The sequence below is a fragment of the Saccopteryx leptura genome, chromosome 2, assembly GCF_036850995.1.
Source record: "Saccopteryx leptura isolate mSacLep1 chromosome 2, mSacLep1_pri_phased_curated, whole genome shotgun sequence".
Classification (NCBI taxonomy): domain Eukaryota; kingdom Metazoa; phylum Chordata; class Mammalia; order Chiroptera; family Emballonuridae; genus Saccopteryx; species Saccopteryx leptura.
Genome location: NC_089504.1, coordinates 169,898,462 through 169,970,550, shown reverse-complemented (window position 1 = coordinate 169,970,550; position 72,089 = coordinate 169,898,462). Strand labels below are relative to the sequence as shown.

Here is a 72,089-nt window from a genome sequence, read left to right as displayed (position 1 = left end):
TGATTTAAGTTATACACAAGTTCTCAACTGTGTGGGTGGTTGGTACCCTAGACCCTTGCATTGTTCAAGGGTCAACTGTGTATCATCCTTTATGGAGTATTTATTTATTACAAATTTGCCATCTCAGTTGAAAATAATGTTATTTTTCTGCTCTTCTATTCATGAAAGCATTTTTAAAGCAAAATAGAACAAGTTTAAACACACTTATCCAAAGGTTTCAAGAGTTTAAATGCAAAGACGAGATGTTTCTAGAAAGAATAGAAATCTATTCGATGTACTTTTTGGTTTAGATGGGTGGGTGGTGGGGAGAGTTTTGCAAGAGAGTGGAAAGGAAAACAAAAGCTCCATTGGGGGTTACCAAAGGAGAAGGTTTGTGTTGAAACTCTGCTCTCTTTGAACAGCAATAATAGAAGTACTGGTATGACATAATTAACTCACATCCAGTACACCGACTTATCTGGTCTTATCAACGTGCACTGAGAAGGAACCACATTGAAGCAGCGGCTCACGTCCTTTGGCACATTAAATTCAGCCACAGCTTCTGGGCTCATGAAAACCTTTCAAAGGTTCAGTGTTTAAGATGCCTTCACTGTTTGGTCAGTTTTTAAATACAAAAGAACCGCAACCACACTCTTTTATTTAAAAGACTACACATTTGTTAGTAGTGATCAGACTGAAAATTCTTAAGAGGGAGAACTTACTCTGTTGAGGCTTTCATTTTATTTTGATGTTTTCAGAGCTGTCCCATCTAAATAAATACTGTGCCTGTATTGATTAGCTGTTGCTACATTAATCTCAGTGGCATGAAACAAAAAGCATTTATTTCTCATAGTTTGTGGGTCACTAGGGCAGGTCAGCTGGGGTAGCTGTATTAGTTTGTTTGGGCTATTATAACCAAATACCATAAACTGACCAGTTAATAAACAACATATATATATTTCTTGTAGTTCTAGAGGCTTGGAATTATAAGATAATGGGGCCAGTAGATTCCAGGACTGCTGAGAGCTTCCTAATTCATATACAGTTAGTAGTCTTTTCCTGTGTCCTCACATGGTAGAAGGGACAAGGGAGCTCTTTTATAAGGGCATCAACCTCATTCATGAAAACTTTACCCTCATGACCTAACCACCTCCTAATACTACCACCTAAAGAAATAGTATGTCAACATATGAATTTTAGGGGGACACAAACACTCAGACCCTAATGGTAGTTCTCTTCTATGTGTCTCATCCTACTCTGGTGGGTCAGTGGGCAGCCCAGGTTAGTGTCTGCTAACCTCTTATTGGCTAAAGCAAGTCACATGGTCAAGCTCCCAGTCAAAGGCTGGAGAAAGACATTCCATCTTTAAGAAGAGGAACTATAAAGTTACACAGCCAAGTGGATACAGGGAAAGATTAGGAGGTGGGGACAATAATTCAATTTACCACAGTGCTTAGAAAGAATGTCTGTTGAATGGTGCATCCCAACACTGTATTTACGGGAGACTCTCTGGATTTTACCTGTTCTACAACTCTGTAAGTAGGACACATATTTGTGTCCAGCCTGATGTAGGGTGATTACTCATCCACAGACTGTCTGCCAAAGGCAATGGAGGTGATGTTAACTTATCTTGACTGTCCTGGCCATTATTACACCAAAAGTATCTCCAAAGACATAATGAAGGGTTTAGGGGCAGGAGGGTTGAGTCCATGAAGCACAGAGGATATTTTAGGGTGGTAAAATTATTCTATAATATGACACTGATATAACACTATGCTTTTGTCAAAACTCATGGAACTTTACAACACAAAGAGTAAACTTTAATGCATAGATATTTATAAAAACATCACTTAGGAGATCAGGGATCCCCTTGCGGACTCCAGCCTGTATGGCTTGTTCCTTTTGGAGGCAGGTGAGAAGCTTGAGATGCACCCATGATGTGTCTGCCGTGGCTGAAAACTCCCACCTCAGACAAAGCTTTGGTAGTGCAGTTTAAAGGAGAGGGTTATCATAAAACCCAACCATGCTCATGAGTGAGACACAACTGAATCAGCAGAAATGTATTGAATATTCTGGAACACAGAAAGTAGAATGTGAGTCCATGCTATCACTAACCATTGGCAGAGTCAATGGAGAAGGTAAAAGATACGTTTTACAAAAGTTAACTAACTGAAAGAAATTCAGTTACAGAGAAAAGGATGACTTTCTAGAATAAAAGCTAAAAATAAATTTGATACATAGAGTTTAAAATATGTTATACAGAACAATCACTGCCAAGAACCAAACTGATGTTATGAGAAAAGGAAGAAATGTCACAGAAATAAAAAACTAGAAACTATAAACAAAAAGAAGACTTGAAGAACAGATCCAAGAGGCCTCTCATGCAAATATGACTTCATTCAGAAGGAGAAAATGTATTGCAGAGAGTAACAGATAAGAAAAGTAATAATTAAAAAAAACAAAGTAAAAAATTTATTTCAAGGTAAAGAGTCTAAATGAAACTGAACATAGCCTTGTAAAATTACTAAACTATTTCAAAGGTAAAGAGACAATCCTATAAACATTCAGGAACCCCCCCCCCATATCACTTAATGGTGGTGATTGAATCTGACTTATAAATTATACTCTAACTCAAGATGATGGAATGGCAAAGCACTACTGAGAACATAAGAATAAGACCCAAAAATTCTATACCCAGCCATGATATAATTTAACGCAAAAGAATGACATTTTGGGACTAGTAAGGATTCAGTGTGTTGCTGCCCTAGGAACCTATCTTAGAAAATATATAGATACTATTCTATCCAAATAAGAGTAAATCATAAGATGACTTTCAGAATTTGGAAAAATAAGAGCTGTAGGAAACAATGATAATTAAATATAAATGGGTGATATGATATTAACATGACTGAGAATTTGTAATAAGCCTTGTTTAAACAAAAAAGGAAATTGTAAGGACATCCCTAATAAAAGCTTGAAGTGAAAATTTCCTACTTTCTCAACAATGAGGTGCACATGTAGGGGTGTCCATGTGCATAGGCACAGGCAGGGGGTGTGCAATACAGGGAAAATGAAAGCTCTACTAGTAAGTGGGCATGAGAGGAATTGTGAAGGAGAAGGTACTGTGGCATAGGGATTATGGAATTTGTTTAAATTAGTTTTCCAAATTGTTATATATTAGAAACCCAAATTTAGTAATAACCAAATGTGATAAGTAAATCTACTAGTAGAGTGAAAAATGGTATCATTTAAATTTTTTTAAGTGAAAAGAGGAGAGATAGAGAGACAGACTCCCACATGCCCCCTGATAGGGATCCACCTGACAAATCGGTCTGGGGCCAATGCTCAGACCAACCCAGCCATGGGCTGCAAGAGGGGAAAAGGGAGAGAAGGGGGAGGAGAAGAGAAGCAAATGGTCACTTCTTATGTGTGCCCTGACCAGGGATCAAACCCAGGACATCCTATCATTTACAGTCATCCCTCACTGTATCGTGGTTCACTTTTTGCAGGCTCACCATATCGTGGACTTTAAAATTGTATAAATATATATCTGATTTTATATCACAAATTTTTCACTATATTGTGGGATATTGCGGTATATACGTATTTTTATATATTTATTATTTTAATTATTTTTGTGGTAAAATAAACAAAATAAGTGTGGGGAAGGTTAATAACAGTGTGAGAAAGGTTTATAAGAGTGTAGGGAGGGTTTATAAAGCCTATAAGTGGATTTTTGCCTATCACAGGGGGTTCTGGAAACTAACCCCATAATACATGAGGGAGCACTGTAATTATTTTTAGAGAGAGAGAAAGAGGAAAGGAGAGAGAGGGAAGAAGGAAAAGAGAGAGGCATCAACTCATTACTTTAATTAGTTGGGCATTGATTATTTCTCATATATACCTTGACCAGGGATTAAACTGGTCACCTCAGGCTCAAGCTGACAACTCTCCTCAAACCAGCAACCTTGGGCTAAAGCTGGTGACCTCAGGATCCAGCCAGAGAACTCAGATTTCTAACTGGTGACCTTGACATTCCAGGTCAATGACATTCAAAGTCAATGCTCTATCCTTTATGCCACAACCAGTCAGGCAAAAAATAGTATTAACAATGAAGAGTGTAATAAAGAAATTAGGAAAAGTGAAACTAAAATGAAAAACAAAGAATAGCAAACAAAAATTACATAGAAATCAAGAAACCAAGTATGTAGGGCTTCATAATTACTAGGTATTGACTAAATTCTCCTATCAAAAGACAGACTGGCATTATAATATAAAACCCAGACATAAGGTATTTCTATAAACACACAGAAACAAAATTACAAAGAAATATTGAAAATTAAGGCAAGACAAACATATACTAAGCAAAGGCAAAAGGGATAAAATAGAACTGAGCATTAATATCAACTAAAGTGTAACTCAAGGATAAAAGCATTAATAAGGTCAAAAAGGAAAAAAGTAATGAGGTAAAGTTAATGAAAAAATTGTATATAAATCATAAACATTAATAAACAATATGGGGGAAGACAAGATGGCGATGGAGTAGGCAGACGTACCAACTTCCACCTCCCAGAACCAAAGTGGATTAAAAACTACTTATAAGAACCATCATCTGGAAAAACCAACTTTGGACTAAACTAAGAGGACTCTGCAACCAAGGAACACTGAAGAAGCCACACTGAGACTGGTAGGAAAAGTGGAAACACAGAGAGGGCTGCCCAGCTCCCCAGAGCGAACAGCAGCCGGGAGAAACTTGCATGGCAGGAAGTGAGTTTACAAGAAAGGGGAGGGTCCTGAGTCCCAGGAACAAAGCCCCAGCCTGCAGCCCAGAGCCTAGAAGAGGCATATGGACAGTATTTAGCTGGAAACAAGACAGGATACAGTTTGTGAGAAAGATGATTTCTCAGACCCAGGATTTTTCTTAAAGGGACCGCGCAGAAAACCTCTCTCACAACCACCTACCTGGGGCCCCGGGGGATGGAGGAGAGGAGAGGACTGGAGCAATGGGAAGAGAGTGTAATCTAGGAGGCACAGGGAGAAACATTTTGAGAGACAGCCATCCTAACCCCTGGGACGATTCACTCCCCAAATCTGAAGTGAATATTTCCCCTGGAAACAGCAATACCAGCAAAGGGAAGCAGGACACCAGCCAAACAAGCTCTCCTGCAGCACTCAGAGCAGAGTCGCTTAGAAGGAGGGAGCTTTTGGGACTACAGTAGTGAGTCTTAGGGTCTGAGCTGCAGCACCCCCACCTACATGGCTGAGGGATCACCCACGGGCGTGTGGCAGCGAGATGCGGAAACGCAGTTCTGTCGGCAAGGGCGGAAGCTGGCTGGCCACTACTGAGGCCCAGGTGTGAGGGCAGTCTTGCCCAGCTGGGGAGGAGGTGGCATGCAAAAGTGGTCAAGCCCAGCTTCAGGCAGCCTGCAATCCAGCCTGTGGGGGAAGGGCAGGAATCTGGAAGGGGCAGAGACCTGCCCTTGAGCAAGGGCACAGGAGCACAGCTTTGCCCCACTCACAGAACTGAGGCTTGCAGCCTGACTTTGGGGCTGGCTCCTCCCTTGGGGTTGGAGCCAAAAGCCCAGAACAGGTGGAGTCCCGCTACTGAGCATGGGCATGCATTCCTGCCTGGTCTGTGGAGCCAAGGCTTGCAGCCCTCCAGTGAGGGGCTCCTCCTGCAAGGGCTGGGTGAAAGCCCAGAATCACGTGGAGACCTGCAGCTGAGCAAAGGTGCTCACCCCTGTCCTCAGGGTTGAGCATAACACTGCCTGTGGGGGCAGGGCAAAGGCTAAGGCCAAGGCCACCAAGGCTTGTACACCCAAGCACATGATCATAGCCACTCCCATGAAGGAGAGGCAGAAACCACAGCAACAGCCCCAGTGGGCAGGCACCAGCAACACCCATACCTGAACACCCTAGGCAGCAGCAGAGGGGGTGGCAGGCCTGCAGAGAGACCACACCTAGGGAACACAGAGGCCACACTCAGTAGACTCCAGTGGCCAAAACCTTCTTTTACACAGACAAAATGAGAAGGCAGAGAAATGCAACACAAATGAATCAAGAGAAATCCCCAGAAAAGGACCTGAATGAGTCAGATATAACCAAATTACCAGATGCAGAGTTTAAAATAATGAATGTTAGGATGCTCAAAGATATTAGAACAACAATAGATGGTCATTATGAACACCTAAATAAAGAGATAGCAAATATAAAAAAGGACATTGAAATAATAAAGAATCAGTCAGAAATGACAAATACAATATCAGAAATGAAGAACACAGTGGAAGGAATTAAAAGCAGGATGAAGCTGAGAATTGAATCAGTGAGTTAGAGGACAAGATAAATAAAGGCATGGAAGCAGAGCAGAAAAAAGAAAAAAGACTCAAAAAGTCTGAAGAAACTCTAAGAGAGCTCTGTGACAACATGAAGAGAAATAACATCCGCATTATAGGGGTTCCTAAAGAAGAGAAAGAACAAGGGATAGAGACTTTGTTCAAACATATCATAGCTAAAAACTTCCCTCAATTAAGGCAGGAAAACACCTCACAAGTTCAAGAAGCACAGAGAACTCCATTAAAGAGAAACCCAAAGAAATCTACACCAAGACACATCATAATTAAAATACCAAAGCTAAGTGATAAAGAGAAAATATTAAAAGCTGCTAGAGAAAAAAAGACTATCACCTACAAAGGAGCCCCCATAAGGATGACTTCCGACTTCTCAACAGAAACACTTGAGGCCAGAAGGGAATGGCAAGAAATATTCAAAGTAATGCAGAACAAGAGCCTACAACCAAGACTTCTTTATCCAGCAAGGCTATCGTTTAAAATTGAAGGACAAATAAAAAGCTTTCCAGACAAAATAAAAAAAACCTCAAGGAATTCACTACAACCAAACGACGGCTGCAAGAAATGCTAAGGGGCCTGTTGTAAACAGATCAAAGGACAAAAAGAATACAGCAAAAGAGGAATACAATTTTAAAGAATAAAATGGCAATAAACAACTATATATCAATAATAACCTTAAATGTAAATGGTTTAATGATCCAATCAAACAACATAGGGTATCTGTGTGGATAAGAAAACAGGAGACATATGCTGTCTACAAGAGACACACCTCAAAACAAAAGATGCACGTAGACTGAAGATAAAAGGATGGAAAAAAAAATTTTATGCAAATAGAAATGAAAAAAAAAGCTGGGGTAGCAATACTTAGACAAAATGGACGTTAAAAAAAAAGACTACAGTAAAGGATAAAGAAGGTCACTACATAATGATAAGGGAGCAATCCAATAGGAAGATATAACCATTATAAACATCTATGCACCAAATATAAGAGCACCTAAATATATAAAGCAGACTTTGATGGATATAAAGGGCGAGATCAACAGCAATACTATAATAGTAGGGGATTTCAATACCCCATTAACATCACTAGATAGATTCTCAAGAAAGAAAATTAACAAAGAAACAGGAGACTTAAAGGACATACTAGATCAACTCGATTTAATAGATATCTTCAGAACCTTTCACCCTAAAGCAGCAGAATATATATTCTTTTCAAGTTCTCATGATACATTCTGTAGGATAGACCACATGTTAGAGCACAAAAGCAGTCTCAACAAATTTAAGAAGTTTGAAATCATATCGAGCACTTTCTCTGATCACAATGGCATGACACTAGAAATCAACCACAACAGAAAAACTGAAAATTACTCAAACACTTGGAAACTAAACAGCATGTTATTAAATAATGAATGGGTTAACGAGATCAAAGAAGAAATTAAAAAATTCCTAGAAATGAACAATAACAAGAATATATCAACTCAAAATTTATGGGACACAGCAAAAGCAGTCCTGAGAGGGAAGTTCATAGCATTACAGGCATACCTCAAGAATCTAGAAAAAGCTCAAATAAGCAACTTGACCCTACATCTAAAAGAACTAAAAAAAGAACAGCAAGTAAAGCCCAGGGGTAGTAGAAGGAAGGAAATAATAAACACCAGAGCAGAAATAAATGACATAGAGGCTAAAGAAACAATACAGAGGATCAATGAAACCAGGAGCTGGTTCTTTGAAAAGGTAAACAAGATCGGTGAACCTTTAACCAGACTCATCAAGAAAAAAAGAGAGGGAACTCAAATAAATAAAATTAGAAATGAGAGTGGAGAGATAACTGACACAACAGAAATACAAAATATTGTAAGAAAATACTATGAAGAACTGTATGCCAAAAAACTAGACAACATAGATGAAATGGACAAATTCCTTGAAACATATAATCTTCCAAAAATTAATCTGGAAGAATCAGAAAACCTAAAGAAACCAATTACAACAAACGAGATTGAAACAGTTATCAAAAAACTCCCAAAAAAGAAAAATCCTGGACCTGATGGCTTCACAAGTGAATTCTACCAAATATTCAAAGAAGAACTAACTCCTATCCTTCTCAAGCTATTTCAAAAAATTTAAGAGGAAGGAAGACTTCCAAGCTCCTTTTATGAAGTGAGTATAATTCTGATTCCAAAACCAAGCAAAGGCAACACAAAGAAAGAAAATTATAGGCCAATATCCCTGATGAATTTAGATGCTGAAATCCTCAACAAAATATTAGCAAACTGGATCCAGCAATATATATAAAAAAAATCATACACCATGATCAAGTGGGATTTATTCTTGGGAGGCAAGGCTGGTACAATATTTGCAAATCAATCAATGTGATTCATCACATAAACAAAAGGAAGGAAAAAAACCACATGATAATTTCAATAGATGCAGAAAAAGCAATTGATAAAATCCAGCGCCCATTCATGATCAAAACTCTCAGCAAAGTGGGAATACAGGGAACATACCTCAACATGATAAAGGTCATCTATGACAAACCCACAGCCAACATCATACTCAATGGGCAAAAATTAAAAGCAATCTCCTTAAGATCAGGAACAAGGCAGGGGTGCCCCTTTCACCACTCTTATTCAACATAGTTCTGGAAGTCTTAGCTACAGCTATCAGACAAGAAAAAGAAATAAAAGGCATCCAAATTGGAAAAGAAGAAGTAAAACTATCATTATTTGCAGATGATCTGATATTGTATATAAAAAACCCTAAAGTCTTAGTTAAAAAACTACTAGACCTGATAAATGAATTCAGCAAGGTGGCAGGATAGAAGATTAATACTCAGAAATCAGAGGCATTTTTATACACTAACAATGAGCTGTCAGAAAGAGAAATTAAGGAAGCAATCCCCTTCCCCACTGCAACCAAAAAAATAAAGTACCTAGGAATAAATTTAACCAGGGAGATTAAAGAATTGTACTCGGAAAATTATAAAATATTGATAAAAGAAATCAAGGAAGATAAAAACTAGTGGAAACATATACCGTGCTCATGATTAGGAAAAATAAACATCATTAAAATGTCTATATTACCCAAAGCAATTTATAAATTCAATGTGATTAAAATACCAATGACTTACTTCAAAGATATAGACCACATATTCCAAAAATTTATATGGAACCAAAAGAGAACACAAATAGCCTCAGCAATCTTGAAAAGGATGAATAAAGTGGGAGGTATCACACTTCCTGATATCAAGTTATACTACAAGGTCATTGTACTCAAAACAGCCTGGTACTGGCATAAGAACAGGCATATAGATCAATGGAAGAGAACTGAGAACCCAGAAATAAACCCACACTTCTATGGACAACTGATATTTGACAAAGGAGGTAAGAGCATACATTGGAGTAAAGACAGCCTCTTCAACAAATGGTGTTGGGAAAATTGAACAGCTATCTGTAAAAAAATGAAACTAGACCACCAACTTACACCATTCACAAAAATAAACTCAAAATGGATAAAAGACTTAAATGTAAGCTGTAAAACTATAAGTATCTTAGAAAAAAACATAGGCAATAAGCTTTCTAATATCTCTTGCAGCAATATATTTGCCGATTTATCTCCACGGGCAAGTGAAATAAAAGACAGGATAAACAACTGGGACTATATAAAACTAAAAAGCTTCTGCACAGCTAAAGACAATAAGAACAGAATAAAAAGACCAACTACACAATGGGAGACCATATTTAACAATACGTCTGATAAGGGGTTAATAACCAAAATTTATAAAGAATTTGTAAAACTCAATACCAAGAAGACAAAAAAATCCAATCAAAAAATGGGCGAAGGAAATGAATAAACACTTCTCCAAAGAGGACATACAGATGGCCAATAGGCATATGAAAAAATGCTCAATATCACTAATCATTGGAGAAATGCAAATGAAAACCAGTCAAAATGGCACTTACCAACAAAACAACACAGAATAAGTGCTGGCGAGGATGTGGAGAAAAGGGAACCCTCCTGCACTACTGGCTGGAATACAGACTGGTGCAGCCACTGTGGAAAACAGTATGGAGATTCCTCAAAAATTTAAAAATCGAACTGCCTTTAGACCCAGCTATACCACTTTTAGGAATATACCCAAGAACACCATAGCACTGTTTGAAAAGAAGAAATGCACCCCCATGTTTATGGCAGCATTGTTCACAATAGCGAAGATCTGGAAACAGCCCAAGTGTCCATCAGTGAACGAATGGATTAAAAAGCTTTGGTACATATATACTATGGAATACTACTCAGCCATAAGAAATGATGACGTTGGATCATTTACAACAACATGGATGGACCTTGATAACATTATACTGAGCGAAATAAGTAAATCAGAAAAAACTAAGAACTATATGATTTCATACATAGGTGGGACATAAAAATGGGACTCAGAGACATGGTCAAGAGTGTGGGGGTTACGGGGTGGGGGGGAGAATGGGAAGGAGGTTGGGGAGTGGAGAGGCACAAAGAAAACCAGTTAGAGGTGACGGAAGACAATTGGACTTTGGGTGATGGGAATGCAGCATAATCAAATGTCAAAATAACCTAGAGATGTTTTCTCTGAACATATGTACCCTAATTTATCAATGTCATCCCATTAAAATTAATTTTAAAAATCCACAATATGGCAGCCACTATATATAGCAAAATCCCAGGAATACAAAGAGATATTAATGAAAACATTTTAATTGTGGAATATTATTAATGTTTTTTCAGAATTTGGCAGTTCAAGTATATAATTGCCGAAAAGATACAAGTGATTTGAAAAAATATAATAAACTATACAATTTTTTCTTATACTCAAATAATACAGAAATTAATCATATACTTCACATAAGATAAACTTTGCTAAATTTCCCAGTTTTTTTTAACTTTCAAACAAAGAATAAATAATAAAAATTTTTTTAAATCTTCTAATTATTGGAAAATTTAAAAACCTCTTCCACATAATTCCTGGTTCAAAGAGGAAGTCAGAAATAAAATCACAAATTAAGTATGCAAAAGAAAATAGAAAAAAACTTTCTATCAAAACAGACTGGATCAGTTACAGAGCTATGTAGGTGGGGATATATGGCCTTGAAAAAAACAAAAAATTACAGAGTCATGACTATCATATTTGAAACTAATTGGATATTGTTTTTTCTTTATTTTTGATAAAAAGGCCCAGTGGGTCTTTTCACAGCTTTTTAGATTTTCTTCATTTGGACTGTTTCCTTTTTCATTTTGTTTCTTTGTCAAAATCACAGTAAGAGTGAACAAAATGATCAAAATTTTTCTGTCTTAAACTTATGAAGAAAAACAAGATGAAATTTTTCATTTAAGGCTATTTAACTTCTTATATTAAATAGTTATCTATTTAACTTCTAAATAGAGAAATTCTAGGAGGGTGGCAAATATCTGATAATAGTACTCTGTACAAATTTGATGAGACCAACATAATTAAAGGACATTATATCTAATAGCTAAAAAGACACAGTTGTGTGATTATTGATTTTTAAAAAAGCAACAATATTCAGGGATCAGCAAGGCATGGGAGAGCATGGATTTTGGAGTGAAAAAGATGTAGGTTTCAGTTCTGCACTGGTGACTAATAGAAAGTCATTTAACCTCCCTCTTTTAAAAATTTTTCTTATCTTTGAATTCAAGTACTAGTACTTAATCATGCACAGGTGTGGGAATGGATTAGGAATGCTGGGTGTGAGGCACCTAGACAGTGCCTAGTCCATGAAGACACACAATAAATATTATAGCTTTACCCTTTTGTTACTGGGTTCACAGTAGTAAATAGTGCTGATAATGAAAGAGACCATTATTCCAAAAGTTCCACTGAAGCCAGGACTGTGTTTCTTTCCACCACCATTGGTAGGCTTGGCTCTTTTGAGTGATAAATGACTGTGGGAAGGCCTTTCAACTCCTTTGCCTCCATTCCCTCCTCTGGAAAACAAAGAATCTTGCCTGGTCTTAACATCTGTGATTCGCTGATCTTAACTACATATTTTAAATAGTACAGGGTAGGGCTGTGAAACTTTGTTCATGCCTGTCAACTGGCACCTGTGTAGCCTAAATCAAAAGAACCAAGAGAGGAAGAATGCAAGTGATAACTTGTTATCACAGTCAGTGTTAAAAATGCCAGCTGAGGTCTACATATCTGTTACTGTTTTCTCTCCAATTAGGTTTGCATTTAGTTGTTTTTGTGGTCTCATATTTAATTTTGAACCATTTCTACTCTATCCAGACCATTTTTGATCCCAGCATTTTTTTAAGTTGAAATTTTACACTTTATAAAAAGGTTACTGCACTGATATTCCAGTCTAATCAATGACTTGGCACTTGCGCACATGTAGACTACACCCTTATAACAGTGTAGATTATGTCCACCACCCCATAAACACCCATAATGCTCCTTCCCGGTCAATAGCTACCGTCCCAAGATGGAGGATTCGGAGGTCCTTCCCATAGATAAGTTTGGCCTGTTGCAGACCTTTGAATAAATGAAATCATACACAATGTATTACTTGATGTCTGGCTTCTTTTGCTCAGCATACTGTTTTTGAGGTCATATCTTGTGTTGAATATATCAATAATTTATTCTTTTCATTCTCTAGGAGTATATCATTATATGAGTACATCACAGTTTGTTTATGAGAGAGATCTGGGTTCTACCCAGTTTGGGACTCTTAAAAATAAATGGTTCTAAACATTATTATACAAGTCCTTTTGTGGGTCCAGCTGGTTTTTTCCCTTAAGCAAATACCTGAAGTGGAATTTCTGGGTAATAGGGTTGGGATATGTTCAGCTCTGTATGCCAGAGTGGTTGTACTATTGTATAACTACTAGCAATGTACTGCCCTGTAGAGTCAATATTTGCTATCATCAGTCCTTTTAATTTTAAACCTAAAATGTCTCTATTTTTCACTCTTATACCAAAGAAGAGTTGATTTTAAGAGAAGAAAAAAAATTGTGGCTTGATATCAAAGATAAGCATATAAGTTGAATCAATCAAGTTTGGCATGAATTAATAAAAAAGATAAGGTTGTATCAAATTTAATGTCAACTTAAATAACTTCAAAAAGGCCACCAATTGTAATCCAAATACTATTCATATTTATTATCTGTAGATGCAGATTTAGGTCCCTATGGTTTTATTTATGCTGTTTTCTCTGTTTAGGAATGGCCCTGCTTCTCCTTATCATGCGGCCCATCCTTGACACATAAAGGCTGCCTCCTCCGAGCAGCCTTCCTTAACCCACTGCCAACCCACAGGGTTGAGAGTGCCCCTTGCAGGTTTCTAGTGGACCTAAAGAGTACTTCGATTACAGAATGTGATAGCCACGTACTCTCTTCCACCCTTGACACAGATTCCCTGAGAAAAAGAATTTGTTTTTCTATATATTTTTGTGTCAAGTGAGCATTATAGGCATTCAGCCAGTGGTTGAGTGAATACATGCATTTTTAACAATAATGAATACACCCTAAAAAGAAATACCCTTTGAACATCCATATTCATGGGAGCTTCAACTGGAGACAGAGATGGTGAGGGAGACATAGCTGAAATATTCTGAAAAGCAGATGTCAGATAAATTTATCTTTCAAGGGGGGGATAAATGGGGAGCTGTTTTCACCAATACACAACAGAGGCCCAAAGGTTAATCTGCTGGGTACCCCAATCACATGAAGATTAAAACCATTTTGGAAGCAGAACGGCCACTGCAGATGTCTAGTTCAGATCCCTTAGGTTGTAAGTACAGAAACTCGGCGCCAAACAGCAGTCAGTGGGAGCGAAGATTCCCCTTCCGCTGTGTTGGTCAAATAAGTTTGCAAATATGATGTATATGTTTGCTCGTTTATAGTTTGCATTGAGTGTGGGGGACAGGCTGTAAGCAGGCAGGGTTGTTATAGTTTTAAGCCTAAGCCTTTCCCACCCTTTTGAGGAATCCCATTATGCCTCAGATAAGTGACTTTGTATCAGACTTCCTCTTTTGTATATTGGATTAAGGTTTTGATTTTTACACTATAAAATGGGGCAGAGGAGCCCATGCTGGAGGAGAGCAGAGAAAGGCCACATGGAGGAGAGGAAAAGCAGGCAAGATAGTGAGTGCTGAAGGAGAAGCCAGTTTGTGCAGAGTTTGAGCAGAGAGAAGAGATGGGGAACAGAGGTGCATAAGGCTGGTGAGGTTAGAAACCTTTGATTCTAGGAAACTCGGATAAGTCAGTGGCTTTGGGAGCTCTGAATGGAAAGGGAAGTGTTTTCCCACTGTGTGTATTTCTTGCCCGCTGGGTGCAAGCTAGGATTAAAGCTAATGGCCCACCAGTTCTTGGCTCCATTGTTTCATTATCGTCTGTCCGAATCAAATGCGAACCTGCACGGGCCAGGAGGCTGTGATGGTGGCTGTGGCTACTGGCCTTACACGCTGCTCCTGCTTTCTTCTCCCAACCTTTATTTTGAGTCTTTCTTGATAGATATATGAAATTCCAATATTTGGTGCCAAAACCTGGGGCAGGGTACTAACTGCCTGGACGATCCTTCTTTGCCGTCCAAACTTACAACCAGGGAAGCAATGGGTAGTGGCAGCTCATCCCAGGATTACTCCCTGATTCTGTTTGGACGTGTAATTGTAGGTTGATTGGCCAGCGATCTGTCCCTGTCCCAAAACCCTGCTGAACCAGAAAGATAAGGAGTTTTCTCCCTTCCCCTTCCCTGGTCAGCTTCTCTTTTGCACAAAAATTTTCTCTGGTCGGACGGTTTTCTCTGACATGCCACAGCTTTTGAGGGGTTTGACTTTCAGTCTCAGTAGACTGCATGGAAGACTAGGCGCCTAGCCAAACTCTCCACTCTCTCTCTCGGAGCTCCCTGACAGGTGGTGACGACCTCTATCAGGGATGACTCCCCCACACAGAGATTTTCTCCTCTTGGGACAGTGACAAAAGGTGGGGATGCCTCCTCTTGCTCACCTGTCTCCACGGCTCTTCAGAATCTAAGCCTTCTGACCAGACCACTCTAGGATATCTCATAAAAATCCTCACTAAGTTGGGCCTCTCTGACCTTAAGCCAAAAAAACCTCATTTTCTTCTGTAACACAGTGTGGCCCCAATACAAATTAGACAATGACTCCCATTGGCCTGAAAATGGGACATTCAATTACAATATTCTGAGAGATCTATATAATCTTTGCCACTGGACAGGAAAGGCTTCTGAAATCCCTTACATGCAGGCTTCCTTTTACTTTCGCTCTTGTCCTTAATTTCTGTGCCACCTGTTCTACACACAGGCTGTTTTTTGGCCAGAGAAACCTCACCTAAAATCTCCGTTCCTAATCTTTCCTTCTCCACAGACTCCCAACTCTCTCCCCCTCCTGCCTAACCCCCGGTGGCACCCCTCTTGGGACCCCTCTCTGGTCCCTCTGCAAATCTCTTTCGCTCGAGTCTCTTCCTCCAAAAGCTCCCCCCCTTTGCAAAATCCTGTTTCTTATTTACCTGCAAATACCAGTCTCTGTTTCTCCTCCCCTGTTGGTCAGGGGCCCCTCCCTTCTCCACTGTGTTCTTAAAACCCTCCTCCCTTTTTACAGGTCAGCTTTGGCTGTCTCTTTTTCTTCTTCAACCCATCCTTCCTCCTCCTCAGAGACTGACTGTGCCTTCCACTACCCCTCATCCTCTCCCCTCTCCTCAGAGCTCTAAATCTTTTTAACTCCTCTGTCCACGTGGCGCCACCACCAGCACTTCAACCTCCTCCTCCTCCTCCTACAGATTCTGACCCTCCTTCTTTCCTTCTCATGTCCCTCTTTCCACAGCAAAGACATGTAAACTGGTGAGGCCGGGAAGCCTGGAAGGCTTCAGTGACCCTCAACACTGTCCATCCATTTGCTTCCTCTCTTCCCCCCTCTTTGTTGGCAACTCCCTGCCATCTTGAAAAGCTTAAAAAAGCAGAGTTGTCTATTGAGCTATGTGAGTGAGTAATCTGTTTTGTCTCTTTGTTTGTCAGAAAATATCTCTAGTATAATTTTAATTGAAACAAGTAAAGCATGCTCATTTAAATTCCTTAATTCATAATCTGTATGTGAAGTCTTTGTTTAATGTGTAACTATGTCTGTTTCTAAGGCCTTAAACCAATAATTACCCACCTCTTAAATCAGGCTTACTCATCCACGAACTCTCCCTGCAATACGCCCATCCTTCCTGTTCAAAAACCTTCAGAGGCTTATCACCTCATACAAGACTTACACCTGATCAATAAGGCACTAATTCCCCTCCATCCAGTAGTCCCTAATCTCTACAAGTTACTGTCAAACATTCCCTCAAACACCACTCACTTCATGGTCCTAGACCTCAAGAATGCCTTCTTTACCATTCCTCTATATCCTGACTCTTACTTTCTGTTTGCCTTTACCCAGACACTAATGCAGCCCAGCAATTTATGTGGACTGTCTTACCTCAGGGGTTCAAAAACAGCCCACACCTGTTTGGGCAGGCACTAGCTCAGGATTTAACAGCATGCAATCTCAAAACTAGTACTCTCTTATAATATGTAAATAGCCTACTTCTCTGCAGCCCCTCCCTGCCTGCCTCAAGGAGATACACCACCACCCTTCTTAACTTCCTCGCTATGAAGTGATATCGTGTCTTCTCTGCTGAGGTTCAACTTCATTCTTAGTCCATAGTCTATCTGGGCATCGCCTTAACCCCCACCACCTGAGGTCTTACCCTAGATTGAATTCAGACCCTCCACAGTCTCTAACCACCTACCACCGCAAATCAAATCCTTTCTTTCCTTAGTCTAATAGGCTTCTTTAGACATTGGATTCCCAATTTTGCTCTCTTAGTCAAGCCCCTTCTGAGCATGGCTTTTAAGGTTTATGACCAAGGAAGTAACAGAAAAGACACATAAGGCCCAAAAGAGATCAGAAAAGACTAGCTTTTGGCATATGCTCTTAAAGGCTCCAGTGCCCTAAAGGGCTTCAGAGGATTCCATCAGGGCCCTGCTCCAGAGTGGAAAGAAAGGTCATTGAACTGAAACCTGCCAGACTTCCTGACCCCACTGGTTTACACGTCTTTGCTGTGGAAAGAGGGACATGAGAAGGCAAGCTGCCCCCTTGCTCCATGGAGGGAGGGTTCAGTCTCTTCTAGCCCTGCTCCAGCTACCTATGACCTGACCTTGCCCAGCATGCTGGGAATTACCACTGAAGGCCCAGGGACATCATTCACAAGCCTAAGGTATTTCTTCCAAGTAGCAGATAAACTGATTTCATTTCTTGTGAACACAAAGGCCATCTACTATACCTTGCCTGAATATTTGAGTTTTATTTATCCCTTGAAGATCTCTACTGTGGGTATTGACAGTCTGATTTTGTTACTTTATTTAATGTGTAATATCTCCTTTATTCCTCTTGTATCAATGCCCCATGCCTATTGTAGGCTGGGACCTGCTGCTAATTCCAGCTAGATGCAGTGGTCACAAGGACTTAAACCCTAACTGCAAAGTGTAGAAATGTAACCACCCTTTCCCTAAGTACTTGCAGGATTTACAGGTTACTCAGAAAACTGTTCAAAGACTGTCCAAGAGGCGCTTCCAGCAGTACATTACCCAAGGACTGACTTTCACGTGGATGGGTCCACACATCATGATCCTGACCACTCCCACTGCTGCTAAAGTAGAAAAACAGCATAACACCTATAGGTGTCTCCCTATTAATTGGACAGAAACCTGTACCCTAATCTATCTCACCCCAAATATCAACCTAATTCCACCCCATGAACCTCTTCCAGTTCCTAGTACACTACCCATCAATCTAAGGACCAAATGAGCTGTACAAGTAATCCCTCTTCTTGTTGCTTTAGACATCTCTATAAAAACAGGTCTAGGGGCAGGGGAACTGGCCACTGCCCTGTCTTATTCCCACTCTATCTCTCTCTCTCTCTGAGACCCAGAGAATTCATAAACATGGAATCAGTGGTTTTACACAAACTGGGTGTCTTGACTATTGCCTTTCATTGGTCACCTCACTCTCCTATTTATTTTTCTAACTTTTGGACCCTGCCTCTTACGTTTGTTCAGTAGTTTCTTACAGATCCGCATGCAGATTTTTGCCAATCAGATAATTGGAAAAATCTACCTAACCCTACACACCAACCCTAAAACTTGCCCTCGTGAAACAGAAAAATATGGAATCCTATAAAAACATCCTTACTCTGAACAATGGTGGGAAAACCCCTTATTCTCGATGCTAGCACCAATTATAGGACCAATCCTAATTTTGTGCCTAATTTTAATGCTTGCCTCTTTCTTTATCAAGTTCCTGCAGACTAGAAGAGAGAAATCTCCAGGATTACCTACAATCAAATGCTTTCACAATCCTTACTCCAACTACCTCAAGGGAGGGTTCACGAAGGAGGCCCCCAATAGGGATAACAGCAGGAAGTCACTCTAGAAGATGGCTGGTCCAAGACAAACTTCCTTCCTGAACCCCATACCCTCTCCTTCCTCCCACCTTTTTTCCTTTTTTATCATACCACAGAGTTGAGAAATGACAGATACATGAAATTCCAACATTCCTGGAGTTTTCTTAGTCCTCCTTCACCTTTCCACCACCCCAGCTCCCCAACTTAAGACATTATGCTGATCCCTCCTCCCCCTCTCTTTCAAACTATACCTGAATGGCTCCTGTGCTAAGAGGGATGACCCCATAAAATAATTTAAGCTGAGGTGGTAATAAGTCAGCTTAACACATCTGCCCGGTCTTTATTCTCCTGCGCCTGCTCAGCCCAACCATGGACAAGCTCTGCTGAGCTAGCTATTCACTAGCTAAAAAGCATTAGTGTCATCCAGATGGTGGAAATGACAAGATGTTTGGGGCTTCAGAATTCACAGCTGGCATCAATGAGTAGGCCATTCTAAAACAAAGCTAAAAGGAAAAAACTAGAATCCACTGGAAGCAGATCCTACATGACTCCAGTCAATGCAAAATGGTGAGGCTGTGGGGCCTGAGCATTGGGGTGCCTGCCTCTGTCCTGTCCCAAAGGAACCAGGGAAGAAGCCAGAGAAGGAGCCACAGCTTAGACTGGCCTACAGCCACATTGTCAGGGGACAGGTCATGTTCAAACTGTCCAGGGGTAAATCCCAACTGGAGGATGGCATCTCTGTGCAGGGTCAGCATGCCCAAGGAGTCTTAAAGAAAGCCAACTGAGCAGAGCAGAGGCTTCCAGGGTACTCTGAGGAGTTTTTATCTCCTTGAGGGGACATGGCTGAGGCTCTGACTGCAAATGACAGAGAGGGATCCAGAAGCCATCATGGTTTCCCTGCAGGCAGGGAAGGGAGGGTTCCATCTGCACGGCGAGTTCTGGGCAGATGGGAGCATCTGCTTTCAAAAGACAGAAACACTCAATCTATAGGGCCACGCAGCCTGACCAGGTGGTGGTGCAGTGGATAGAGTGTCAGACTGGGATGCAGAAGGACCCAGGTTCGAGACCCCAGGATAGCCAGCTTGAGCGTGGGATCATCTGGCTTGAGCAAAAAAGCTCACTAGCATGGACCCAAGGTCACTGGATTGAGCGGGGGGTTACTCAGTCTGCTGAAGGCCCACGGTCATGGCACATATGAGAAGGTAATCAATGAACAACTATGGTGTTGCAACGAAAAACTGATGATTGATGCTTCTCATCTCCGTTCCTGTTTGTCTGTCCCTATCTATCCCTCTATCTGACTCTCTCTCTGTTCCTGTAAAAAAAATAAATAAATAAAAATTATAGGGCCATGCAGATGCGGCCCTATTGGAGAAAAGAGCCCTGACAGAATGCAGAGGATGGTTTTCTACATCTGAACCAAAGCTGGAGAAAGGCTCGAGGAGCAGGCACAAGCCACTGCATGCTTCTGCTCTGCTTCCTGGGAAGGTCTGAGTAGTGGGCCTTTTCAAGGAGCCCCCGATATCCCTCTGAGCTGTCAGAGTGGCCCAGAGGCAGCTGTTAACAGTAATGAAGCTCTCAGTGGGAAATACAGGCTTCTGCTTCTGCCTTAGAGAGAGGTAGGATGCCTGCTGCTCGTACCTCCTCGACACCCAACACTCAAACTCTCTCAGGGGCCTTTGGGGCATCAGCCTTCAGTCTGTAAAAGTGGAAAATACCCCTTTCCCCCAAAATACCCACACACATGTGTAGGGAATCATCCGTGTAACCTTGAACCCTCTATGACTTGGATTGGGGAACTTTAGTTAAAAACCCTGAGTGAATGTCTCTTGGATGCAAACACCAAGAAGCTGTATGAGTAAGTGACCTTTGTGCAGACACAAACGAATGCATGTGAACGGGCTTTAGAAAATTAGCCTAGAGAGACATGGACAAGAGTGTGGTGCGGGGGGGGGGGGGGGGGGGGGTGAAGGGAGAGGGGGAGGGGCACAAAGAAATCTAGATAGAGGTGACGGAGGACAATCTGACTTTGGGTGATGGGTATGCAACATAATTGATTGACAAGATAACCTGGATATGTCTTCTTTGAACATATGTACCCTGATTTATTGATGTCACCCCAATAAAATTAATAAAAATTTATTTAAAAAAAAGAAAATTAGCCTAGAGGTTCTAAATTGCCCCTTCCTTGTACTTGTTAATTAGCCAAAGAAAAAGAATGTACTGACCCAAATTAGCCCTTTCACCATGTCAGCAAAATGGCCATTAGTCATTCTTTCCCCTTATCACCTGGCCTCCCTCCCCTGTAATCCTGTTACCTCTGTTCTGCTTCTGATACAATGGAATATTATGGGCTATGAGGAAGAAGGAAATATTACCTTTTGCAGCAAGATGGATGGACCTGGAAACTATTATGTTGAGTGAAATAAGCCAGGCAGAGAAAGAAAAATATCATATGACCTCACTCATTTGAGGAATCCAAGGAACAATGTGGACTGAGGAATGGAATTAAACCTGAAGGGAAAGGGGGAGGGTGCTGTTGGGAGGCGGTAAGGGACATGTTGGGGGGGAACATGGGGGAAGGGGATGCTTTTGGGGAGACACTAGAATCTATTTAAACACAATAAATAAATTTTTTTTAAAAAGCTGAGGGAGAAGGAAATTCAGGAGGTCCCTCTTTGCCTCCCTTGTCAGGCCTGCCCCTCTTCCTCTTGACATCAGTTTGTGTCTTGAGTAGGTTTTTTCCACATGACGCTGGTAGTTCCCAGTGGGTTGGAGTGCTACACACATGCACACAACTGCAGGCACGCAAGTCCCCTTTCTAGTATTGCCTCCAGCAGGCTCACAGTCTGGTGTGGGGCAGCAGATTCGTGAATGAAAAGGTTTCAGCAAGGATTTCAGAGGAGCAAGCGCCTCTGATCATGGCTACAGACAGAAACTAGGGATCCAAGAGAAGGAGGAAACAGAGAGCAGTGGGAGGGTTGTTGAGTAGTTGGTAGAAGTTCTGAGCTCAAGCCTGACTGCAGGGCACAAAGCACGGCAGTGACCCCCACACAGTGTAGAGCACTGGTCAGGTGAGCAAGACGGTCCATGGGAGCAGGGAGAAATACTAGAGCCTCTCTTATGTTTGCTTCTTACTTTCTCCTTCCACATTTTGTCTGTCTCATGATGTACATCAGACATTAGTTTAGTGGTATATGCATATCCTCTATATAAATATACACATCTGCATTGGGTCATGTGCTCCAAAATGAGGAGTGATAGGGTACAAACTAGCATTGGGTGCTGGGAGGCAGCTGTCAGATGAGTGTAGTCTCCTCTTTTCCAACTCTGATTCTCTGAGTTGACTCTTTACATGCTCAAACTGACAAGTTTCCCCCAAGATGTTCCTGAGTAGATTCCTGTCATCAGGCCCCAATCTGGGGTAAGTTATTGCTATGTGAAGTGAGCTAACATGGTTCTGGGATTGGCACTTACCCTCTTAGAGGAAATGATGAAGATATTCATGTACCTCAAAAAAGCCTGTCACAGAAAAGTAGCTCCCAAACCAGAAAATAACAATTATACAGAATAAGACATTAACTATGAGGCAGTTCCAACAGCCACTAGAGGAACCCATCAACTATAAGGAAAAGTCACCCCGGAATAACTCAACCACTGGCAAGTGAGGTCAGCAATGAATGGAAGGCTCAGTATCCTTTTTAACAGCGGGCTTATAGTTACTGGGGCTTCTTCAAGAAAAAAATATTTTCAGTGGGTTCAGGTTCGTACAAAAACCATGGATTTCTTTGAGGCAATATTTTTCTTTTTGTGAACATTTAACTCCCATGGCTGGAAGTTGGAACAATTTCTATTTGGTGTAAGGAAATACAGTGTGACCTGTAAACTCATGTAAAAGTAACCCTAAGACATCCTCTCATCTTTGTAGGAAACACTTTGCAGCTGCTGTGTTACCTGAGCGTGAGTGAGTGAATTCAAGAGCATTAAGAATCCAGTTGGACTTTCCCGTAATCACTCTGGTACACAGTCCACTTCTTTCTGTGGTCCTGATTCTTCATGTGGATGGAAGGGGCTAGGGGACACACGAGAAGGAGAGACACAGAGGCTGTCACTTAGCAAGGAACTCCTGCCCTTATTTGTCAAGCACACCCCTGACATCCCTGAGCCAGCCTGGTGCCTACTCAGCACCCTTAATGGTACTGGAATGGGGGAGCACTGTGTGAGGGACTCATGCCACCATGCAGCACAACTGGGACTCAGCACTGTTGGTGCGGGAGTGGGAGGGGTTTGAGATACGGCCAGAAGATTGAGTTTGAACACTGTCTTCAGAAAAGTTTTCCCTGGAATTGGCTCTTCTGCAGGTCAACATATTAGGATGGTAGCATCTGCCACCTGTTTTGTTCCCTCTCATGCCATCTCCTGGCAGACTGGAACAGACACACAACTCCCCAGGTGCCTTAAGAGCAGTTTGGAAGGAGAATGACATTTACAGTCAGCAGTCATTGCACATTCAGACCAATGGAGGTATGAAGGACAGAGCATTTACATTTGATTCTGAATGTTAATCATTTAATGTAAGTCCTGATAGTCATAGACTCATTTAAAAAAAAAAAAGCAGTGAGGATGATGTGAAAATCTGTCCACATCTTGTCCAGTCTTTTTAAACCTTAACCCTTTGAGTGGTTCAAACATTTATATATGTCCTCGTGCCTCCTGACCATCCAGAGTATGATTGATTTATTTTAAAAATGTGTAAGGAAACATTAAAAAAAGGCAAATGTATGTTCTTGTTTCCATAAATTGGTTATCAAACAAGCATGATTTTGAGTTACAGTTTTAACTGTAACTGTAACTAATTTTATTTTTTGAAAAAAAATCTCACTCCTGATGGTCAGCGAGCATGAAAAAACTCACTACTCGAAGGGTTAAGGACACCATAACTACTGCTTTGGTTCCAGATGTATACTTGAAATGGACCATTGGCCAGATGGAGAAACCAGGCTGGGGAGGGGACTTGACATAACATCCTGAGAAGAATGTTTATAGAGTCTAGGAATGTTTAAGTGCAGGAGACTTAGAAGGCATATACTAAGGTTTTTGTAGAACAATAGATCTATACTCTGTGGGAAGAAGAGAACTAATAGGTAGAAGACTATAGCTCTTCAGAACATTCAAACAGTTGAAATATCTAAGAATGGAGGAGTTCCCTGGGGATGAGCACTCGGCTAAAGAGTTTGGGCAGGGATGATGTCACCCCTTGGCAAGGATAGTGTAGCGATGACTCATAGAATGTACGAATCTAGACCAAGTAACATCTCGGCTGCCTTCTAACCCCTGATGCTAAAGTCTGTTCTGTGATTTCTGTGTAAAGTACTACTTGGTCCCAATTCCATGCCAGGAATCAATCACTATCTCAGAATGACACCCAAGAATCCTCTCAACTAGCATGTTGGAGGTGGCTGGGTCATGGAACTTCTAAAAACTTTCCTGTTGAAAACAATAGAAAATCTGGTCACCCACAAACTTCCCCTCTCAAATCTGAAGGTGCTTGAAGGGATGCCCTGTACATAAACTTTCAGTGAATAATTGACAAAACTAATTTGATTCCTACCTAATCTCTTTCCCTGAGGATTTATGGCTACTGAATCCTTCCTTTCAAATTTTAATGGATAGAGATGTCCCTCAATCCCATCCCCTGACCCTCTGAGGTTGAGAATGTACTCATTCTTTGGAATAGCATTCGGTTCTCTTTGAGATTTACTTATTCCCTGAGTCTGAGGCTAGATACCATGGAAGCATAGTTTTAATTCCATGCAGTGATTGCTGGCATTCTCTGCAACTTCTAGTAAGATCAAGAAGAAACTTGGAACAACAGGATAGATCTATGCAGTTGTTTTAAAAGCTACAGCTGTACTTACCTACACCCTGAGAAGTAATTGGTAAGCTTGAGTAGCATCCATATTTGAAACTAAAATCCTGAAACTCAGGATTGGTAATTGTGTCGATATTCAGTGTCTGCGGGTTGGGGAAGTAACTTTTTCCATTCCAGAAACACCTGAGAACTTTGCTTAATCTTCTGAACTGGGATGGGGGTAAAAAGAAAAGGCAATGATTACTCCTATTTGGCTACTTCTAAATAGAGCCATATTTTCATTCCATTCTGCTTTGGGCAGTAGCTTTCAATTCATCGTGCCAAACCTCACTCTCCTAAATATTATATTTAGTGGTATGGTCCATTTCAACTGGGAAATAATTTTCTGCTTTATCAGGCACTAGAGTAATTTCTAGTGAATATGCTTTACGGTGGTTGAGAGAGTTCTTTGTCAGGCTCCAGGGACAGAGAAGGCACTCCTCGCACCAGCAGGCCTGCCTTGTCCCTGGGGCAGGGGTCGGAAGCAAGGAGAGAGGTTTTGAGATAAGGCTGTGGTGCCATATAAAACATAGGACCCCTATTAAATATGAATTTCAGATAAACAATGAATAATTTTTATTGAAGACTGTTTAAGTGCTCAATATTTATCTACTATTTATAGTTCAGATTTAACTGGGCACCTGTGTTTCTGTTTGCTGCATCTGGTAACCCTAGAGGGGCACTTTTACCCCCTTTACCTGGAAAGAACCATGCAGAGCTTATCTCTTACTAGTGGAGGGTTAAATGATATCGTGGTCATTAGTGGACAATAGCACTACTATTTCTTTGAAATAACCCTAACAATTAGTCATTAAATCTATAACTATTATTTATTAAGCACTGACGGAACACCAGGTTACACAAGCACAATACCAGACTGCCATGCAAAAGCCACCCACCTAGACGAGTTCACCCTTAGTTCTGCTCTACACTGTTGGTTCAAAAGCATATGGCAGAAACCCAACTTTATTCAGGGAAAAAATTTTAAAACCATGGATGTCACAAGCAGTATCCAGATAGTGTCAATTACTGTTGAAACTAAACTCAATTTGTATTCCCAATTATTTTTTAATAGCTCTTTCTAAAATATATTCAAAAGCATATTATATATCAAAAAATATCTGCTGTCATCCACTGGCACCAGGAGCGTTTTGTTATTGATTTTTTTAAAAATGACCTCGTTTACATCAGCACGCTTTTAATTTAGATGACTAGGGAAGATAGGACGTGGGCAGTCAGTGCCTCATAATGAACCAATTCACTGTCCCAGGACAAGACAAGGTTATACAGAGGAGGAAAATCTGGGACTCGAAATCAGAGATCTCATAAATTATTTTGGAAAATTATCTGGTATTTTTCCTAGTAAGCACCATCTATAACTTTTAAAAAAAATATTTATAGGTTTATAGAAGAAAAAACAAATTTCTGTTGAAATTCTTAATGCTACTACTCAAAAGCAAATGTGTTCAGCTCCTATATGTATTCTGTGCCACGATTAAAGATAATTAAGCCATTGTTCTACATTAAGACACCTTCAAACAGGTATTATTAGAAAAATAGATACAGAATAAACACATATTGAATCTGATGTCTTGCAAGCATAACACTTGGAACAATAATTATCACAAGGAGATAATACAGCAGAATTACCTGGGATGGTTTTTCCAAATTATACCTGCCGAACCTCATCCCAGATATTGAGAATCTCTAGAAGTGGGACTCAGGCTCTCATATTATGAAGAAGCTTCTCAAATGCTTAAGAATCATTGACTCAGAGCTTTGCATAAGGTGCTATAGAAGCCCAGAAAGAGTGTAATAAACTCTGTTAGGGGAAGGAAAGGAAGACGGGAGTTAAAAGGCAAAGGGCATGCTTTCACAAAGGACCAGACCTGGAGCAAAAGGTGCATAGTGTGCTCATGAAATGTGTTCTGGATGGCAGGAGTGCAGGGTGGGAGAAGTAGCTGAGGGTGAAGAAGAAGAGGTAATTGAGGAACCAGGCTCTGAGGGTCTGGAGGGGTTTGGTCCATGTGGACCTGGATGGATCAACATAAAAGCAGAGCAATTGGAGATGAAGACCCAAAAAAGACAATAATTGGCATCCAGACTTACTCTCAAGTTCCTTTAAAGATTAAGTCTATTTTTAATTAATCCTTAGTCTTTATCACAGTAATAGACATCATTTAATATTTACTAAATTAATAAGTAAACAAAAGAAAAACTAGGACAGAATTGCTATAGGTTAGCAATTAATCTGAAGCTCATACTAGTGGCTGCCTATGTAATAATATGCTTAAAATAACTCTTAGTTCTTAGTTCTTTTCAACTGATGCTTTCAGTGTCTTTATTAAATTTTATGTTAATGAGTTCCTTTGGAATTATTAAGGAGAAAAGTTCCTGATACAAAGGGCTCCAACCACCACCTGAAGTCCCAACAGTGGTACTAACGTGTGGATGGAAAAGACAACCTGGAGCAAAGTTAACTGCCCTAAGGTGGCCTGGACCCTCTCTGCTCCTCAGGAGCTCAGGTACCCTTGTTTCTTTCCCACTTGATAAAGGTGACACATACAGCACTTACAGCCCAAAAAGAGAAACTGGCTCCTTGAAGATTAGGGATGGTGCCTGACCTGTGGTGGCACAGTGGATAAAGCGTCGACCTGGAAATTCTGAGGTTGCCGGTTCGAAACCCTGGGCTTGCCTGGTCAAAGCACATATGGGAGTTGATGCTTCCTGCTCCTCTCCCCCTTCTTCCTCTCTCTCTCTCTCTCTCCCTCTCTCTCTCTCTCTCTCTCCTTTCTAAAATGAATAAATAAATAAAAAATAAAGATTAGGGATGGCATCTGTTGAAAGGTACAATTCAAAAGAAAATCTACAGCAAGGACTATTCAAAATCACTAGGACCCTTTGCACATAATCCACATCCAAGTGAAAACCAGTTCTGTTGCTTTTATCTACTGTTCTAAATCATCTCCATACCTGGATTTTATTAGAAAACAAGCACCTTTTAGTGCTTCTCACTCATTCATCCTAATTCAATAATGAGGATACTCAGATAAGACATGGTCCCTGATCTTCCAAAGCTTAAAGTATTAGAGAAACAGATACAACAAAGATAATTACAATATTATATGATAAATGATTTTATAAAAAATATCAGAGAGCCATCCATTTGAACTGGGGGATGAGAGAAGATTCCTGGGAAAGAAATGGAGCATACATTTAGACTTAAATGATGGACAGACATGGGCTAAAAGAAAGGAGGAAGAGGCAGTCCACAGGGAGGAGTAGTGTGTGCTAAGGCATGAGGCTGCAGGGGCTTGCTGAGTTTGGAGGATGGAAGGCAGTGAGTCTCGTAGTGTGGGGACTGGCAGAGAGAAATGCTGGACAGTAGGCAACAACCAGATTGTACAGAACCTTGAGGACAATGGGAAGTCATTGAAGGGTTTTCAACTAGAAGGTGATATCAATTAGACACTTGGAAATTCACTATGGCCATAGTCTGGACAGTGGAGTAGAACAGACAAAACCAAAAAAGGGAGTTGGACTAGAAGTCATCTCAGGGAAAGACAGTGGTAGCCTGAATGAAGGCAGTGGCTGTGGGGAAGGATAGAAGCAGATGGAGTTAAAAGATTTAGGAGGGTGTCTTGAGAGGTCTTTGGCATTTCTTTACACAAAGGTGCATGGTAATTTGCACATGCTGAAAGGACAATTTTGATTGCAAGCTCAATTATATCTTTTAAGAATGCTGGCATTTCAAACATTTTTCCGTGACCTTAATGTTCATCTGCAATATGGAGTCTGGTACACTAAGAATAGAAGAAGGGTGTAGTGAGATTCTGGACCAGAAAAAAAGAGGGGTTCAGGGAGAGTATGCACAGCAAGCTGAAGACCCTCCATCACCCCAGTCATGTGCTCAGCATGCCAACAGCCAAATGTTTACCTTTATGAAAAAACTGATCTATAAATACTAGCACAGGGGTCCCCAAACTATGGCCCATGGGCCACATGCGGCCCCCTGAGGCCATTTATCCAGACGCGGCTGCACTTCCGGAAGGGGCACCTCTTTCATTGGTGGTCAGTGAGAGGAGCATAGTTCCCATTGAAATACTGGTCAGTTTGTTGATTTAAATTTACTTGTTCTTTATTTTAAATATTGTATTTGTTCCCATTTTGTTTTTTTTACTTTAAAATAAGATATGTGCAGTGTGCATAAGGATTTGTTCATAGTATTTTTTTATAGTCCGGCCCTCCAGCAGTTTGAGGGACAGTGAACTGATCACCTGTGTAAAAAGTTTGGGGACCCCTGTACTAGCATTTGGGGATTTCCCCCCAAAAAGAGATCTCACCACCTAAATCAAACACCAGCTAACAAGTCCATCTCTGTATGTAGTTTCCCTCAGCTTTGAGTACCTCTCTTGTAGATTTTGTGAACCCTAAAGCTTAATATTTTGGGTAAACCCACATTAAGAAAAAAAGAGCCCACAAAAATGAGACTTAAGTTTTATTAGCTTCGTAGTAATCTGCTTTCATTTCCTTGTAAATTTGAACAAAAACCTAGATTTTCTTTAGACCATTAAGACCCTCAGAGAAAATAGAGATGAAGCAAAGAACAGATGAAAACACTTAAAATTAATAAGATTATAAATATCCTAAAATTTGTAAGAGAATGACTGCACCTGTAAAATAAGAACAGAATGCTATTTTTACAAAAGAATCAGTGAGAAGAAGAAAGAAAGCTTGGAAATTAAAAACACGAGAGCTGAAGTTAAGAATTCAATGTAAGACTTGAATTAAAAAGTAAAAAATACTTCAAATAAACATAAAAATACATAAAGAAAGATACTGAAAGAGAAAACTGGAGAATCAAACCAACTCACAAAAGTCCCAGAAGAGAATAGAGAAAAGAAATGGGAGAAAAATAAGAAAAGGGTATACAGGAACACTTTCCAAAATTGAAGGACATAAGTCTCTAGATAAATGTGGAGAAAAGAACCCTCCTGCGCTCCTGGTGGGAATGCAGACTGGTGCAGCCACTGTGGAAAACAGTATGGAGTTTCCTCAAAAAATTAAAAATGGAACTGCCTTTTGACCCAGCTATCCCACTTTTGGGAATATATCCTAAGAACACCAAATCACTGATTCAAAAGAAGAAATGCATCCCCATGTTTATTGCAGCATTGTTTATAATAGCCAAGATCAGGAAACAGCCCAAGTGTCCATCAGTAGATGAGTGGTTTAAAAAGCTGAGGTACATATATACAATGGAATACTATGGGGCTGTGAAAAAAAAGGAAATCTTACCTTTTGCAATGGTAAAAAATATGGGTAGCTACATGGATAAAAAAACAGGACCCATACATATGCTGTCTATAAGAGACCCACTTCAGAACAAAAGATACACATAGACTAAAAGTGAAGGGATGGAAAAAAGTATTCCATGCAAACAGAAATGAAAGAAAAGCTGATGTAGCATAGTTATATCTGACAAATTAGACTTTAAAACAAAAGCTATAGTAAAGGATAAAGAAGGTCACTACATAGTGATAAAGGGAGCAGTCCAACAGGAGGATATAACCATTATAAATATCTATGTGCCTAATATAGGAGCATCTAAATATATAAAGCAGATTTTGATGAACATAAAGGGCAAGATCAACAGCAATACTATAATAGTAGGGAATTTTACTGCTCCACTTATATCAATGGATAGATCCTCCAGACAGAAAATTAACAGAGAAAAAGCAGCCTTACATGACACACTAGATCAGCTGGATTTAATAGATATCTTCAGAACATTTCACTCCAATGCAGCAGGATATACATTCTTTTCAAGTGGTCATGGTACATTCTCTAGGATAGACCACATGTTAGAACACAAAACAAGTCTCAATACATTTAAGAAGATTGAAATCATATCATGCATCTTCTCAAATCACAATGGCATAAAACTAGAAATCAACTTCAATAGAAAAACTGGAAAAACATTCCAACACTTGGAGGGTAAATAGCATATTATTAAATAACAAATAGGTTAACAAATGAAAATGAACATAAAACAACTCAAAATTTATGAGACACAGCAAAAGCAGTCCTGAGAAGGAAGTTTATAGCATTACAGGCATACCTTAGAAGCAAGAAAAAGCTCAAATAAAAACCTTAACCCTGCATCTAAAAGAACTAGAAAAAGAACAAATGAAGCCCAGAAGAAGTAGAAAAAAGGAAATAATATAGATCAGAGCAGAAATAAATGACATAGAGGCTAAAAAAACAATACAAAAGATCAATGAAACCAAGAGCTGGTTCTTTGAAAAGGTAAACAAGATTGACGAACCTTTAACCAGACTCATCAAAAAAAAAAAAAAAAAGAGAGAGAGAGAGAGAGAGGACTCAAATAAATAAAATTAGAAATGAAAATGGAGAAGTAACAACTGACACCACAGAAATACAAGATTGTAAGAAAATACTATGAAGATTTATATGCCAAAAAAATTGACAACCTAGGTGAAATGGATAAATTTCTAGAAATATACATACAATCTTCCAAAACTCAATCTGAAAGAATCAGAAAATGTAAATAGACCAATTACAACAAATGAAATTGGAACAGTTATCAAAAAAGACTCCCAACAAACAAAAGCCCCAGATTGGATGGCTTCCCAGGCAAATTTTACCAAATATTCGAAGAAGAACTAACCCCTATTCTTCTCAAGCTATTTCAAAAAATTCAAGAGGAGGGATGACTCCCAAGCTCCTTTTATGAGGCAAGCATTATCCTCATTCCAAAACCAGGTAAAGACACTACAAAGAAAGAAAACTATAAACCAATATCCCTGATGAACATAGATGCTAAAATTCTCAACAAAATGCTAGCAAACCAGATCTAGCAATACATTAAAAAAGTCATATATAATAATCAAGTGAGTTTTATTACAGGGAGACAAGGCTGATACAATATTCGCAAATCAATCAATGTGACTCATCACATAAACAAAAGGAAGGATAAAAATCACACATTTATATCAATAGATGCAGAAAAAGCATTTGTAAAATCCAGCATTCATTTATGACCAAAACTCTCAGCAAAGTGGGAATACAGGAAACATACCTCACCATAATAAAGTTCATCTGTGACAAACCCACAGTCAACGTCATATGTTGTGGACCTTAAATGGCAAAAAGCCATTGTAGATTCAAGGCTTAGCAAAAGGCTAAGCTCTCCCCCCACCACCTCCATATTGGCTTTGATGCTGAGTATTTGCACCCACTTCACTTGCTTCCTTAAGTTGCTAGAAGCAATCTACCTGCCCTTCCTCTTACTCTTTGTTTGTTCAGATGTTGGTTGATTTCACTTATGCATGGTGGGGGGATTCCTGTTTATGCCTTAGAGAGTTCCTATTTTAGCTTCAGATGTGTAACTTTGTATCAAGGACTTCCTTGATTTGCATATGGCTATATAATAAAGCAAACTGGGGCTATGGAGCACTCGGATATTGCCATCAGCATTGAAGAGGCCTCCCAATCCCATCCTTTTTTCTTAATAAGTCTATTTTCTTAATTCTGCACCATTCTCTCTCAAAACCCAGAATTAGGAGCTGCGCTGGTCCACAGCAGTCATACTCAAGGGCTAAAATTTAAAAGCAATCCCCTTAAGATCAGAAATAAGGCAGGGGTGCCCCCTTTCACCACTCTTATTCAACATAGTCCTGGAAGTCCTAGCCACAGCAATCAGACAAGAAGAAGAAATAAAAGGCATCCAAATTGGAAAAGAAGAAGTAAAACTATCCTTATTTGCTGATGATATGATACTGTACATAGAAAACCCTAAAGTCTCAGTCAAAAAACTACTGGACCTGATAAACAAATTTGGCAAGATGACAGAATATAAAATTAATATTCAGAAATCAGTGGCTTTTTTATACACCAACAATGAACTGTCTGAAAGAGAAATTAAGGAAACAATCCCCTTCACTATTGCAAAATAATAATAATAATAAAATACCGAGGAGTAAATTTAACCAAGGAGGTAAAAGATTTGTACTCAGAAATAATAAGACATTGAAAAAAAAAATCAAGGAAGATACAAACAAGTGGAAGCATATACCATGTGCATGGATAGGAAGAATAAACATTAAAATGTCTATATTACACAAAGCAATTCATAAATTCAATTCAATTCCTATGAAAATACCGAGGCATACAGGTATTGATTGACTTATGACCTATGCAACTTACGACCATTCGACTTTACGACCACAATCGCTAGCCATGACTGCTCTGCGTCTGGCAGCACAAGTGTTGCCAGCTGGGCATACGACAGTGTGGACCAGCTTCTGGCAGCACTACCATCTCCACGTGCACCATTTCAACTGTTATCCCAGACTTGGCACAGCAATTTGTGTTTTGTGATTGGATATTTTTCATCAAACCCCTCCCAAGATGTCTACCAAGAGGAAATTGTCTTTGTCTATGCCTCAGCCTGCCAAGAAGAAAAGAAACAAAATGGTGTAGAGATGATACAAATGGCATAAAATGAAGAAAGAAAATTATGATATATAACAATAATGAAAGAAAATTATGATAAAATATGACTTAAAGATTTTTATAACATCATTTCACAGTACTGTACATATAGCCTACTCAACTTATAACCAAATTGTGTTACGACTGGTCTATCGGAACCAATCGTGGTCATAAGTTGAGCACTAGCTGTACTTCAAAGATATAGAAAAAACATTATAAAAATTTATATGAACCCAAAAAATAAGCTGAATAGCCTCAGCAATCTTGAAAGTGAAGAATAAAATGAGAGGTATCACACTTCCTCATATCAAGTTATACTACAAGGCCATAGTAATCAAAACAGCTTGGTACTGGCATAAGAGCAGGCATATAGATCAATGATACAGAAGAGAGAACCCAGAAATAAACCCACACCTTTATGGTCAATTGATATTTGACAAAGAGGTAAGAGCAGACAGTGGAGTAAAGACAATCTCTTTAATAAATGGTTTTGGAAAAATTGGACAGGGACATGCAAAAAAAATGAAACTAGACCACCAACTTACACCATTCACAAAAATAAACTCAAAATGGATAAAAGACTAAAATGTAAGTCACGAAACCATAAACATCTTGGAAGAAAACATAGGCAGTAAACTCTCCAATATCTCTTGTAGCAATATTTTTGCTGATTTATCTCCATGGGCAAGTGAAATAAAAGACAAAATAAACAAATGGGATGCTATCAAACTAAAAAGCTTTTACACAGCAAAAGACACCATGATCAAAATAAAGAGACAACCCACACAATGGGAGAACGTATTTGTCAATACAGCTGATAAGGGGTTAATAACCAAAATTTATAAAGAACTTCTAAAACTCAACACCAGAAAGGTAAACAACCCGACTAAAAATGGGCCAAAGAACTGTATAGACACTTCTCCAAAGAAGACGTACAGATGGCCAACAGTCATATAAAAAAATGCTCAACATTACTAATCAATAGAGAAATACAAATTAAAACCACAATGAGATACCACTTCACACTAGTCAGAATGGAGCTCATTAACAAATCAACACAGAAGAAGTGCTGGTGAGGGTGTGGAGAAAAGGGAACCCTCCTGCACTGCTGGTGGGAATGCAGACTGGTGCAGCCACTGTGGAAAACAGTATGGAGTTTCCTCAAAAAATTAAAAATGGAACTGCCTTTTGACCCAGCTATCCCACTTTTGGGAATATATCCTAAGAATCACTGATTCAAAAGAAGAAATGCACCCCCATGTTTATTGCAGCATTGTTTACAATAGTTAAGATCTGGAAACAGCCCAAGTGTCCATCAGTAGACGAGTGGTTTAAAAAGCTGAGGTACATATACACAATGGAATACTATGGGGCTGTGAAAAAAAAAGGAAATCTTACCTTTTGCGATGGCTTGGATGGGCCTGGAGATTATTATGCTAAGTGAAATAAGCTAGGCACAGAAAGACAAATATCATAGATCTCACTTATACGTGGAATCTAATGAACAAAGTGAACTGAGGAATGGAATGGAGGAAGAGGCGGGGTCACAGGGAGCAGAGGGACAGCTGTCAGAGGGAAGAGGGATGAGGGGATGGGATCAGTGAAGGTGAAGGGATTAGTGAAACTATATATACATTACACAGAAATACAGACCACAAGATAGCAAATCCCAGAGGGAAGGGGGGAGGAAGTTAGGGGGAGGAGGCAAAGGAAGTATAATGGGGTACATGGGGGTGGGGGTGAGGAAGTTATAGTGAGTGGGAAACTTGAATCCATGTTAACACAATAAATTAAAATTAATAAAAATTTTTAAAAAGTTAGTGGCGGGGACGTAGAGAGACAGACTCCTGAACGCTCCTGAACCAGGATCCACGCCGCAAGCCCTCTCCTGGGAGATGCTCTGCCTACCAGGGGCCACTGCTCCAAGCTGTTTTAGCACCTGAGGCGAGGCCATAGAGCCATCCTCAGCACCAGGGGCCTATTTTGCTTGAATCACTTAAGCCATGGCTGCAGAAAAGAGAGAGAGAAGGAGGAAGGGGAAAGGTAGAGAGGCAGATGGTCACTTCTCCGGTGTGCCTTGACTGAAAATCAAACCCGGGACTTCCACATATGCCGGCAAACATTCTACCGCTGAGCCAACCTGCCAGGGCACTCGCGCAGCAAATTTACGGAGCAACTGTTCTAGGCTAGAGGAGACTAATGGAAGGTGTCAGTTCTCCAGGAAAATCTTAAACTAATAGAATGTCTGAAACTGTATTTGAAAAGAATCTTGGTGTGATAAAGTAGTTGAAAAAAATTAATGACAGGTACATAGAAAACTAAGCAAATTAAAAAAAAATTAGTAACTCTAGTAGAAAAACACAACAACAAAAAAAGAAACAATCAGAAACAACAACCTGACTCAGCAATAAATGTTTACACCTCATAATATATTATATTATCATAAGCACAATATAAACCCTAGGAATTGAATTACCCCAAATTTTGTAGTATAACTATATTTAGAGGATAGATGGAGTGTGGACAATTCCTGCCAGGGGTGAGGATGACGGAGACGCAAAGACCCGACTCCGGGGACCAGGTCAGTGACACAGATCCACTTTATTCAGGAAGTAAGCCAGCTTATATACACAGGTTCAGCCTATAGCATGTTACAGCATGTTCCTCAAAACCAATGGCTGAAATTATCAGGGAGCTGTGTGGTTGCCACTGAGCCACTTCCTTATAGCGGGCAAGCTCCCTTCCTGGGTGTGCCCAGGAGGCTTATGGGAGCTGGAGTATTCTCACAGTATCTCATCAGCCACAGCTGCTAGGAATGCGCTCTGCAATCCACCCACAATGGAGGAGGAGTGAGGAAGAGTCAACACTTCAATTGCCATAACAGGAAGTCAGTAATAATGTCTAAAATTTTTGAACCAAAAAATAGCAGTTATGAGCACATTATTTTTATTTTTATTTATTTATTTATTTATTTATTTATTTATTTATTTATTTATTTATTTTATTTTTAATGGGGCAACATCATTAATCAGGATACATATATTCAAAGATAACAACTCCAGGTTATCTTGTCGTTCACTTATGTTGCATATCCATCACCCAAAGTCAGATTGTCCTCTGTCACCTTCTATCTAGTTTTCTTTGTGCCCCTCCCCCTCCCCCTTTCCCTCTCCCTCTCCTCCCTCCCCCCATAACCACCACAATCTTATTAATGTCTCTTAGTTTCATTTTTATGTCTCACCTACGTATGGAATAATGCAGTTCCTGGGTTTTTCTGATTTACTTATATCACTTCGTTAAATGTTATCAAGATCCCACCATTTTGTTGTAAATGATCCGATGTCATCATTTCTTATGGCTGAGTAGTATTCCATAGTGTATATGTGCCACATCTTCTTTATCCAGTCATCTATTGATGGGCTTTTTGGTTGTTTCCATGTCCTGGCCACTGTGAACAATGCTGCAATGAACATGGGGCTGCATGTGTCTTTACGTATCAATGTTTCTGAGTTTTGGGGGTATATACCCAGTAGAGGGATTGCTGGGTCATAAGGTAATTCTATTTTCAGTTTTTTGAGGAACCACCATACTTTCTTCCATAATGGTTGTACTACTTTACATTCCCACCAACAGTGGATGAGGGTTCCTTTTTCTCCACAGCCTCTCCAACATTTGTTATTACCTGTCTTGTTAATAATAGCTAATCTAACAGGTATGAGGTGGTATCTCATTGCAGTTTTGATTTGCATTTCTCTAATAACTAAAGAAGATGAGCATCTTTTCATATATCTGTTGGCCATTTGTATTTCTTCCTGGGAGAAGTGTCTGTTCATGTCCTCTTCCTATTTTTTTATTGGATTGTTTGTTTGTTTGTTGTTGAGTTTTATGAGTTCTTTGTATATTTTGGATATTAGGCCCTTATCTGAGCTGTTGTTTGAAAATATCATTTCCCATTTAGTTGGCTGTCTGTTTATTTTGTTATCAGTTTCTCTTGCTGAGCAAAAACTTCTTAGTCTGATGTAGTCCCATTCATTAATTTTTGCCTTCACTTCTCTTGCCATTGGAGTCAAATTCATAAAATGCTCTTTAAAACCCAGGTCCATGAGTTTAGTACCTATGTCTTTTTCTATGCACTTAATTGTTTCAGGTCTTATGTTTAGATCTTTGATCCATTTTGAGTTCATTTTAGTACAGGGGGACAGACTGTAGTCCAGTTTCATTCTTTTGCATGTGGCTTTCCAGTTTTCCCAGCACCATTTATTGAAGAGGCTTTCTTTTCTCCATTGTGTGTTGTTGGCCCCTTTATCAAAAATTATTTGACTATATATATGTGGTTCTATTTCTGGGTTTTCTGTTCTGTTCCATTGGTCTGAGTGTCTATTTTTCTGCCAATACCATGCTGTTTTGATTGTTGTGGCCCTATAATATAGTTTGAAGGCAGGTATTGTAATGCCCCCAGCTTCATTCTTTTTCTTTAGGATTGCTTTGGCTATTCGGGGTTTTTTATAGTTCCATATAAATCTGATGATTTTTTGCTCCATTTCTTTAAAAAATGTCATTGGAATTTTGATGGGAATTGCATTAAATTTGTATAATGCTTTGGGTAATATAGCCATCTTGATTATATTTATTCTTCCTAACCAAGAACAAGGTATATTCTTCCATCTCATTATATCTTTTTTGATTTCCCTTAACAATGTTTTATAGTTTTCATTGTATAAGCCCTTTACATTCTTTGTTATGTTTATTCCTAAGTATTTTATTTTTTTTGTTGCAATCGTGAAGGGATTGTTCTTTTGAGTTCATTCTCAAATGTTTTATTGTTGACATATAGAAAGGCTATTGATGTCTGTATGTTAATTTTGTATCCTGTGACCTTACTGTATTGGCTTATTGTTTCTAGTAGTCTTTTTGTGGATTCTTCGAGATTTTCGATGTATAGGATCATATCATCTGCAAAAAGTGATACCTTTACTTCTTTTTTGATATGGATGCCTTTTACTTCTTTGTCTTGTCTGATTGCTCTGGCTAGAACCTCTAGTACCACATTAAATAAGAGTGGAGAGAGTGGACAACCCTGTCTTGTTCCTGATTTAAGGGGGAAAGCCTTCAGTTTAGTGCCATTTAATATGATGTTAGCTGATGGTTTATCATATATGGCCTTTATCATGTTGAGATATTTTCCTTCTATACCCATTTTGTTGAGAGTCTTAAACATAAAATTGTGTTGTATTTTATCGAAAGCCTTTTCTGCGTCTATTGATAAGATCATGTGGTTTTTGTTCTTTGTTTTGTTGATATGGTGTATTACGTTAACCGTTTTACGTATGTTGAACCATCCTTGAGATTCTGGGATGAATCCCACTTGATCATGATGTATTATCTTTTTAATATGTTGTTGTATTCAATTTGCTAGTATTTTGTTTAGTATTTTAGCATCTGTATTCATTAGAGATATTGGTCTGTAGTTTTCTTTTTTTGTGCAGTCCTTGCCAGGTTTTGGTATGAGGGTTATGTTGGCCTCATAAAATGTGTTTGGAAGTATTGATTCTTCCTCAATTTTTTGGAAGACTTTCAGTGGAATAGGAACCAAGTCTTCTTTGAATGTTTGATAAAATTCACTGGTATAGCCATCAGGGCCTGGACTTTTATTTTTGGGGAGGTTTTTAATGGTTTTTTTCTATTTCTTCTCTACTAATAGGCCTGTTTAGGCTTTCTGCTTCTTCTTGTCTCAGTCTAGGAAGTTTGTATTGTTCTAGGAATTTATCCATTTCTTCTAGGTTGTTGAATTTAGTAGCATAAAGTTTTTCATAGTATTCTACAATAATTCTTTGTATATCTACGGTATCCGTGGTGATTTCTCCTCTTTCATTTTGGATTTTGTTTATATGAGTTCTTTCTCTTTTTTCCTTGGTAAGTCTTGCCAAGGGTTTGTCAATTTTGTTGATCTTTTCAAAGTACCAGCTTCTTGTTCTATTAATTTTTTCTATAGTTTTTCTGTTCTCTATTTCATTTATTTCTGCTCTGATTTTTATTATCTCCTTTCTTCGGCTGGTTTTGGGTTGTCTTTGTTCTTCTTTTTCTAGTTCCTTAAGGTGTGAAGTTAAGTGGTTCACTTGGGCTCTCTCTTGTTTGTTCATATATGCCTGAAGTGATATGAACCTCCCTCTTATCACTGCTTTTGCTGCATCCCATAGATTCTGATATGTCATACTGTCATTTTCATTAGTCTGTATATATCTTTTGATTTCTGCACTTATTTCTTCTTTGACCCATTCATTTTTTTAAAGTATGTTGTTTAGTTTCCACACTTTTGTGGGATTTTTTTCCTCCTTTTTGCACTTGAATTCTAGTTTCAAGGCTTTATGATCAGAAAATATGCTTGGTACAACTTCGATTTTTCTGAATTTGCTGATGTTGTTTTTGTGGCCCAGCATATGGTCAATTCTTGAGAATGATCCATGTGCACTGGAGAAAAATGTATACTCAGTCACTTTGGGATGAGATGTCCTGTAGATGTCTATCATATCCAGGTGCTCTAGTGTTTTGTTTAAGGCCACTATATCTTTGTTGATTTTCTGTTTGGATGACCGATCTAGAGCCGACAGCGGTGTATTGAGGTCTCCAAGTATGATTGTATTTTTGTCAGTTTTTGTTTTAAGGTCAATAAGTAGCTGTCTTATATATTTTGGTGCTCCTTGGTTTGGTGCATATATATTAAGAATTGTTATGTCTTCTTGATTCAGTGTCCCCTTAGCCATTATGAAATGGCCATTTTTGTCTCTGAGTACTTTTGCTGTCTTGTAGTCAGCATTATCAGATATGATTATTGCTATGCCTGCTTTTTTTTTTTGGATGTTATTTGCTTGAAGTATTGTTTTCCAGCCTTTCACTTTGAATTTGTTTTTATCCTTGTTACTTAGATGAGTTTCCTGTAGGCATCATACAGTTGGATTTTCTTTTTTAATCCATTCTGCTACTCTGTGCCTTTTTATTGGTGAGTTTAATCTGTTTACATTTATTGTAAATATTGACACTTGTGAGTTCCCTATTGCCATTTTATAGATTGCTTTCTGTTAGTTTTGTGTCTTGTTTGATCCTTCTCTTTCGTTTTTTTATCTTTTGTTTTTATTTGGTTGTATTCCATACATCTTTCCTCTGTTGCTATCTTTTTTATCTCATGTGCTTCTGTGGTGGTTTTTTCAATGGTGGTTACCTTTAGGTAAAGAAAAGGGTTCCTACCCTGTTCATTGTAGCACACTATTTTGTGAGTACTTTTGCACTCCATCGTCTTTTGCTACTGTTAATCTCCATCCTCTCCCCCCCTTTCTTTTTGTTGTTGTCACAGTTTAAATTTGTTTTATTTTGTTCTTCTTGGAGCTTTTACTTGTGGCTTTGGTTTTTTTTGTTCTTTGTATCTGATTGGAGAACCCCCTTTAGTAATTCCTGGAGTGGGGGTTTTTTGATGATAAATTCCCTCATCTTTTCTGTATCTGTGAATGTTTTTATTTCTTCTTCATATTTAAAGGATAGCTTTGATGGGTATAATATTTGTGGCTGAAAGTTCCTCTCTTTCAGGACTTTAAATATTGGGGTCCACTCTCTTCTAGCTTGTAGAGTTTCTGCTGAGAAATCTGATGATAATCTAATGGGCCTTCCTTTATATGTTGTATTCTTCTTTTCCCTGGCTGCCTTGAGAATTTTTTCTTTGCCATTGGTTTGTGCCAATTTCATTATGATTTGCCTTGGAATAGGTTTGTTGGGGTTAAGTAAACTCGGAGTTCTGTTTGCTTCTTGAATTTGAGGCTTTAGTTCTTTCCACAGGCTTGGGAAGTTCTCATCTATTATTTGTTTGAGTATGTTCTCCATTCCATTTTCTCTCTCTTCACCTCTGATATACCTATTATTCTTATGTTATTCTTTTTGATGGAGTCAGATAATTCTTGTAGGGTTATCTCATTTTTTTTAATTTTTGAGTCTCTTTCTTCTTCTCTCTGTTGTGCCTCAAGTTGCTTGTCTTCTATTTCACTAACCCTCACTTCTATCTGGCCTATTCTATTAGCTAAGCTTGTTACTTTGTTTTTCAGCTCGTGAATTGAGTTTTTAATCTCTGTTTGATTTGTTTTTATAGTTTCAATTTCCTTGGAAATATATTCTTTGTGTTCATCGAGTTGTTTTCTGAGCTCCCTAAATTGCCTTTCTGTGTTTTCTTGTATATCTCTGAGTATTTTTAGGATTTCTATCTTAAATTCTCTGTCATTTAGCTCCAAGGTTTCCAATATATTAAATTTTTTCTCCATAGATTTTTCCTCATCTAGCTGTGTTACCTCTCTTTCTTTTGTATCCATGATAGTCGATTTTCTCTTTCTTAATGGCATCTGAGGGTGGTTTTGTTGATAGTATTAATGAGATTTAATAAAGAATAAAAAGTTAAATAAAATCAAAAAGAGTTGTTTTTTTAAAAAAAAATTAATAATGAAATAAAGAAAAATAAAATTAAAATTAAAAAAAGGAAATTATTCCTCCCCTCCTTTTTTTCTCTCTTCTCCTCTCCCCTCTTTCTTGAGAAAATCTTGTGGTGAACTGTGAATTATATTGTACTAAATAGAACAAACAATGCCTGTAATGGAGGGCCTGAATTGGGGAGAAGTAATAAAGGGGCAAAAAAAAAGGGAAAAAAAGAAAAAAAAAAAGGGTGTATGGACCCACAAAAAGCAAATAAGAAAAAAAATTGGGTCAAGAATAAAATGATTTGCTTTTAGGTGTTGGTTGGCTAAGAGTTATGATGAGAGGAATAAGAGGGAAACAGGAAAATGGGAGGACAAATTAAAAAATTACTATTGTATTTAGTGGAACAAGAACTAGATAAAATGGAGAGCCAGGGATGGGAGCACTGCTAGTGTGTAAAAAAGGTGAAGTAAAAAACCCCCAAAACGCCACAAACAAAAGTCTGAGTCCCAGATAAGATATTGTTTGTTATTGAGGTTTGAATGAGAGGAGACGTAAAGGAGAAAGGAAGAAACTAATATAGAGGGAGAAAAGAAAGAGAGAGAGAGAGAGAAAAGAGGGAACCACTAAAAGAAGAAAAAAGAAAAAAGAGGAGAGAGAGAGAGAGAGAGAGTTAGGGGTTTTGGAGTTCAACCCTCATAGAGAGAAAGGAAGAGGAAAGAAAAGATAATGGGAGATGTAACACTTATGGGTAGTGTAGTTCAAGAAGAGGAAAGAGTAAGACCGGCAGAGAGTTAAATGACCAAATTGGAGGAGGAATAAAAAATATCAAGAATGAAGATAAGAGAAACAAACGAACAAATATAATAAAATGGGATAGGCTATAAAGTCTGCATATTATTCTTGATTTTGAGAGGTTATCTTCTTGCTTTTTTTTTTTTTCTCCCCCTCTTCCTGGTCGGTGACTCTGTACCTCGGGTTCTGCCCCTTTGCCACGCTCAGGTAGAGGTCTGCAGTTGATAAGTCTCTATGGTGATGTCGTGTATTGTGCTTCAGTCTCGTTGGCAGTCGAGGCTCATTAGCATTTATAGGCTCTGCCAGTGAGAGAGTCCATGTTCCTGGAGAGTCCATGTTCCTAGCCTTTCCTAGTCTTTCCTTCCTCAATTAGTAGCCTGATAATCCAGCTATGGGGTTGCTGCTGCCTCTGCCTGGATAGTAAGAGGCTTAAAGAGCTGGCAACTCACCACTCTATTCCCACTCAGCACAGGGCTCTGAGTAAGGCTCAGTCAGTCAGAGCTGCTAGCATAATCAGGCGGGGCTTCCACCCACTCAAAGACCTCTGGCTCTGCCACTCTGTGGGATAACATGGGCGCTCACTGCTGAGGCACTTGGAGGAATCTCTCGCCCACTATCTGCGCGCGCAGATCAGGATATCAGGCCAGCAGTCTCACACTCTGAGTGAAACCCCCACCCGCACAGAAAAGTTCCAGCGTTGGAATTGGCTCTCGCTCTGTTCCCGGGAGTGGCTTTTTCAAGGTGCTGGGGTGGCCCGAGATTCCGCTTTTTGGCTTTCACAAAGGCCCCTGACTCTGCCCCTCTGTGGGATAACATGGGCGGGCACTGCTGAGGCACTCGGAGGAATCTCTCGCTCACTATCTGTGCACGCAGACCAGGATATCAGGCCAGCATTCTCACCTGAGTGAAACCCCTACCAGCACAGAAAAATTCCAGCGTTGGAATTGGCTCTCACTCTGTCCCCGGAGCACATTATTTTTAAATATAGAGGATGACATGAAAAAAAAACAGTTGAAATGACTGAAAATGATTGTCAATGTGGAGTAAGACTTGGCATGAATAAAGAAGCTGCTTCTATTTCATCTATTTCATTATGAGCCTGTAGGAAACTATTTTTTAAGTATATGCATGAACTAGTATAATAAAAGTTTTAATTTTTAAAAATAGTAAATAAGCAGTTAAGAATTGGAACCAGTATGATTAACTCAAACACTTCATCTTCACCTGGTTCTCTTGTTCTTGTCCTTAAACTAAGAAGACTTTCCTGACCTCCTTCCCCACGTTCAGTCAGATATCCCACTGTGTGCACCCACAGCACCCTACATTTTCCACAACATGTACCTTTTTATACTTGACTGTTTCTGTTGGTAAACTGACTTTGTCCATGTCTGTGCTGTACATTTCTTGAGAAAAGAGACATCTGGTATCCAAGAGCTTTAGCATAATAACAGGGAAGGAGAGAAATGACACACTTACCCTCAGTTCTATCCAAAAAGTCTCTTCTAGCATGGGAAACAAACTGATTTGATATGGCCTTCCTGACCTTATCCATAGAAGCAACAATTTTTCAAGGGAAGTAGCTCTTCATTGACATTGAGTGACCTGGAGGTAGTGTCCAGTGAAAGCAGCCCTATCAATACAAACACAATTTTCACGAATATCCACATGGGTTCACTGAATGGTGTGTGTGCGTGATTGCATGTGTGCATGCGTGTGTGCATATTCTTTTGAGTCCTTTACACCCACGCACCACACTGCAGATGCTGTGTATGCAGGAGCCTGTCCACAGGAGCCATCAGCTTCTCTAGCTCTCAGTTTACACAGGCACTTTGTCACTTCTTTGACATTTACATTGATGAAAGAAAATGTGATTGCAAAATCCAAAGAATTGTGCCTCCAAGTAGAAATGTCCAGACAGGACCAGAGGAAGAGAAGATCCTGTGAATTTTAGCTTTGGTCACAGGTAAGACAGCTGTTGCTTTCCCTTGGGTACCCCAAGCCTTCTGCTCCTTTTTGCCTCCAAAGATATTTATGATTATAAAACGTGGACCCTCCGTGCCCCTTTTCCATCTTCCCTCTCATCCCTCTTGCTTCCCTGTTCTCTGAGAAAATTGAAGGCATCAAAGAGAACTGCCCCTGGCCCACCACAGCCACCTCCCAGTCACTGCACCACATCTGTGACAGAAGAGGAGACCCGGACCTCCCAGCCGCGCCTGAGCCTCTCTGGTACCATAAAGTCTGCATGTAGTCTATGCCAGCACATCACCTCAACAATTCTCACCTCGCTAGCAACTTTCATTCCTCCCTCTCTCGGGTGGTTTTTATCTGTACCTAAGCTTGCCTTTATTTCTCCTATCTTAAAAAGAAAACTCTTCACCCAACTCCCCTTTCTACTATTTTCAGTTTGTCTTTACACTGAAATTCTTTTTTTCTTTTTGTGACAGAGATAGAGAGAGAGACAGAGAGAGGGACAGATAGGGGCAGACAGACAGGAAGGGAGAGAGATGAAAAACATCAATTCTTCGTTGTGGCACCTTAGTTGTTCATTGCTTTCTCATATGTACCTTGACTGAGGGGCTGCAGCAAAGCGAGTGACCCCTTGCTCAAGCCAGCGACCGTGGGCTCAAGCTAGCAACCATGGAGTCATGTCTGTGATCTCATGCTCAAGCCAGTGACTCTGTGCTCAAGCTGATGAGTTCTGTTCAAGCCAGATGAGCCCATGCTCAAGCCAGCAACCTTGAGGTTTTGAACCTGGGTTCTCTGCATCCCAGTCTAACACTCTATTTACTGTGCCACCACTCAGTCAGGCTACACTGAAATTTTTCAAAATACTCACTGTCCTGAATTTGTCTTTCAAGTCTCTTTTAATTTTTAGATTCCTGTCCTGACCTGGTTGGTTGGCTCAGTGGTAAAGTGTTGTTAGCTTGGTGTGTGGATGTCCTGAGTTTGATTTAAAGGCAAGGCACATGGAAGAAGAGATCATCTGCTTCCCCACCCCTCCCCCTCCTTTCTCTCTCTCTTCTCCTCCCATGGCTCAATTGGTTCAGTACATTGACCCCAGGTACTGAAGATGGCTGGTGGTGCCTCCACCCCAGGTGCTAAAAATAGCTCGGTTGCTAGCATCAGCCTCAGACAGGGGTTGCTAGATCCTGGTTGGGGCACATGCAGGAGTTTATCTCCCCTCCTCTCACATGGAAAAGAAGAAAAAAAAATATTTTTTTAAGATTAAAAAATTAGTTTCCCTCTCTATCCCTTTCTTTCCTTTACAATTTTTCTGTGTGGCTCTCACTTCAATTTTTAAGTCTTCTTAAAAATGAGGTGATAGGGAAGAAGTAGTTTTAAATAAATGTGAAAAGGAAGAACAAAAAGAGTCTAAAAAGAATCATAGCTGTAGATAAGGAAGGATCTTTGGGAAATATTCAAACTCTCAGTAATAGATTATTGATACAGCATTGAATTCAGCAGACATGTAGATATTATCTTACTTGACTGAAGCGAGGATTGTGGCTCCCAATCTCTCTTGGAGTCCCAGCTTTGATCAAATCTTCTTTAGACTGTAATTTCCCAATGCACTTGTACTCATCATTGTAATATGTCTGATTGGGAAGGGGATCACTAAGTTAAAATGTATATTCTAATGTTCAGATACTTTTTTTACTATAAGAAAAGATAGTGTAAAGTAGAGTAAGGCATTAAATACTAAGTCTCACAACAGTACACATGTCAAAGAATTTTACACGTTACTTTTTTTTTAAGATTGTATGGCTTAAGATTCGATGCCAGCCCTGGCTGGTTGGCTCAGTGGTAGAGCATTGGCCTGGTGTGCAGGAGTCCCAGGTTCGATTTCTGGCTAGGGCACACAGGAGAAGCGCCCATCTGCTTCTCCACCTCTCCCTCTCTCCTTCCTCTCTGTCTCTCTCTTCCCCTCCCGCAGCGGAGGCTCCATTGGAGCAAAGATGGCCCGGGCGCTGAGGATGGCTCTGTGGCCTCTGCCTCAGGCGCTAGAATGGCTCTGGATGCAACAGAGCGACACCCCAGAGGGGCAGAGCATCGCCCCCTGGTGGGCATGCCAGATGGATCCGGTCAGGCACATGCGGGAGTCTGTCTGACTGCCTCCCCATTTCCAGCTTCGGAAAAATGCAAAAAAAAAAAAAAAGACTCGATGCCAGAAATCATTTAATTTCCAGAATTGCCTGAAAAGAACCAATCTTGTATTTTAGAATAGATCCATGGGAGGCTAAAATGAAGTTTAAAAGAATAACAATGAGAATTTATTAATTTTTAAATTCATTAAAAAATTTTTTTTTCTCATTGATTTGAGAGAGAAAAAAGATAGAGAAAAGCATCAACTCATTCTACTTAATTATTCTATGTTTAGTCATGTGCTCATTGATTGCTTCTCTATGTGACTGGGGATTGAACCTATGACCACAGTGTGCTAAGATGATGCTTTATCCACTGAGCTACCTGGACAGGGCCTTAATTTATTTTTTAAAGACCTAAGTACTATTCTTTAAAAACAGTACTTCTGTGTCACCAAATAGTTGGTAAAGAAAAGTTTTTCTCTTTAGAAATATTTCAGTTAAATAAAGGAAGAAATATTAAAATGAGGATATCACTGGTTTACAAGTCCCAGACAAGACAATGCATCCTAGTGGTGACCAGCAGTTTTCACTCCCAGCTCGAAGAGATGGGCCACAGGCAGGATGGACGGACATGCACAACACCACTGATTATATATTTTTGCCAAAATAGTCACCTGAATCTGATGAGTTTTTAGAATGTCAGATTACAGCAACTCTACTAAACAAATATTTTAATCACATGATGGGAATGAAATCAGCAAAACCCAGAGCAATAATCCATTTCTTCAACAAAGAAATTCTCAAAAAAAAAGAGGAGAATCTGTAGGTTAAACGGGGTAAGAGATATAATAACCAAATAAAATGTGTAAACCTTATTTGGATTCAATTTTAAACCAATCATTTAAAAATTATGACACAAAAAACTGAAAATCGAACTGCCTTTTGACCTAGCTATCCCACTTTTAGGAATATACCCCAAGGACACCATAGAACGGCTCCAAAAGGAGAAATGCACCCCCTGTTTGTGGCAGCATTGTTCACAATAACGAATTTCTGGAAACAGCCCAAGTGTCCATCAGAGGACGAGTGGATTAAAAAGCTTTGGTACATATATACTATGGAATACTACTCAGCCATAAGAAATGATGACATCGGATCATTTACAATAACATGGATAGACCTTGATAACATTATAGGGAGTGAAATAAGTAAATCAGAAAAAAACTAAGAACTATATGAATCCATACATAGAAGGGACATAAAAAATGAGACTCAGAGACATGAACAAGAATGTGATGGCAACAGGGGTGGAAGGTGGGGGGGAGGGGGGAGGGGGCGAAGAAGGAGTGAGGGGTTGGGGGAGGGGAGGGCACAAAGAAAACTTTGCAAGAGAAAAATGTTTTGGATGGTAATTTTGAGTCTAAAGGAATAAAGGCCAACTTGTGGCCTATAATTAAGGGAGGAAGCTCAATTTAATTATCTGAATTTTCCCACTTAGTGACCAACTTTTCATACATCACATTAGACAAACCTATAAACACATAAAACGATAGTGCATAAAGGGGTTCAGAGTCTACATGCAGGTTTCATCCCGGTCACCGTCTCCTTGCTCCTCCTTCTCTGTGCTCATTATCACCTGCTTCCTATCCCTCCTCCCAGGTAGTCCACGTTAACAAGTGTGCCCGTTTCCTCCCAGACTTTTATAACTGTTTTGATATATTCATATACTGATTTACATAGACACATAAATGCATTGATATATAGGGTTTTAATTCTCACAATTTTTTTTTACAAAAATGGGCTCCTTAAACCTATAAAATTTTATTAACCAATGTCACCCCAATAAATTCAATAAAAAGTTCTAAAAAGGGGTGCTCATATTATACCAAGTGTCCTTTTCTTCTCTGTCATATAACAGTGTCATATGGGAAACCCCTCAAACTCCTCTGCTGCAGCTCTGGTTGATTCTTTATAATGACTGTGCAAGATTCTGTGATATAAATAATTGCATAAAAATCTGACAGTGGTGAGATCAACAAGAGAGGAAGCATGGTTGGAGGAGATGGAGCCTGTGGCATGCCCACATCAAGAGCTGGGGCCAGGAGGGGCAGCCAGGGAAGGGCCTTGAGGACAGCAGTCAGAGAGCTAAGAGGAGAACCAGGGGCGTGGTGTCCTGGACCCCGGAGGAAGGGATCACTTATGGCAAATGCAGTTGGCTGGTTGCATGAGGATGAGGACTGAGAAGTCACCATTAGGCAGATGCTAGCAACAACAGGATTTATCTGCCTTATATGCCCATTGCCAACAAAGCACTACCCAATTTCTTAAAGATATATATATAAATTTATATATATATAAATTTAATTCAGTCCTCTCATTCTTCATATTCAGGCAGTTACTTGCCGCCTTTTCCATTTCACTAGGACCTGAGTTGACATGCTTGATTACAATACTGTCTACGGTCATCACCTTGCCCCAAGAACACTGCAGCCCTTCACTGCAAGCTTTGCCCCCACTCCCACTTCTGGCACACAATGGCTGCCAAGGATCTGTCTCATGTACTTCTTCCATTTTCCAGTGTTCCTCAGATCTGTATGCCACTGCCAAGCATACAGAGCCCTGACCAAATGTTTCATTTTTGCCACCTGTGTGCTTCTTATTGCTCACCACCCTAACCCTCCCACCAGGGCTTATGTTTGAGCAAACAGGCCCATGGGTTCAGTCGGACAGCCAGACCTACTCCTCTGGACAATTTACCTGCTGCCTTTACACAGGTTGAGTTTTGCCTCCACCAAGAGGCTTTCCGTCAACTAAAACCTCAGCCCTATGTGTCACACTCCCAAGCCTTTCCCACCCTTTTAATACTAGTGTGTGCTCAACACACACTCCTGCTGTCCACACTCTGATCTTTTGATACTCCTGCTGCAGTGGAAATCACTGTACATTTAAAGTATTTTATCCCAACAGCAGAATCAAATGCCCTAAGTTAAGAGAACCTCAAGTATAGTCAAGTAAATGGCAAGAAACTGTGAGGTGCTGCTCTTCAAATAAGTCATTTAACTTGACTGCAACCTCTGAAAAATGCTGACAGCTACCAGAGGCTAGAAGAGCCAAGAAGGGATTGTCCTTTAGAGCCACCAGACGGAGTGCAGTTCTCCAACACATTAATTTTGGGCTTCCAGGCCTCCAGAATCTGAGAGAATAAATTTCTGTTGTTTTAAGCCACTAGTTTACAGTAATTTATGTCAGTCCTTGGAAGTAACACAGCACTTAAGAGCTCAGTTTATAGTAATAGTTCAGTAGTAGTTAGCCTATCATAGTCATCATCAACCTCATCCTCTTTGAGGACAAAGCTGGGCACATCAGGCCCACCTTTTTTTTTTTTTCACTTTTTTTTTTTAATTTATTTATTAAATTTAGTGCAGTGCCCTGGCCGGTTGGCTCAGTGGTAGAGTGTCAGCCTGGCGTGCGGGGGAACCAGGTTTGATTCCTGGCCCGGCACATAGGAGAAGCGCCCATTTGCTTCTCCACCCCCCCCCTCCTTCCTCTCTGTCTCTCTCTTCCCCTCCTGCAGCCAAGGCTCCATTGGAGCAAAGATGGCCCGGGCGCTGGGGATGGCTCCTTGGGCTCTGCCCCAGGCGCTAGAGTGGCTCTGGTCGCGGCAGAGCGACGCCCCGGAGGGGCAGAGCATCGCCCCCTGGTGGGCAGAGCATCGCCCCTGGTGGGCGTGCCGGGTGGATCCCGGTCGGGCGCATGCGGGAGTCTGTCTGACTGTCTCTCCCCGTTTCCAGCTTCAGAAAAATACAAAAAAAATAAAATAAAATAAAATAAAAAATTTAGTGCAGTGACATTGATAAATCAGGGTACATATGTTGAGAGAAAACATCTCTAGATTATTTTGACATTTGATTGCACTGTATACCCCTCCCCCAAAGTTAAATTGTCTTCTGTCACCTTCTATCTGGTTTTCTTTGTGCCCTCCCCTCCCCCAACCCCTCACTCCTTCTTCGCCCCCTCCCCCCTCCCCCCACCTTCCACCCCTGTTGCCATCACATTCTTGTTCATGTCTCTGGGTCTCATTTTTTATGTCCCTTCTATGTATGGATTCATATAGTTCTTAGTTTTTTTCTGATTTACTTATTTCACTCCCTATAATGTTATCAAGGTCCATCCATGTTATTGTAAATGATCCAATGTCATCATTTCTTATGGCTGAGTAGTATTCCATAGTATATATGTACCAAAGCTTTTTAATCCACTCGTCCTCTGATGGACACTTGGGCTGTTTCCAGAAATTCGTTATTGTGAACAATGCTGCCACAAACAGGGGGTGCATTTCTCCTTTTGGAGCCGTTCTATGGTGTCCTTGGGGTATATTCCTAAAAGTGGGATAGCTAGGTCAAAAGGCAGTTCGATTTTCAGTTTTTTGAGGAATCTCCATACTGTTTTCCACAGTGGCTGCACCAGTCTGCATTCCCACCAGCAGTGCAGGAGGGTTCCCTTTTCTCCACATCCTCGCAAGCACTTACTCTGTGTTGTTTTGTTGATGAGCGCCATTCTGGCTGGTGTGAGGTGATATCTCATTGTGGTTTTAATTTGCATTTCTCTAATGATTAGTGATGTTGAGCATTTTTTCATATGCCTATTGGCCATCTGTATGTCCTCTTTGGAGAAGTGTCTATTCATCTCTTTTGCCAAAAAAATAAAGTACCTAGGAGTAAACTTAACCAAGGAGACTAAAGACTTGTATTTGGAAAATTACAAAGCATTGATAAAAGAAATCAAGGAAGATACAAACAAGTGGAAGCATATACCGTCCTCATGGTTAGGAAGAAGAAACATCATTAAAATGTCTATATTACCCAAAGCAATCTATAAATTCAATGCAATACCAATTAAAATACCAATGACATACTTCAAAGATATAGAACACATATTCCAAAAATTTATATGGAACCAAAAAAGAACACGAATAGCCTCAGCAATCTTAAAAAAGAAGAATAAAGTGGGAGGTATCACACTTCCTGATATCAAGTTATACTACAAGGCCATTGTACTCAAAACAGCCTGTTAATGGCATAAGAACAGGCATATAGATCAATGGAACATAACAGAGAACCCAGAAATAAACCCACAGTTCTATGGACAACTGATATTTGACAAAGGAGGTAAGGAAATACAATGGAGTAAAGACAGCCTCCTTAACAAATGGTGTTGGGAAAATTGAACAGCTACCTGCAAAAAAATGAAACTAGATCACCAGCTTACACCACTCACAAAAATAAACTCAAAATGGACAAAAGACTTAAATGTAGGCCGTGAAACCATAAGCATCTTAGAAGAAAACATAGGCAGTAAGCTCTCGGACATCTCTCGGAGTAATATATTTGCTGATTTATCTCCACAGGGAAGTGAAATAAAAGACAGGATAAACAAATGGGACTATATCAAACTAAAAAGCTTTTGCACAGCTAAAGACAACAAGAACAGAATAAAAAGACAAACTACACAATGGGAGAACATATTTGACAATACGTCTGATAAGGGGTTAATAACCAAAATTTATAAAGAACTTGTAAATCTCAACACCAGGAAGACAAACAATCAGGCCCACCTTTTGAAGCATGCCACTTCTGGAAGTGATAATGGAGTAGCACACAGTGGCTGGGAGAGGCCCCAGACTGACCGTGAAGAGAAAACTCGCCCCGGGGGAGGGAACTTTGGAGCAGAAGCAGTGAGACCTGGTGATCAAACGAGGTGTCAACAAAGCTGCCCTCCCTCGCAAAGTCTAGGAGGATGGGAGAAAAATTTTGTGAGCACTGAGCTTGAGGCCTTTCTGACATCCAAACTGATCTGGTACACAGTTGAATATTTTAGTCTGAAAAGTAGGAGGCACATCCCAGTTAAAGACTAGAGAGCCATCAACATTTTCAGGACCTGAAGCCCCGGGCAGGAATGGCCACTCACAGAGGATGTAAACAGAGAGGGGTACATCAGGATAGCAACTTTTCCCGACAAGAAGGTAAGAGGAGACAGTGAAACAAAGACAAGGTGGCTGGCAAGGGAAGGGGAGAGCCGGGGTGCACTGCCCCTCTCTGCCTTGTCACCAGAGAAACTGCATTTTGACACATTTTTTGTTCTTAAGTATTTTCATTTTCTATCCTCAATTTACAAAGAGATTGAATGGAATGGGAAAGACATTTCATTCATTGTTGTGGGACTACAATTCTAGAGAATTTGCAGTTAAACAGTCCCCATTGCTCAGCAGCTACTGTGGAACCACAATTGCCCCACCAGAAGGCAGAGAGGGGCTGTTAGTGCCAGGAGAAGGGTCAGGATAGAGCTGCAGACACAGTAATCACGCCACCAGCATTGTAGCCAGAGTGGCTCTCCCTCCACTAACACAAAAAGCTGAGTTAGTAAATTTGCTGCATTTATGTTAAAAATTAGTTTTAAAAGCATTACAGAATCACTTTGAAAGATAAATCAGCAAAGGTTACAAGCAATAACTGAAAGCCATAGTTCCCAGCTTTTGCTACAGCCACGTGGGGGGTAGGACGGGCTGCCACTGTGGATCCCCTTGGGGGCTGTGTTCCTGCTTTCTATACCTCCTCAGGGGTCAGAACTCCTGCTGGGTCTGCTGTGTTTAGAGCTTCCTGACCTCTCTTCTTGCTTTGTTTTTGCCTTTGTCCTGGAAAAACACTAGTCCCTCCTTTTGCCTGTCCACAGACATGCATTTCTTGGGGTGTTTAAAAGCACCTGAGCATTTTAGGAGGTGTTGGTTAAGTAAGTTTGTAAATATGATAAATATGTTTGCTCGCTTACAGTTTGCATTGGGTGTGGGGGACAGGCTGTAAGCAGGCAGGGTTGATGTTATAGCCTAAGGCTTAGTTTTAAGACTAAGCCTTTCCCACCCTTTTAATACTAAGACCTTTTCAAAACTAAGCTTTTCCCCACACCCTTGACTGTTGCATGATATGGGGTGGTGCACTCTTATGAGGAATCCCATTATGCCTCAGATAAATGACTTTGTATCAGAGACTTCCTTATTTGTATATTGGATTAAAGGTTTTGATTTCTATACTATAAAGAGAGCAGAGAAAGGCCACGTGGAGGAGAGGAGAAGCAGCCTAGAAGGCAGAGCGCTGAAGGAGAAGCCAGTTTATGCAGAGTTTGTGCAGAGAGAAGGAGATGGGGAACAGAGGTGAATAAGGCTGGTGAGCTAGAAACTTTTGATTCTAGGAAACTCAGATGAGTCAGTGGCTTTGGGAGCTCTGAATGGAAAAGGAAGTGTTTTTCCACTTGTGTGTATTTCTTGCCCACCGGGTGCAAGCTAGGATTAAAGCTCTTGGCCCACCATTTCTTGGCTCCATTGTTTCATTACCATCTGTCCGAATCAAATGCGAACCTGCATTGGCCAGGCAGCTGTGATTGGTGGCCATGGCTATGGGCTTTACAAACAGCCACTCATTTTCCCTGATTCAAGCCTCTCCTTAAATTGAGTCCCACCCCTGAGAGAGAGGCTGGAATGCTCAAAGATGGAGCAGCCTTTGCTTTCATGTATTCCATCTCCAGGAAGGACCCTTCACCCCGCGGGCTGACAAGGTCCACAGTCTTACCTGGCTGGATCTTGCGAGGCATTGAGAGGGGTCCTGGGCTTCATGCCCAGGCTGTGTCATTACTGCCTCAACAGGGGTTCATCAGGGCCCTTGTTGCAGCAGGAACCTGGGCCGCTGGCTTTCTGATGCTTTGTGACACGTTGCCATGGAGACACGGGTCCGCTCACAGCCACAGCGAACCCGCACCAGGTGGGCTGGGGGACCAGGTGTGGAAAGCAAGATGCGCTTCTAGTAATATGGACACCTTGCTTTCATGTACTGGTAGGAGCTTTCTTGAACATTGCCTTGCGTATTTGGGGAGAGAAACAAAAGGGGAGCGGAGGGAAGAAAAAGAGACATTGTTAGATTTTCAACTGCAAAGTTTCATTTATTCCTAACTTTCAGATTAAGCAAAAGATGGTGAAGTGGTCACAGATCTCTGCAGGAAGTAGGATCCAAGCAAGAGGACAAAACAACCTCCTGTAGGTAGAACCAGCATCAGATTTCCTGAGATCATTTCATGGCCTCTGGTGGGTCAGCGCTTACAGGAATTAGGAGAGAACAGCAGGGTGAAGGGTGCCCTTGGGATCAGGAGTTTGCAGGTGTGTTTATGACAACTTCCTCTTCATAGGCTGCTTCCTATCCTTGTTTTGTAGTTCCTCTGCCTCTGCAGCTGAAACTGTCTCACCCAGAGTCTGTTAGAGTTTCCCCAGAATGTAGAGGGTTTATCTTCATATTCTTGGCAACTACCTGGTAATTCGACACATAGTAGGTGCTTAGTAATATTGAATGCCTCCAGGTTAGGACACAGCTATTCCCACTTGGATGAAAAGAGAAGACATTAGATGGAGACTACTGGGAACATGTTTATAAAGCAACTTACACCATTGCTTATCCTTAACGGTTTTTTCTAGTATGGGAACTTGGGGGAACAGTAAAGTAGAACAAAGGGAGGGTTGCGAAAGAACACAGAACAGGCATCAAAGCCAGAACTCCAAGTATATATGCAGAGAGTATTTTTAAAAGATTTTTTTTTAATATAATTTTATTTTTTTAATGGGGTGACATCAATAAATCAGGTTACATATATTCAAAGATCAACAAGTCCAGGTAATCTTGCCTTTCAATTATGTTGCATACCCATCACCCAAAGTCAGATTGTCCTCTGTCACCTTTTATCTAGTATTCTTTGTGCCCCTCCCCCTCCCCCTTTCCCTCTCCCTTTCCCCCCTCCCCCCGTAACCACCCACTCTTATCAATGTCTCTTAGTTTCACTTTTATGTCCCACCTACGTATGGAATAATGCAGTTCCTGGTTTTTTCTGATTTACTTATTTCACTTCCTATAATGTTATCAAGATCCCACCATTTTGCTGTAAATGATCCGATGTCATCATTTCTTATGGCTGAGTAGTATTCCATAGTGTATATGTGCCACATCTTTATCCAGTCGTCTATTGACGGGCTTTTTGGTTATTTCCATGTCCTGGCCACTGTGAACAATGCTGCAATGAACATGGGGCTGCATGTGTCTTTACGTATCAATGTTTCTGAGTTTTTGGGGTATATACCAGTAGAGGGATTGCTGGGTCATAAGGTACTTCTATTTTCAGTTTTTTGAGGAACCACCATACTTTCTTCCATAATGGTTGTACTACTTTACATTCCCACCAACAGTGTATGAGGGTTCCCTTTTCTCCACAGCCTCTCCAACATTTGCTATTACCTGTCTTGTTAATAATAGCTAATCTAACAGGTGTGAGGTGGTATCTCATTGCCGTTGTGATTTGCATTTCTCTAATAACTAAAGAAGATGAGCATCTTTTCATATATCTGTTGGCCATTTGTATTTCTTCCTGGGAGAAGTGTCTGTTCATGTCCTCTTCCTATTTTTTTATTGGATTGTTTGTTTGTTTGTTGTTGAGTTTTATGAGTTCTTTGTATATTTTGGATATTAGGCCCTTATCTGAGCTGTTGTTTGAAAATATCATTTCCCATTTAGTTGGCTGTCTGTTTATTTTGTTGTCAGTTTCTCTTGCTGAGCAAAAACTTCTTAGTCTGATGTATCCCATTCATTAATTTTTGCCTTCACTTCTCTTGCCATTGGAGTCAAATTCATAAAATGCTTTTTAAAACCCAGGTCCATGAGTTGAGTACCTATGTCTTCTTCTATGTACTTTATTGTTTCAGGTCTTATGTTTAGATCTTTGATCCATTTTGAGTTAATTTTAGTACAGGGGGACAAACTGTAGTCCAGTTTCATTCTTTTGCATGTGGCTTTCCAGTTTTCCCACCACCATTTATTGAAGAGGCTTTCTTTTCTCCATTGTATGTTCTTGGCCCCTTTATCAAACATTATTTGACTATATATATGTGGTTTTATTTCTGGGCTTTCTATTCTGTTCCATTGGTCTGAGTGTCTATTTTTCTGCCAATACCATGCTGTTTTGATTGTCGTGGCCCTATAATAGAGTTTGAAGTCAGGTATTGTAATGCCCCCAGCTTCATTCTTTTTGTTTAGGATTGCTTTGGCTATTCAGGGTTTTTTATAGTTCCATATAAATCTGATGATTTTTTGCTCTATTTCTTTAAAAAATGTCATTGGAATTTTGATGGGAATTGCATTAAATTTGTATATTGCTTTGGGTAATACAGCCATCTTAATTATATTTATTCTTCCTAACCAAGAACAAGGAATATTCTTCCATCTCATTATATCTTTCTCAATTTCTCTTAACAATGGTTTATAGTTTTCATTATATAAGTCCTTTACATTCTTTGTTATGTTTATTCCTAAGTATTTTATTTTTTTTGTAGCAATTGTGAAGGAGATTATTCTTTTGAGTTCGTTCTCAGTTGTTTCATTGTTGGCATATAGAAAGGCTATTGACTTCTGTATGTTAATTTTGTATCCTGCGACCTTACTGTATTGGCTTATTGTTTCTAGTAGTCTTTTTGTGGATTCTTTGGGGTTTTTGATGTATAGGATCATATCATCTGCAAAAAGTGATACCTTTACTTCTTCTTTTCCGATATGGATGCCTTTTATTTCTTTGTCTTGTCTGATTGCTCTGGCTAGAACCTCTAGTACCACATTAAATAAGAGTGGAGAGAGTGGACAACCCTGTCTTGTTCCTGATTTAAGGGGGAAAGCCTACAGTTTTGTGCCATTTAATATGATGTTAGCTGATGGTTTATCATATATGGCCTTTATCATGTTGAGATATTTTCCTTCTATACCCATTTTGTTGAGAGTCTTAAACATAAAATTGTGTTGTATTTTATCGAAAGCCTTTTCTGCGTCTATTGATAAGACCATGTGGTTTTTGTTCTTTGTTTTGTTGATATGGTGTATTACGTTAACCGTTTTATGTATGTTGAACCATCCTTGAGATTCTGGGATGAATCCCACTTGATCATGATGTATTATTTTTTTAATATGTTGTTGTATTCGATTTGCTAGTATTTTGTTTAGTATTTTAGCATCTGTATTCATTAGAGATATTGGTCTGTAGTTTTCTTTTTTTGTGCCATCCTTGCCTGGTTTTGGTATGAGGGTTATGTTGGCCTCATAAAATGTGATTGGAAATATTGCTTCTTCTTCAATTTTTTGGAAGACTTTGAGTAGAATAGGAACCAAGTCTTCTTTGAATGTTTGATAAAATTCGCTGGTATAGCCGTCAGGTCCTGGACTTTTATTTTTGGGGAGGTTTTTAATGTTTTTTTTTATTTCTTCTCTACTCATAGGTCTGTTTAGGCTTTCTGCTTCTTCTTGACTCAGTCTAGGAAGGTTGTATTCTTCTAGAAATTTATCCCTTTCTTCTAGATTGTTGAATTTAGTGGCATAAAGTTTTTTATAGTATTCTACAATAATTCTTTGTATATCTACAGTGTCCGTGGTGATTTCTCCTCTTTCATTTTGGATTTTGTTTATATGAGTTCTTTCTCTTTTTTCCTTGGTAAGTCTTGCCAAGGGTTTGTCAATTTTATTGATCTTTTCAAAGAACCAGCTCTTTGTTCTATTAATTTTTTCTATAGTTTTACTGTTCTCTATTTCATTTATTTCTGCTCTGATTTTTATTATCTCCTTTCTTCGGCTGGTTTTGGGTTGTCTTTGTTCTTCTTTTTCTAGTTCCTTAAGGTGTGAAGTTAAGTGGTTCACTTGGGCTCTCTCTTGTTTGTTCATATATGCCTGAAGTGATATGAACTTCCCTCTTATCACTGCTTTTGCTGCATCCCATAGATTCTGATATGTCGTATTGTCATTTTCATTAGTCTGTATATATCTTTTGATTTCTGCACTTATTTCTTCTTTGACCCATTCATTTTTTAAAAGTATGTTGTTTAGTTTCCACATTTTTGTGGGATTTTTTTCCTCCTTTTTGCAGTTGAATTCTAGTTTCAAGGCTTTATGATCAGAAAATATGCTTGGTACAACTTCGATTTTTCTGAATTTGCTGATGTTGTTTTTGTGGCCCAACATATGGTCAATTCTTGATAATGATCCATGTACACTGGAGAAAAATGTATACTCAGTCACTTTGGGATGAAATGTCCTGTAGATGTCTATCATATCCAGGTGCTCTAGTGTTTTGTTTAAGGCCACTATATCTTTGTTGATTCTCTGTTTGGATGACCGATCTAGAGCCGACAGCGGTGTATTGAGGTCTCCAAGTATGATTGTATTTTTGTCAGTTTTTGTTTTAAGATCAATAAGTAGCTGTCTTATATATTTTGGTGCTCCTTTGTTTGGTGCATATATATTAAGAATTGTTATGTCTTCTTGATTCAGTGTCCCCTTAGCCATTATGAAATGGCCATTTTTGTCTCTGAGTACTTTTCCTGTCTTGTAGTCAGCATTATCAGATATGAGTATTGCTACACCTGCTTTTTTTTGGATGTTATTTGCTTGAAGTATTGTTTTCTAGCCTTTCACTTTGAATTTGTTTTTATCCTTGTTACTTAGATGAGTTTCCTGTAGGCAGCATACAGTTGGATTTTCTTTTTTAATCCATTCTGCTACTCTGAGCCTTTTTATTGGTGAGTTTAATCCGTTTACATTTAGTGTAATTATTGACACTTGTGAGTTCCCTATTGCCATTTTATATATTGCTTTCTGTTAGTTTTGTGTCTTGTTTGATCCTTCTCTTTCGTTTTTTTATCTTTTGTTTTTATTTGGTTGTATTCCATACATCTTTCCACTGTTGCTATCTTTTTTATTTCATGTGCTTCTGTGGTGGTTTTTTCAATGGTGGTTACCTTTAGGTAATGAAAAGTGTTCCTACCCTGTTCGTTGTAGCGCACTATTTTGTGAGTACTTTTGCACTCCATCGTCCTTTGCTACTGTTAATCTCCATCCTCTCCCCCCTTTCTTTTTGTTGTTGTCACAGTTTAAATTTGGTTTTATTGTGTTCTTCTTGGAGCTTTTACTTGTGGATCTGTTTTTTTTTTTTTGTTCTTTGTATCTGATTGGAGAACCCCCTTTAGTAATTCCTGGAGTGGGGGTTTTCTGATGATAAATTCTCTCATCTTTTCTGTATCTGTGAATGTTTTTATTTTTCCTTCATATTTGAAGGATAGCTTTGATGGATATAGTATTCGTGACTGAAAGTTCCTCTCTTTCAGGACTTTAAATATTGGGGTCCACTCTCTTCTAGCTTGTAGAGTTTCTGCTGAGAAATCTGATGATAATCTAATGGGCCTTCCTTTATATGTTGTATTCTTCTTTTCCCTGGCTGCCTTGAGAATTTTTTCTTTGCCATTGGTTTGTGCCAATTTCATTATGATGTGCCTTTGAGTAGGTTTGTTGGGGTTAAGAAAACTCGGAGTTCTGTTTGCTTCATGAATTTGAGGCTTTAGTTCTTTCCACAGGCTTGGGAAGTTCTCATCTATTATTTGTTTGAGTATGTTCTCCATTCCATTTTCTCTCTCTTCTCCCTCTGATATACCTATTATTCTTATGTTATTCTTTCTGATGGAGTCAGATAATTCTTGTAGGGCTATCTCATTTTTTTTTAATTTTTGAGTCTCTTTCTTCCTCTCTCTATTGTGCCTCAAGTTGCTTATCTTCTATTTCACTAATCTTCTCTTCTATCTGGCCTGTTCTATTAGCCAAGCTTGTTACCTCGTTTTTCAGCTCGTAAATTGAGTTTTTCATCTCTGTTTGATTTGTTTTTATAGTTTCAATTTCCTTGGACATATATTCTTTGTGTTCATTGAGTTGTTTTCTGAGCTCCCTAAATTGCCTTTCTGTGTTTTCTTGTATATCTCTGAGTATTTTTAGGATTTCTATCTTGAATTCTCTGTCATTTAACTCCAAGGTTTCCAATATATTATATTTTTTCTCCATAGATTTTTCCTCATCTGTTTGTGTTACCTCTCTTTCCTTTGTATCCATGATATTCGATTTTCTCTTCCTTAATTGCATCTGAGGGTGGTTTTGTTGATAGTATTAATGAGATTTAATAAAAAATAAAATTAAAAAAATTAAAAATCGAAAAAAGTTGTTTTTTTTTAAATTAATAATGAAATCAAGAAAAATAAAATAAAATAAAAATTTAAAAAAGGAAATTATTCTCCCCCCTCCTTTTTTTCTTTCCTCTCCTCTCCCCTCTTTCTTGAGAAAATCTTGTTGTGAACTGTGAATTATATTGTATTTAATAGAACAAACAATGCCTGTAATGGAGGGCCTGAATTGGGGAAAAGTAATAAAGGGGCAAGAAAAAAAGTAATAAAAAAATAAAGAAAAGGGGGTATGGACCCACAAAAAGCAAATAATGAAAAAATTTGGATCAAGAAAAATGATTTGCGTTTAGGTGTTGGTTGACTAAGAGTTATGATGAGAGGAGTAAGAGGGAACAGGAAAATGGGGGGACAAATTAAAAAATTACTATTGTATTTAGTGGAACAAGAGCTTGATAAAATGGAGAGCCAGGGATGGGAGCACTGCTAGTGAGTTAAAAAGGTGAAGTAAAACCCCCCCAAAATGCTACAAACATAAGTTTGAGTCCCAGATAAAATAATTTGTTTGTTATTGAGGTTTGAATGAGAGGAGATGTAAAGGAGAAAGGAAGAAACTAATATGGAGGGAGAAAAGATAGAGAGAGAGAGAAAAAAAAGAGGGAACCACTAAAAGAAGAAAAAAGAAAAAAGAGGAGAGAGAGAGAGAGAGAGAGAGAGTTAAGGGTTTTGGAGTGCAACCCTCATAGAGAGAAAGGAAGAGGAAAGAAAAGATAATGGGAGATGTAACACTTATGGGTAGTGTAGTTCAAGGAGAGGAGAGAGTAAGACCGGTAGAGAGTTAAACGACCAAATTGGAGGAGGAAAAAAAAGAAAAAAAAAATCAAGGATGAAGATAAGAGAAAGAAATGAACAAATATAATAAAATGGGATAAGTTATAAAGTCTGCGGATTATTCTGATTTTGAGAGGTTATCTTCTTGCTTTTTCTTTTCTCTCCCTCTTCCTGGTCGGTGATTCTGTACCCCAGGTTCTGCCCCTTTGGCACGCTCAGGTATAGTTTTGCAGTTGATAAGTCTCTATGGCAATGTCATGTATTGTGCTTCAGTCTCGTTGGCAGTCGAGGCTCATTAGCATTTATAGGCTCCGACAGTGAGAGAGTCCGTGTTCCTGGAGCCTCTCTCCTAGTCTTTCCTTCCTCAATTAGTAGCCTGATAATCCAGCTATGGGGTTGCTGCTGCCTCTGCCTGGATAGTAAGAGGCTCAAAGAGCTGGCAACTCCCCACTCTATTCCCACTCAGCACAGGGCTCTGGGTAAGGCTCAGTCAGTCAGAGCCGCTAGCATAATCAGCTGGGGCTTCCGCCTACTCAAAGACCTCTGGCTCTGCCACTCTGTCCGGTAACATGGGCGGGCACCCATTCCCAGGGCGCTTGGAGGAAACTCTCGTTCACTATCTGCACTTGCAGACCAGGATGTTAGACCGGAAGTCTCGCCCTCTGAGTGAAACCCCCCGCCGGCACTGAAAAGTTTCAGTGTTGGAATTGGCTCTCGCTCCGTCCCCGTGTGTGGCTTTTTCAAGGTGCGGGGAAGCCTGTGACTCTGCCCTCGGCCCACACAAAGGCCCCCCACTCTGCCCCTCCATGGGACAACACGGGCTCCCACTCCCGAGGTGCTGGGAGGAGTCTCCTGCCCCCTCTCCATGTGCGCAGACCAGGATGTGAGGCCGGAGTCTTGCCCTCTGAATGTAACCTCCCGCCCGCACTGAAAAGTTCCAGTGTTGGAATTAGCTCTTGCTCCCTCCTCATGTGCGGCTCTCCCCGGGTGCTGGGGCAGCCCAGAGGCTTTCAGCCCACACAAAGTCCTCTGACTCTGCCTCTCTGTGGAGTAACACGGGGGCACCCTCCGGGGGCTTTGGAATCTCTCGCCCACTATGCACCGACCAGGGGATCAGGTAAAATGCCTGCCCCGCTTGTCTTTCTTTGGGTTTGGCGCGAGTGTTAGCTGTATTGCCCAGGTTGTCACAGGAACAGTTTTTCCTCGGCTTGGATCTCCATGCCACAGCCTGGTTCGGCTGTTTGTGCCGCGGCCTGGATCTATTCACCCCCTTTGCCCACCTTAGCTTCTATAATCTCAGTTTCCAGTGAAAATCGCCCTGTTTAGGTTAGTGAGGAAGGCGGAGCATTTCTTACTCCCTATTTCCTTTGGGGTTTGGTTATATATTTAGCCAATTTTTCGCTCGATCATACCTTTGGGTGTATTGCGAAACATCTGGAGGCTCCAAGGATAGGTTTTTCTGTTTCTGGTTGAAGATCTTGTTGAGGTTTGGGGGAGATTTATCGGTATCGTTTCCTACCCCGCCATTACTCTGACGTCATCTCTTAAAAGATTTTATTTAGTAATTTTACAGAGGAGAGAGAGGCAGGGGAAGCGAGAAGTATCAACTCATAGTTGCTTCACTTTAGCTGTTCATTGGTTGCTTGTGTGATAAGGTGCCAGGGAACTGAAAAACTGTTGATATTGGTATTTTAAAGAGGAAAAGTCAGACCTCTTACCCCCTCCTTTCTGTGGAGAAAGGAAAGAGAAGAATGCAGGAGCTTCCTGGCTTAGAAGGGCAGCTGAGTCATCTAGTCATAGTTTAGCTGATTCCTAGAATTCTCTGAAAGGGTGCCTGGGGCCACTTGCCACACAGAGCAAAGAAGATAGAACTTATCTGAGAACCAAGAAAACAATGTTTATGTACCTTAATCAAGAATTTCTATACTTGGACTCACCCTAAAGTCATGAGAGTAATGTTATACCTCTAGACAAAGGGATCACAAACCCCTCCTTACCCACTCCAACCAGTAGTTGATTTTGTATAAAAGCAGGCTCAGAACTCTATTAGGCCTACATGATTTGGGATTGTGCCCTGTGTATCTAGCCAGCTAATTAATAAAGCTTCTCCTAAAATTTCTTCTGTAACCTACGTTGCAATCAATGAACAATTGTAACCTGCAGTTTAAAGTACATTTTTTTATAACAGTCTGTTGGGCAGATAAAATATATTATGCTCACTTTGTTAAAGATGGCGCTGCCCATGTGGAAACCCGTCACCCAGGTGATAATTTTAGTTGCCCTTCTTGCTTGGGATGGGCGTGACTATATTAATGTGTGTTGGGGGAGGGCTTTCACGCCAAAAGGTTTTAAAAGGAAGAGAGATCATGTTGCTCCAGGGAAAGAGTGATTACGTTCTAGAAGGAGTCCATGCTAGAGGAGAGGGCAGAGAAAGGCCACATGGAGGAGAGGAGAAGAGGCAGCCAAGATGGTGGAGTGCTGAAGGAGAAGCCAGTTTATGCAGAGTCCGTGCAGAGAGAAGGAGATGGGGAACAGAGGTGAATAAGGTTGGTGAGGTAGATACCTTTGATTCTAGAAAACTCAGATAAGTCAGTAGCTTTGGGAGCCCTGAATGGAAAGGGAAGTGTTTTTCCACTGTGTGTATTTTTTGCCCACCGGATGCAAGCTTGGATTAAAGGTAATGTCCCACCAGTTCTTGGCTCCATTGTTTCATTACCATCTGTCTGAATCTAATGCGAACCTGCACTGGCCAGGTGGCTGTGATGGTGGCCATGGCTACTGGCCACCAGTTGTACGTGCAAGACTAGGGTTCAGACCCAGCAACCTCAGTGCTCCAGGTTGATGCTCTATCCACCGCACCACCACAGGCCAGCCCTGCAGAGGATTTTTTTAAAATGAGGATCTAACCAACATTTTCTGAGAGTTGAGCCTTATCCATATAATGGAATGAAAATTACACATGTTAGGCTCTTACATTTTATAGCAATGAATGGTGGAACATGTTAGAAGGCATATAGACTTCTGTTGATGTTATTAAAAGGAATAAGTTAGGATTTAGTAGTGACATCTAAATTAAGAAAGTAACACCAAATAACATTACTGTGTGTAAATGGGAGAGGTAATAAAAGAAATGTATTTTTTTCTAAATAGAGCAGTGCATATACAGAATTTTAAAAACAAATTCTTATTATCTTACATTTGTCTCCTCTTAGATAAGCTGTGAAATGGTGGGGTTCACACTGAATGGAGAGCTCCTTGTACTTTCTGCCTGGGGGCCCTTGGAGTAAAGCAGAAACTTCTCTGAGCCCTAGTTTCTTGTGAATACCTCTCACAACAATTTAAAAATTGTAAAGCCACACAAACCCAAGGTCTTACTCTTTTGTCTTATTGCTATTCTGATCTTCATCTTTTCATCATCTTTCATTTCTGTTTTAAGATGGATTTTTGGGACAGGTTCATTTTATTGTGAACACTACAGCACAGGGCAGAAGGCAGCCTGCCTTTGGATTTGGGTTGCTTGAGGCAACCCCTTTCAATGATAAAATAGAATATTTTTTTCTTCTTTTTTCCCTGCACAAATACTGACTGTGCACTGGAACTGAGCTGCATGGTGACATTAAGGGTAATGCCCTGGGTATTATAGAAACTTGTGGAGGTTGTTCTAGAAAAGAAAAATTCTAAGCTGGGTTCTCCCAGATGCCCGGGAGGCAGTCAGGAAAGAGGGAGAGGTGCACATGGCTAAACAGGGCTCAGGAGGTGTGGAGTAGCCTGAGTACTCCACAGCCTGAGTGGCTTAGTGCTGCTGGATTGTAAAGAGTGAATAGAAGTCTTGTCTAAGTAACTCAGTTGGTTAGAGCATCATCCTGATATGCCAAGGCTGTGGGGTCAATCCCTGGTCAGGGCATGTACAAGAACTAACCAATGAATGCATAAATAAGTGGAACAACAAATCAATGTTTCTCTCTATATACATCTCCCCCCTTCTCTCTCTCTAAATAAATAAAAATTATTTTAAAAGGAGATGAGGGAAAACTGAGAGATGGCTGGAGTAGGCTGCTATAGGTGTGAGCGTGTTGTAAGGTACCAAAAGCTGCAAATTAATATTAATATTCTGGGAGAAAACTTCAGGGTTTCCTGTCCTTTCTTTGGAAAATGAAGGAAGGAGAATATAGAAGTCTCCTGACTTACAAGGACAACTAAGGGTCATTTGGTTTTAAGTTCTCTGAAAGGATTAAGGTTATCTAAAGAACTCCCTTTCGCTTTCAATAAGAGAGAAAATTAACGTACCACCCTACATCGATTTTTAGCTCTCCCTCCCTTCCTGGAATCTGAGATTAACATGTACCTCTAGGCAAAGGAAGAGAGATAGATACTGAAAGAATTTGTGAATGTCTTTGATTGTATTACCCTGAAAGTTTTAACATTTTTTGTAAATTCCCTAGACAAATGTTAATCTTGTTAATGTAACGTAAATCTTGTTAAATGTTGATTTTGTTAATGATTATGTCATGCTGTCATGCCCCCCCTACCTGTATGTAATCAAAGGGTATAAAACCAGCCTCTGAAATATACTCAGCGCTGCATGATTTGGGTCTGAAGAATCCCCCATGTATACCATCGGCATAATCAATAAAACTCAAAATTCATTTTTGGACTTGGTGTCTCTACAATAACCCGCTTAAGTGAGGTACAATACTTTTCAGAATCTGGGGTATGTATGGTACTTTATAACATTTGGGGGTTTGTCTGGGATCTAGTGTTTCATGTCACGAGGTAGACACCCCAAATCGGCTGGTCTCTCCGGGGGACTGCCTGACCTCGCTGGTTTACTAGGAGGGGTGCCCCTTGAAACATTTCAGGCTCCGATTCTCCAGTGGGTTTAGACAGTCTCTCGGCAGATACTTCCAGTTCCTAAATTTGACAATTTAGCAGAGAGATCAAGGAGTTTCTGGACCTTGGAGATTTGTAGGTAGGGTCGATTTTTGCTTTGCTGATTTGTGACCTTGGAGTTATGTAGGTTTGCTTTGCTGATATGGGACTCCGAAGATTTGTAGGTGAAGTAGAACCTTTGCTTCACTGATTTATGACTTCGGAGATTAGTAGGTAAGTGTTGGGCAGATAAAATATATTATGCTCACTTTGTTAAAGATGGCGCTGCCCACGTGGAGGCCGTCACCCAGGTGATATTAATGTGTGTTGGGGGCAGGCTGTGGGCAGGCAGAATCCTTGTAGCCAGGGGCTTGGTTTGGGGATTAAGCCTTTCCCACCCTTTTTGATGTGGGGTGGTACAATCCCATCATGCCCCAGATAAGTGACTTTGTATTAGAGACTTCCCTATTTTGTATATTGGATTAAAGGTTATGAATCTACACTATAAAATGGGGGCAAAACAGGAGCTTGCTCTCTTGGTTCCTGAGATTAGCATTAGAGCAGAGAGGAGAGCAGAGAGAGGCCATGTGGAGAAGGCCAGGAGAAGCAACCAAGATGGTGGAGTGTTGAGTGAGAAGCCAGTTTGTGCAGAGTTTGTGCAGGGAGAAGGAAGGAGATGGGAAACAGGTGAATAAAGTCTGGTGAGCTAGAAACCTTTGATTCTAGGAAACTCGGATAAGTCAGTAGCTTTGTGAGCACTGAATGTGAGTGAGTTTTGGAGCCCAGTATGTGTTTTTACTTGCCCGCCGGGTGCAAGCTAGAATTAAAGGTGATGGCCCATCAGTTCTTGGCTCTGTTGTTTCTTTACCGACTGTCCGAATCCAATGCGAACCTGCATGGGCCAGGCTGCTGTGATAGTGGCCGTGGCTACTGGCTTTACAGTAAGGCAGATCTTTTGATTTGAGACTCCAGGATTTGTAGGTAGGCAAAATCTTTTACCTTGCTGAATTGAGACTCCGAGGATTTTTGGGCAGGGTGAATCTTTTGCTCCACTGAATTGTGACTTCGGATATTAGTAGGTAAGGCATATCCTTTGCTTTGCTGATTTGGGGTTCTGAAGATTTATAGATGGAGCAGAACTTCTACTTTGCTGTTTGGTTTTGTGACTAGTCAGTTTGGACCAGTGTGTAGAGGACTGGATGCAGTCATACTCTCACACTGGGCTCTCCAAGACCGAGACATCAGTGGAGAGTTTTGGGTCCTGCCTTGGGATTATCTAGGATACATCTGGTTGTACTCTGGAAAGCAAGCTTCCAGAGGTGTCCATTTGTGTTTGCACATTTACTCGTACTCTAGAGAGACAATTAGTGGGAACTGAGTTGACCAGGTTGACCAGTTCTGCCTCGGGCTTTCAGAGATGTCTATTTTTGTTTGTACATTTCTACATTTGTCTAGGAAAACAATTAGTGGGGACTGATTTGAGACCCCCCAATCTTCCAGAGCCATCTAGTTGTGCTCTCAGAGAGACCTAAGTGGGGACATTTGGTGGTGCCACATTGAGGGTGTTCTCAGGAAGAGACCTGAGTAGAGATGAGTTAATACTGAGCTGATCAGTCCTGTCTCAAGACTTCCAGGGACACCTTTGTATTTGTTGAGATCTCATTCTTTGTTTTTATTGTTTCTGTCTAAAACCACTGAGTGATTGGTGTGTGAATGGGGATCTCTGGTGCCTAAGCCGAAGTTCCAGGAACATGGCTGGGAGAACACCTGAGAAGCCTCTGAAAGTGTAACCCCTTCCAGGAATGTGACTGGGAGAACACCTGAGAAGCCCCTGAAAGTGGAATCCCTTCCTTTGTCTATTGAGCTGTGTGAGTAAGTAATCTGTTTGTCTCTTTGGTTGTCAGAAAAATCTCTAGTATGATTTTAATTAGAATAAGTAAAGTGCACTCATTTAGATTTCTTAATTTATAATTTATGTATGTGAAGTCTTGTTTAATGTGTAACTGTGTCTGTTTCTATGGCCTGAATTGAATTTTTGCATGCAAAATTAGAAATTTATGGGCAAAAGTAAAAGGAAATTTGTAAAACAAGCCCAAAAATGATAAAATCTTTTTTCTTGGATCCAAGATCTTTATTTAGCTTTGGGGCACTCTGTCTGATTACTCCCCTGAAGAAATTACTCTCTTCTGTTGGCTCCTACTTCTTGTCTTGTATTCTCTATAGTCCAACACTGTTTATTCTGGGTGCTAATTAATTGTCTGTCTTATCTTTTTTGCTGTGCTAATTCCTGCCTCCTCTCTGGACAGTTTGAAGTGTTTCCCCAGTGTTGGGCAGATAAAATGTATTATGCTCACTTTGTTAAAGAGGCCATTGCCCAGGTGATATTAATGTGTGTTGGAGATCGTTGTAACCTGGGGCTTGGTTTTGGGATTAAGCCTTTCCCACCCTTTTTGCTGTAGGGCGGTACAATCCAATCATGCCTCAGAGAAGTGACTTTGTATTAGAGACTACCTTATTTTGTATATTGGATTAAAGGTTGTGAAGCTACACTATAAAATGGGGGCAGAACGGGACTTGACTCTTGGTTCCTGAGATTAGCATGAGAGAGCAGAGAAAGTAGAGCCAGCAGCGGAAGGCGGCCACATGGAGGAGGCCAGGAAAAGCAGCCAAGATGGTGGAGTGCTGAGTGAGATGCCAGTTTGTACAGAGTTTGTATCTGGGATAAGGAAGGAGATGGGGAACTGAGGAAAATAAGGCTGGTGAGCTAGAAACCTTTGATTCTAGGAAACTCGGATAAGTCAGTGGCTTTGTGAGCACTGAGTGTGACTGGGTTTTGGAGCCCAGTGTGTATTTTTACTTGCCCGCCGGGTGCAAGCTAGGATTAAAGGCTATGGCCCACCAGTTTTTGGCTCCATGGTTTCTTTACCGACTGTCCGTATCCAATGCGAACCTGCACGGGCTGGGCGGCTGTGATGGCAGCCCTGATAGCCCTGGCTTCTGGCTTTACACCCAGCCTCCGGGGTGAAGGGCTGATAAGTAAGTAGTTTGGGTGAGAGGAAAGCAGGCCCAGGATGTGCTGTGAGCAAAGCAGTGGGGGAAGGGTGCTAGAGTAAAATGGCAGGGACAACTAAGGGTGAAGTGAAGTGACTAGAGAAAGTATAGAATAGAAACTAGTTTCAGATATCCACCTACTGACCAAAAGAAGTTTTACTCATTTTGAAAATACAGGGTAGGAATAGCATTGAAGATTAGAAACTTGCTTTTGAAAATTTTTAGAAAAGAAAAGTAAACAAGACCTGGTAAAAAGGAATTAGAAATTAACAAACCATGGGTGTAGAACTTGCTGGTTATCAGTTTTTTGAAATGAATTGCAATCCAGAAAAAGTGATGGGGTCATGAGTAATAGGATCATAGGAAAGAGGATTATCAGGGCAGTCCATGATGAGTGATGGGATCATGAGTAATAGGATTATAGGAAATAGAATCATCAGGACATTCCAGAAGGAGTACTGGGATCATGAGTAACAGGATTATAGGGAATGGGATTATCAGAAACAGGCCCTCCAGCTGCCTCTCCCTTTCCCCTCCCTAGGACATAGGGGTCACGTGGGCCTTCCATAGGTTGGGATTGATGGCTTATTGCCCTCTAGTGATGTATAGGAAGTTATAGAAGGGAAAATAAGTGTAAAATGAACAAAACTAGCACTGGAAAAAGGGTTCTGACTCTCCCACAGGACTGAAGTGGGTGTTGGGTCCCCTCCAAGTTTTTCCTACCCTCCCTCAGTTCCTTCGTGTCACATGGTTGTTTTCTGATGTAAAAAGCATGGGATTCATGGGGAAGATCCACTGCTTTAGCCATAAGAGTACCCCCTTGGGCACCAAGAATCCCAGGCACCCTGACTCTCATATTGACTTAATAGTATAAATTACTATGGGTCAAAAGAAGGTTAATATCTCTTTGCCAACTGGGTAGTTTGTACAAAGGATCCCTTATTGTGTAAAAAGTATTTTCCATGTCAGAAATGTATATGTTATTTCAAAGACCTCTTGTTCTCCATTTTGTCTGTTACTTCATAGCTCTGTGATGTTAAAATCTTGGCTTGAATATTTGGAAAATATGTAATAATTATTAACAATGTCTTTTTATATAATGTTTAGTTTATTATCATTTTTAAACAGTATTGTTAAAAAAAATTCTTTTGAATGTTAATGTACTGAGTTATTCTGCAGTGGAGAGACTCTGGAACCCTAAAGGAGACACCAAACCTGTTTCTCTTGCAAACCTCTACCCTCTTTTATTTGATCCAGCTAATAATGCTGTTTTTGTCTTTTTCCAAAAGTCTATATAGACAGAAAAAAGGCCCTCAAGTCCCTCAGCAAGATCTTCTGAGCATGGCTTTTAAGGTCTATAATGACCAAGAAAGGAACAGAAAAGGCAAATAGAGCCCAAAAGAGATCAGGAAAATACCAGCTCTTGGCACATGCCCTTAAAGGCTCCAGTGCCCTGTAAGGCCTTCATAGAACTCCATTGGGGCCCTGCTTCAAGAGTGGAAAGAAAAGTAATTGAATTAAAGTCTGTCAGGCCTCTCGACTCCCACCAGGGACATGCCTTTGCTGTGGAAAAAGGGACACGAGAAGGTAAGCTGCCCCCTTGCTCCACAGAAGGAGGGTTTAGTCTCTTTCAGCCCTAACCCAGCTACCTGTGACCTGACCTTGCCCAGCATGCCGTGACTTGCTACTGAAGGCTAAAACGGTGCCCAGGGCCATTGGTCCCATTTCACATCACCATGGATGAGCCTAGAGCATTTCTTCCAAGTAGCAGGTAAACTGATCTCATTTCTTGTGAACACAAGGGCCATTTATTATGCCTTGCCTGAATATTTGAGTTTTATTTATCCCTCAAAGATCTCTACTGTGGATATTGACAGTCTTATCTCTGTTGCTTTATTTAATGTATAGTGTCTCCTTTATTTGTCTCAATGCCCTCATGCCTATTTTAGGCTGGAATCTGCTCCTAATTCCAGCTAGAAGCAGTGATCATTAGGACTTGGATTCTAACTACAGAGTTTAGAATGTAACCACAACTCCAGTGTCTTGTGGACCTTTCCTAAATATGTGTAACTCCTGCTCATTGGGACATTTCTCAGACTGAAGTAAGATTGGGTTACATTTGCAAATAATATAAAACAGTAATAGTGTCAACATAGACTTGATGAAATTGCGTTGACATGTTAAGAACACTTGAGACTGTAAGAATTTTGTTTTGAATCCTGTTGTATTAGTTAGAACTTTGTTTAATAATCTGGTAGGCTTTGGTCACTTTATTGTACTGGGACACTTATTATAATATTTTTTAACATTAGCTGTTTGAATTTATTGTTTAATATATATATTTCTAGTTTGCCTCAAAATCAAAACATAGTAATTCAAATGAGTAAATGCCACCCAAAACCAGTGGGGTCTTGGGACTCTTATTGTAAAAGGTTTATTCAGAATCAATTAGAAAAAGATTTTGCCAACAGGAAAGAAATAATTAGAAAAGATAGACTTAGAATCTATTACAGAAGGCATAATATATCTGGATGTTTGGTTTATGTCCACGTGAATACGTGAATAAGGGAATTATAGAAAAAAAACAGGGAAAAAGGAGTTTTCCCAGGTAAACATTTAGAAATAAACTTTAATAAAATAATTGACAAATAGGTAGAAGCTTTCTCTACTAGAAGTGGGGCCACAGTGACAGTTGTTAGGAAATTGCTATATAGAATTCTTTCCAGATTTAGCTTACCCATTCTAGTGTTGGACTTGCATTT

At 40.1% G+C, this 72,089-nt stretch overlaps 1 protein-coding gene across 1 annotated transcript; it reads right to left on the bottom strand.

Annotated features, from left to right (window-relative positions):
• Window positions 1–22,664: 22,664 nt before the first annotated feature.
• Window positions 22,665–54,196, bottom strand: TEX26 (testis expressed 26). The gene is given in 7 exon segments (XM_066363453.1): window positions 22,665–22,759; window positions 22,762–22,833; window positions 24,680–24,750; window positions 24,752–24,842; window positions 43,909–44,062; window positions 45,918–46,028; window positions 54,137–54,196. Coding segments are annotated over 7 exon segments (654 nt in total).
• Window positions 54,197–72,089: the final 17,893 nt, after the last annotated feature.